Below are 70,036 nucleotides of genomic sequence, written 5' to 3'. Positions count from 1 at the left end.
AAATAAGAGGTTGTTAGGATAATTATTAGACTCATGTAAAATGGTTATGGTGAACTTCGGATTTTTGTTTCCTAGGGGCTGCTTAAATATTGTAGAGCCATTCCAGCTGTCTTGACTTATGAATAAAACTCTCACATTCTGTCTTGAATTGGTTATGTTCTACCCAAAAAGGATGCAATGTTTTTTAAACAGTGCAAACACTCGATTGTTGACATTCTGGTCTGTGTCTTTAACTCTGAGCTTTTGGAACTGCAAGCAACTAACTACGCATCAATCATTTTAGAATTATGTACTGATTTAATCGTACTGTTGCCCAGGAGCTCAAGGATGTTTTGAGGACTGTACCTGAGGTTCGAATGTTAGTTAGCAAAGAAGATGCTGCAAAGCTTATGACTGCCAAAGAGCATGATGGAGGTATTGGAGTAAGGTCATATCTCCAATCAGCTTTTACTAAGCTAATGGCAACAAGCAAAGAAGGAGTTTGTGAAGCGATTTCCAAACTAAAGAGCCGCCTAGATGGGGAGAGTAAGGTAAAAGATTTGCTGAGTTATCGATGTCGAGATTTCATGTTCATTTGAATTACCTATAGTTTGTGTTCAATGTGAGGTTTTGATGCCAATGTTTTTCCTTTCCTAGTGCTCTATTATTTCTGCATTTGCTTTGTCAATGTTTGTGTATCTACCCTGAAGCTCTTCCATTTTCTTTCTGAACAATGATTGAAGTAAAAGTATATATATATAGTAAAAGCATAGTTGAGTGTTGCCAACCTGAGATTCATGTAGGCCAATCCTGCTGTAGATGATACACTAAATTGTTGAGACCGACAAAGAAATGGACAATGTGATTAGTTAATAAATGCCTTCATTGCTTTAATGCATTCCGAGTTCGTGAGGTTCCTATTTCAAAAAAATGTTTTCTCGCCAACTGTATAGTATTATAAATTTAGATAAATATAGCTTATTGACTGAATTTAAAATTTGCAATTGTCCGTAAGGTAGACTGTTTACAATTATACAATGCATGTGCTATGCTAGAAAATAAGGAAAAACGAATTTTATGATCTGCTTCAGAGTAACATCTCATTTCACTGAAGGAATGCGGGAGTATCAATGTTTATTGAAGTAGAAGTGCTTTAACTACATAGTACATAGTAGTGTAGTTCATGGTTCTAAGATCCTACATGTGGAACTCCTATACACCGAAGCACCATTTATTGCTGCAAAAGATTTAGGGAGTATAAAGTTGGGTAGGTACTTTGGAAGGTGATGGATGTTAAGATTCAGTAAAACATGAGTCAATTGATCCAACTGGGTAGTAACTATGGTTGAATTGTAGCCACCAAAGTGATATCACTGCTTGCTAAAACTAATTATTCTGTTGCAGTGTAGTGGGCAGCCAACATCATGTTGGTAATGCAAGTCCCAAGTATTCAGTAGAAATTAGTTTGTGTAAGTTCCCATTGAGGTACTAAATCTTGCGCAGGTTCTTACCCTGTTAAGGAATTTTCTTAATCTGAATAGTATCTATGAAATGTTATATTGCATATGTAGAGCCAGCAGATAATCTGAAAGGTAGTGTAAGCATAAGATCCCTTTGTGTAATTGTTGTCTTTGTTCTTTTGTCCATAGGTCATTGATTTATTTTCTGCCACTATCATTGTGCTGTCTTATGAGTCAGGATCATACCATGTGGAATATACTTATGCATCTATTGCTTGTTTGACGATTAATTCCTATATGTTTTTGCAAATCTGTTTTGTAATCTAACAGTTTGCATTCATGTCTTCTCCCATTCAGACTAGAAGCTTTACAGAGAAGGAGCAACTAATATTATCACTGGAGCAGAAGTACCCAGGAGATGTTGGTGTTTTATCTGCATTTTTCTTTAACTATGTTAAGCTCAGCCCTGGTGAAGCACTTTACATTGGTGCCAACGAACCACATGCATATCTGTCGGGAGAGTGTGTTGAGTGTATGGCCACCTCAGATAATGTCATTCGTGCTGGTCTGACTCCCAAGTACAAAGATGTCCAAACTCTTTGCTCCATGCTGACATACAAGCAGGTTCGTTTTTCTCTCTTCTTTGATTTGTACCATTAGTGTCCTGTTTGGAATCTCAATCTGTTGGCATTCAGTTTCTTTATTTGGCATGGTGTGCTCATTTTGTTAGCATGCAGCTCAGCAACATCTATTAACAACTAGTCAGTACTGCTCTTTCGCTATAGGTTAACTGTACTTGGTGATATTACTAGTGCCAAAATCGTTTGTTCACAACAAGGTTTAACAATAAGAATTGATATTTAAAACATTTGGAGTTTGCTAAAATTGACAAACTTTAGTTAGAATACCCAATGAGCACATGATGATTGTTCTCCGAAACACCTTCTCTATTTCCCAATGTAATAAACATTTAATCTTGTCCATGCAGATGTTCCCAGAAATTTTACGAGGAGTTTCTGTACAGCCTTATGTAACTCGTTACACACCCCCGTTCGATGAGTTTGAAGTCGATCGTTACTTGCTACCTCAAGGCGAGTCGGTTACAATGTCGCCGGTGCCCGGCCCGTCCATCTTCCTTGTCATGACTGGCGAAGGCGAGATCCAGGCCGATGGCATGTCTGGTGAAGGAAAAGCAAAGGAAGGGAATGTTTTCTTCGTGCCGCCGCGCACCGAGGTCAAGCTCCATGCTTCTGGCCCCGGGCGCTTGCAGCTGTACAGAGCTGGAGTGAACAGCAGATTCTTCTGTTGACATGGATAACCCTGCAGGTCAGTAACCTCCAATGGAAAGGCAGGGGTTGTTGCAAGAGGGATCACCCAGTGTTGTTATAGGACAGCAATACCGGCTTTACATACATTATATCAAGAATACTGTACTTGTTGCAAGGAGGTTAGTTAGCCAAAGTTATCATAGTGTATAGGCAAATCCAGAGTAAATCCATTCGTTGATATCTTAATCATGTTTATGTATTCAAAGTCATTTAGTGTTCAATAAGCTGGGGGGAAGCAGATGCAGTCTGTTGTCGAGCTTCAACTGTCTATTTGTGTAAATGGGAATCGGAAAGGATGGAGGTTACTTTGTATCAGAAAGAAAGAAGTCAATGAAAAATGAAAGCCTCGGCTGTCTCGTGCCTAGTTTGGTGCTGAAGAAAGTTGGCAATGCTTATTTTTGTTCCCATCTGCTTCATGTTCAACCTGTACGGAAAGTAGATCCTGCTTCTAGTGTGATAGTAAATCATGATAACTGCATGTTATTCGCACCAGTAAATCAGCCACACCTGCCAACCCGGAGGCACACCTGCGGCTTGCCACCACGCATGGGGAACGAACCAGTAAACGATATCTAGAGCTTCGCAATGCAACCATTGCTGGCGGACAACGAGCGCACGGTTTGATGTAGAAATGGAAAATGGAGATGCTCTGAATGTATCGACGGGGTGATTAGATCCAAAATTCATCTTTAGCATATCCTGCCGCAGGTCAAGCAGTTTGCTGGATTTCATTTTTTTCAAAACAAAAAACCACTGTTTCTTTTTAGAATAACGGAAACCATTGTTAGCTAGGTAACAAACTGGTAAAGAAACCTGGCAGGCTTATCATTTTATTTTATTCTCACGCCAAGGGACTTTCTCCCTCTCGATCAACTAGAAATGCTTAACTTGCACGCATGCAAGAAAATTAAGCAGCATGTCATATGTATGGATCTCACCACAACAAAGGCACCAAAGTATTTGGAAATGCATAGTACAAGCTCACCAAAGGAAATCTAATTGTTGCTAAAGGTAGCATGGTTTTAGTTCTCTATCATGTTCACGCTAAGCTTTCTGCTGCTTGTGTCAATGCGTTGCAGAAAGAAGATGCTTGTGCTTTGTGGCACAAGAGACTTGGGCACATGAGTGAGAAGAGAATGACAGTGCTAGTGAAGAAAGATTTGCTAAAATGTGTGAATGGAGGTCACATCAAGAAATGTTCAGATTGTCTAGCCGGGAAGCAACACAGAGTTGCATTCAAGAGTCAACCTCCTCACAAGAAGCCCAAGGTGTTGGACTTGGTACATTCCGACATTTGTAGAATGTCGGTGAGGTCAATGGGTGGAGCAAAGTACTTTGTCACATTTATGATAATTTTTCTAGAAATGTTTGCATCTATGTATTGAAGGCCAAACATCAAGTACTAAGCGTATTCAAGCAATTCCATGTCAAACTGAGAAGAAGATCAAGTGCATTCACACTGATAATGGGAGAGGGTATATTAGCCCATTTGATGCCTATTGCAAGGAGCAGGGAATTAGGCACCAATTTACTGCTCCAAAGACACCACGTCTAAATGGTCCTGCTCAGAGGATGAACATGACAATTGTGGAGAGAGTTAGATGCTTGTTGTCAAGTGCAAAGTTGCCGAAACATTATTGGGGTCAAGTTTGGTCGACTATAGTTTATCTTATCAATCTCTCACCAAATTATCCATTGCAAGGAGATGTTCCAAACATGGTCTTTTATGACAAGGAAGTCTCAAATGAGCACCTGAAGGTTTTTGGGTGTGAGGCCTTTGTTCATATCCCTCAAGATGAAAGATCAAATCTTGATTCAAAGACACGACAATGCATACTTCTTAGCTATGGAGGTGATCAGTTCGGCTACAAGTTGTTAGATCCAATAGCAATAAAGGTTGTGAGAAGCCGTGATGTTGTGTTTGTTGAAAACCAAACAATTGAGGATATTGTGAAGAGAAAGGAGAAAGTTCCGGAGTCAATTCCGGTGGGTGTTCCTCCTCAAAGACAGCAAGATAGAAATGATTCTGACCCCGGTCCTGCAGATTCAGATCACCAAGAAGCTGAAGAGGATGATGCAAAAGATGTGCAAGAGGATGCACATAGTGGTGTAGGTGTTGAAGATGCTCCCTAGGAGCAAGAGTATGAAAATGCTGAAGAAAATGATCATGATCAGCAGGAAGCACCATCACCAGATAGTCCACCAGTAGATTCACTCAGACGGTCCAGCAGAGGCCGTGTTCCTTCCACTAGGTACGCATCAAATTAGTACGTGGTGTTATTGTCTGATGGTTCAGAACCTGAGTGCTTTTGAGAGGCAATGAAAAATGAGAACAAGAAGGAATGGAGTAAGGCTATGCAAGAAGAGATGGATTAGTTGCATATAAATCATACTTATGAGCTAGTGAAGTTGCCTAAGGGCAAGAAAGTTCTAAAGAACAAGTGGGTCCACAGAATCAAGCGAGAAGATCACACGCCATGTCCAAGGTACAAGGCTAGGCTAGTTGTGAAAGGATTCAGCCTGAGAAAATGTATTGACTTTGATGAATATTTTCTCCGGTGGTGAAGATAACATCTATTAGAATGATCCTTGGCATGGCGGCAAGTCTCAACTTGGATGTTGAGCAAATGGATCTGAAGACAGCCTTCCTACATGGAGAGTTGGAGGAAGAAATCTACATGAAGCAGCCTAGGGGGTTTCTTGTTAAAGGCAAAGAAGACTATGTGTGCAAGCTGAAGAAAAGTCTCTACGGCCCGAAACAAGCACCAAGACAATGGTACATGAAGTTTGAATCTGTCATGGGGGAGCAAGGCTACAAGAGGTGTATCTCAGACCATTGTGTATTTATCCAGAGGTTCTCAGGTGATGATTTTATCATGTTGTTGCTCTATGTTGATGATATCTTGATTGTTGGCAAGAATGTCTCAAGGATTGCTAGACTATAGAACGAGTTAAGCAAAAGTTTTGATATGAAAGATTTGGGTCCAACAAAGTGTATTCTAGGCATGAGAATTGAGAGAGATAGAAAATCCAAAAAGTTGTACTTGTCTCGGGAGAAATACATTGAGAAAGTACTTCGCAAGTTCAAAATGAACAAGACAAGAGAAGTAAATTGTCTACTAGCAGCTCACTTTAAGTTGAGCAAAAAGCAATGTCCCTCCACCGAGAAGATTGAAAACGAAATGCATAATGTTCCTTATGCTTCAGCGGTTGGGAGTTTGATGTATGCTATGGTGTGCACACGGCCAGACATTGCTCAAACGTTTAGTACTGTGAGCAGATTTATGTCCAATCCAGGAAGACACATTGGGAAGGCGTGAAGTGGATCATGAGATATCTTCGTAGCACTACAAATATGCAAATTTATTTTGGTGCTAAAGAGCCAGAGCTGATTGCTTATTCAGATTCAGACTTGGCTGGAGATATTGATGGTACAAAGTCCACTTTGAGCTATTTGGTTACCCATTCAGGGGAGCAGTGACATGGCAAAGCAGGTTGCAAAAGTGTGTGGCATTGAACACAATTGAAGCATCGCAGTAACAGAGGCTAGCAAGGATCTATTGTGCCTGAAACGATTGGCTTGTGAGCTTGGGTTTAAGCAAGACAACTATGTGCTGTTTTGTGACAACTAAAGTGCCATTCACCTATGCAAGAATGCAAGTTTTCATTCAATGTCGAAGCATATTGAGGTACGCTATCATTGGATTCGAAATATGCCGAATTCCAAGAAAATGCAGATTGAGAAGATGCACACATATGACAATGTGGATGATATGTTGACCAAGGTGGTGTCAAGAGGAAAACTCGAGGTATAGTATGCCGTCAGCTCGCCTGCATGACTGCCAGTAGGTAGTGAGACTCTCCATGATGTCGGGAGGGGGAGTTTGTTGGTCCATGTCCCTCCACGTGGAGGTGTGTTGGCATCCCAACATCAGCCCAGAAATTCCAACACATATCAACCATTGATCGATGTTCGCATCCAATGGTTGTGCTGCCTCCTTCTGAGGTAGATAAGGAGAAAACCCTAGCCACTCTTGGTGGGTGTAACTGTGAGAGCAAGAGCAAGTTAGAAGGCTGCTGCTATGAGAGAGTGATTAACACACTAGAACACCACAACCAAGTGAGAAGAGAGGAAGAATGAAAGATGATTTCTGAGATCTGACCGATCCGTCTTCAAGCTGGTGTTTGGAGCCTCAAACTTTCTTGGATCGGCTCCAAACTTAGTGAGCTCGTTCCTATTAGTACTTCGATCTGAATAGTTGGTTTGAGATTTGGGTCAGAGGAGAATCAGATTTGACAACGGTGAAGTCAGTTTGGATTGCTGCAGTTTCAACATAGAGTAGTTTTGGGAAATGAACTGTTTGGGCAGGCAAACGATGTCCGATTAAGCTTTTTTGGGTCAGTATGTTGGAAACTCATATGTCTTCTTGCCTGTCAAGTTTTTTTTTTCTAATTGGATATGCGGTTTAAGAGCAATTTACTGATTACCGAAAAAGATAAAATCTATGATATCTTGTATCTTGTCTCTTGTGGTTAATGCTGTTGTTGCTGGTGGGCAACGAGGAGAAATATGTTGTAATCTCTAGATGTTCTAGAGAAGATTATGTACTCATGTTGCTCATAGTGAAGCTTGCTTAGATCGGTTGGTTCATTTTCGTGTTTTTTCCCTCCTTAAGTTGAGGAGGTTTTGCACGTAATTCCCTGTGTCTTGTGTCATTTGTACGTGTGATTGCGTTTGTTTTCCCCCTATATCTATTGGCTCAAATTATCTAATTTTCACGCCAGCATTGTAAATGGTGGTTGTGCCACCGTGCCCCAACACAGTGATCACCTGCCGCCGCCGCCGATGCCGTCCCCTCGTCTGCCAAATCCGTCGCCGAAGCTCGTGTGCCTCCCACTCCTTCTCGCGTTCGCCGTCGCCGCGACGCTGTGGTACAGTGCCGAACTCCATGAGATACTGGCACGCGTCACGGATCTCCGCCCCGCACCGCACCCAGGCCCAGGCCCAGGCCCAGGCCCAGCTATGGTCGCCGCAATCCGCGACGGGCAGACATCCTTCGCGCTCCGCCTCGCCAAGCACCTCGCGCCGGCAGGCGGCAACGCCACCAAGGGAAATGTCGCCTTGTCCCCGGTGTCCATCCACGCGGCGCTGGCGCTCCTGGCCGCGGGGGCGCGCGGCGCGACTCTCAACCAGCTGCTCGCCTTCCTCGGGGCGCCGTCAGCGGCGGGCCTCGCCGATTGCGGGCGCCTCATCGTCCATCGCGTCCTGGGCGATCGAGCGGATTCCGGAGGGCCGCGCGTCCTCTTCAGCGGCGGTATCTGGATCGACGCCTCGCGCGGCGGGCTCAAGACGGCGTTCCGGGACGTCGCGGTTCAGTCCTACAAGTCCGAGGCCCGCACCGTGAGCTTCGCCAGCGAGGTCTGATGGTAGATCTGTCTGTTTGTTTGTTCATGTTCAAGAATTGAGATTCAACTGTCAATCTCTGACAACAAAATTCATGGTGATTTCTGAAGCCGGAGGAAGTAGCCAAGGCGATCAACAGTTGGGTAAAGAAGGCCACGAACAACCTAATCGACTCCATTATCTCCGCCGACGACTTCGCCGCCGGCACCGACCTCGTGCTCGCCAACGCGGTCTACTTCAAGGCCAAGTGGGACGTTCCGTTCGAACCGCGCCGCACGCGGCCCAGCACGTTCCACCGGCTCGACGGCAGCCGTGTCGAAGTACAGTTCATGTCCCGGACCATGTACAGCGCGCAGTACGCCTCGTGCGTCGACGGGTTCAAGGTGCTCAAGCTCCCCTACGAGCACGGCCGAGACGACGTACACAAGCATGGCCGAGGCGGCGCAGCTGGCGTGGCTTCGCCTGACGCGGACGACACACAGTACTCCATGTACCTCTTCCTCCCGCACGAGCGCCAGGGGATCGCCAAGATGGTGGACGCGATCACCGCCAAGCCAGACTACCTGTACAATGTCCTGACCAAGGCGGCGGCTACGACCGTCAGGGTTATGCTGCCCAAATTTGAGATAAGCTTCGAGCGGGACCTTGTCGGTGACCTCCGTCAGCTGGGGCTCTCGCTGCCATTCTCGTCAGTGTCGGCCGACCTGCAGGGCATTTTCGAGAAGGAAAGCGGCACATTCCTGAGCAAGCTTCTGCACAAAGCAGTCGTCAAGGTGGACGAAGACGGGACTGAGGCGGCTGCGGTCACAATTGGGCTATTTGATACTACTGCAAGGCAGCGAGTGCCACCGGTCCAGTTCGTCGTTGACCATCCGTTCAGTTTCTTCATCATGGAGGAGCGGTCAGGGGTGATCGTCTTCGCCGGCCATGTCCTTGATCCCACCAACTGATCAGCATAGCATCGAGATTACAGAAACTTCCATGTCAAAAAGAGATTATATAAACTTCAGGCATTGGCTATTTGCTTGATTCTGCTATCTCCTTGTGCTCATTATCTTGGAAAGAACACTACTACAAGCACCATGGATGCACGCGTGTCCAGGCCTGGGCGAACATTGTGCAACATTGTCGCACTGAAAGGAGTTCATCATGGTTCGCCACTACTACATTTCAGTTTCGCTAACAACAGGGGTTCAGCATGGTTTCTTTTATTTATTTCTCTGCTCCCACCAGAGCCAAAGGAGGCGTACTGTCATATTGCGTACTGTAGCTCGTCCGGCAACCTGAAAGTTTCAGCAAGTTTTTCAAATGGGAACCTGCATGTGCATAGTTTGATTTCAAGTGCTTTCCAACTGTACTTCTCTGATTAACCTTTTCACTCACTCATTACTTTAGTTGTCCAGTACTAACAAAAGTATTGTTAGGCACTACATCAATCAGTTTTTTTTTAACACCTCTGGACGCATAAAGAAAATAAGTTGCTGCAGCTAATTGCTACAACTGCATATATGCATAGAACAGAACACTAATTTCATCAGCCTAAGGACTACTCAATTCTCCTCAAATTGAATCATGGTGAGCACCGGTGAAGAGTAATGAAGAATACAAGAACAAGAGAGACCCACATTTTGTTGATACAACAGTACGATATGAAGGTGCCTACATACATGTGATCACTTTTTATGGATACATACTACATGCTAGGATCATGAATTTACCATACATATTAAGAACCATGAATTTATTAAGGTAGCATTCGTTTAACCTTTTCGTGAACACAGGAAAGAACATGACCTGGTGAACTGCCGCAGTTCAGGAGCGGTGAGGGCGGCAACATGTGTGTCCTCGGCGCATGGAGGGGAGGCGCAATCTGCCGGTGATTACCGGGTTACGTGGAGGAAAAGCACATGTCAAATGAAGCAAATGGCTTGCACAAATCAGGAGAGATACTATAACAGAAATTCCACATTTGCACCAGAGAATCCTACCAGTTTCGTGCTTACATGTATATGTTAAATCGTTTCTAAAGGAAAGTATGAATGGGCAATTCAGTAGCTTTTCTTTGCCATTCATGAAAAAATACATCAGTTGGTTGCAAATCAGACTTGGTGAGTCAGAAGGCAAGCAAAGTTGGTTTCAGAGATACATGGATTATTTCAATCTAAGAGAATGATTTCTTCTCGATTGACAACAAACAAAACCTACAAAGGTACACACAAAATAATGGAGTCTACAATAAAAAAATGCAAAGAGAAGTAATGGAATCCATACTTCTCACAGAAAGTTAAAAAAAAAGTAATTCACACTTCTCAACTAACACAGCAACTGAAGTTCAGATTAAGTATCTTTTCATGTTAAAAAAAAAGATTCAGTATCTTTTATCCTGTCAGCTATGAGTTATGCAACCAGCGTTCCTCCTTTTTTTTACTAAGATTGCATTCTTTCATGGCACATAGTTGCGGAATATTCAATCTAAAAAGTTACAGGTTACCTATTCTTTTACAGGGATAACATCATAGAAACTTCAGGCGTAGGTTTATTAGCTTGTACTCAACGATCTCAGTGTTGTGGGTATACTTCATGGGTGTACCATCGACAGTGCCTAGATCCGGCAAGCCCGGGTGGCCCACAGACGGTGATGAGGCATGTGGCCCATCGGGCGGCCCAGTTGCTGTTGATCATGAAGGAAGAAGTCCAGCCCAGGATCAGCAGGCCGGATCCGTACCGACCTTAGGAGTAACCCGGATCCATGGAGGCCCATGAGGAACCCGGATCCAGTACGACGTGTATGGAAGGCGGATCCGTGACGTGCACGGCAAGATATTGTACCGTAGCTAGGCTGTCTGTAATCCGGCTAGGACTCTCCATGTAAACCCTAGATCCGTGCGCCTTTATAAGCCGGATCCCGGGAGCCCTAGAGGCAACAACCACAACTCATTGTAACAACGCGAAAGCGCCCAGATAATTCCAGACAAGCAGCAGTAGGCCCTGTCATCGTGCAGGTGTTCTGAAGCTGGGTAACTCGCGTACCACCGTCCCGAGAGCACTCCGCCCTATGGCCCCTACTTCTTCTCCCCCTCGTGAGGATCCCTCCTCCGAGGTACCGTCGATTAGGCAACGACAGTTGGCGCCCACCGTGGGGCCTGTGGCGTCTGGAGGCCGGAACCGGGAGGGTTCCGCCATGGGAAGCTACGACGACACCATCGCTGTGGGACGCGTCCTTTACGCCGGGAATCTGCCGATCGTCCCTCCGGATGAGTGCTGGATTCCGGCTAGGACAAACCCCGTCAAGCTCTCCATCGTCCCAATTGGCGGCATACACATCTTCATCGGGGAAACCGTCGATTCCGACGGAAACCCGCTGGTAAGTAACGCAGACGCGACCGCCGCAGAGCTGGACGCTGTCGCGAAGATCCGATCTAAGACGCAGGAGCTTCCCAAGGAAGATTCCGCCTTGGATCTGGAAATTTCAAAGACGGGTATGACTTCTCCAAGTGCCTCATGGATGGCGGAGCCAGCTTGAACATCATGTACCTGGAGACTCTAGAGCGGATGAACCTCACCAAGGAACAACTCAAACACAGCACCACTGAGTTTCATGGTGTGGTTCCGGGTAAGAAGGCAAACTCCCTCGGCAGCATCACACTTCCCGTGGCTTTTGGCGATGTTCATAATTTCCGCGAAGAGAAGATCACGTTTGAAGTTGTGCCCTTCAAGAGCTCCTACCACGTCATCTTCGGCAGGCCCACCTACCACAAGTTCCACGCAAGAGCGTGCTACATCTACAACAAGCTCAAGATTCCGGGTCCTAAAGGTATGATTACCGTATCCGGAGACTACAAAAAGGCTCATGAGTGCGAGTTAGGCGAAGCCGCCTTCGCAGAGTCTGTGATATCCGGAGAAGAGCTGAAAGGCTACAGAGCCGCGGTGGATCCGACTGAGATGCAGACCACCAAGAAGCAGATCTCCGAGCAGAAAACCTCCTTCAAGCCCGCGATAGAAACCAAGAAGCATGACCTCATTCCAGGTGACTCTTCCAAGCAGGTGTTTCACGGAGCCAACATGGACCCCAAATAGGAAAGCGCGCTCGTCGAGTTCCTCCGCGCTAACATGGATATCTTCGCATGGCAACCTTCTGACATGTCCGGAGTACCTAGGGAACTCGCCGAGCACTACCTCAACATAAATCCGGGGGCCAAACCAGTGAAGCAAGCTATGCGACGCTTTGGAGATAAGAAGCGCCGCGCCATAGGAATGGAACTAGCAAAGTTACTAGAAGCAGGTTTTGTAATGGAAGTTATCCATACCGATTGGATCGCGAATCCCGTCCTTGTACCCAAAAAGAACACTGAAATACTAAGAATGTGCATCGATTACTCTGGCTTGAACAAACATTGCCCGAAGGATCCGTTCCCCTTGCCGCGCATTGACCAAGTCATTGATTCGACGGCGGGGGCGGAACTTCTGTGTTTTCTTGATGCGTATTCCGGGTATCATCAGATCCGGATGAAGGAATCCGACCAAAAGGCGACTTCATTCATTACCCCGTTCGGTACTTACTGCTATGTTACTATGCCCTTTGGTTTGAAAATGCAGGTGCTACCTACCAACGTACGATGCGGCGGTGCCTCGAAGGACCAAATTGGCCGGAACGTGCACGCTTACGTCGACGACATCGCGGTCATGACCCGGAAAGGATCCGACTTGATCAGCGACCTCACAGAAACCTTTGACAACCTCCGTAGGTACAAGATGATGTTGAATCCGCTGAAGTGCGTCTTTGGCGTGCCAGCCGGAAAACTCCTTGGCTTCATAGTCTCTCACAGAGGCATTGAGGTTAACCCGGAAAAGATCAAGGCAATCCTGTGCATCAAAAGGCCAACTTGTCTCAAAGATGTGCAACGACTAACTGGTTGTGTTGCAGCAATCAGTAGGTTTGTTAGCCGTCTTGGCGAGAAGGCGCTACCTCTGTACAAGTTGCTGAAGAAAACAGACAAATTTGTCTGGGACGACGCAGCTGACGCAGCCCTTCGAGGGTTGAAGGAAATTCTCACCTCCCCACCTATCTTGGCAGCTCCAGCAGAGTCAGAGCCAATGCTCCTTTATCTGGCAGCTACCAACAACGTCATCAGCCTCGTCATCGTGGTGGAGCGAAAGGAAGAAGGTCATGAATATGACGTCCAGAGACCTGTCTACTACATTAGCGAGGTGCTGACGGAGTCAAAACAAAGGTACCCTCACTTTCGAAGCTAGCCTATGGAGTGTTCCTGGGTAGCCGGAAGTTGAGGCACTATTTCCAAGAGCATCCAAGAATGCCGTGAGCAACGCTCCGCTGTCTACAATTCTCAACAACGCTGACGCAACAGGACGTACGGCTAAATGGGGCATCGAATTATCCGCCTTCGACATCGCTTACAAGCCCAGGACTGCGGTTAAATCCCAAGTCTTGGCAGATTTCGTCGCAGATTGGACAGAAGCTCCGGATGCAAGTCTGGAGCCGGAACCAGAAACATGGGTCATGCACTTCGACGGATCCAAGCAGCATCAAGGCTCAGGAGCCGGAGTCACCCTGAAGTCCCCTACCGGAGAAGAACTGCAGTATGTTCTGCAGATCCACTTCGAAGCTACTAACAACATGGCGGAATATGAGGCCCTACTACACGGTCTGCGCATCGCTAAGGAAATTGGGATCAAGCACATCATATGTCGTGGAGATTCCGACCTGGTGGCACAACAAGTAGCCGGAACCTGGAACGCCGTAAATTCCGTCATGGCGGCCTACAGAGACGAAGTTGATGAGCTCGCCAAGTGCTTCCTCGGATACGAAGTCAAGTACGTCAGAAGAGACGACAACACAACGGCAGACATGCTATCCAAGCTCGGATCCGGCAGGAAACAAATTCCGCCTGGCATTTTCCTGGAGCATCTCCGGATACCCTCGCTAAGGGCGCTAACCCGGAAAACCAGAGGTGGCAGTGTCTCCGGCTAGGGAAGTGATGGCTATCATTCCGGCTTGGACACAGCCTTTCCTGGATTACCTCATCGATCAAAAGTTGCCAGAGGACGAAGTCCTCGCACGACAGATCGTCAGACGAGCAAGAACCTACACAATAGTTGATGGACAGCTCTACAAACGAAGTGCAGCAGGGGTATTTCTTAAATGCGTCTCCAATCAAGATGGCATTGAAATCCTCGAGAGATCCACGCAGGGATTGCGGGCATCATGCCGCTCCCGTGATCACTCGTTGCAAAAGCTTTTCGATTAGGTTTCTATTGGCTTACAGCTAAAGAAGACGCCGATAAAATAGTCAAGACCTGCCGAGGTTGTCAAGACTACGCTACTCAACCAAATGCTCCACCTCAAGAGCTGAAGACCATACCTATCACCTGGCCGTTTGCGGTCCGGGGCTCGATATGGTTGGTAAGTTAAAAAGATCATCTCCTGGCGGTTTTGAGTACCTCCTGGTCGCTGTTGACAAGTTCAGCAAATGGATCGAGGCTAAGCCAGTGAGAAAAGCCGACGGTGCTACGGCACTAAAATTCGTCTGCAGCCTCGTGATGAGATTCGGCATCCCACACAGCATAATCACAGATAATGGCACAAACTTCGCTCAGGGAGAGTTAAGGGATTATTGTGACACAATGGGGATCCGACTGGACCTTGCATCGGTGGCTCATCCACAATCTAACGGTCAGGTTGAACGGGCTAACGGTCTAATATTATCAGGAATTAAGCCGCGTCTTGAAGAACCGCTGCGACGAGCAGCCGGAGCTTGGGCTGACGAGTTGGAAGCTGTTTTGTGGAGTTTACGAACTACCCCTAACAGATCAACAGGGTTTACCCCATTTTTCCTGGTATACGGATCCGAAGCCGTGCTTCCCTCCGACATCATCCACGACTCACCGCGAGTTTCCGCCTACAATGAAGAAACAGCTGACGAGGCCAGACAGCTATCTGTGGATCTGATCGAGGAAGCTCGGAACTTAGCTGACCAGCGTTCCGCCATCTACCAGCAGAAGCTCCGACGCTATCACAGTCGTCGAGTTCGGAAACGCTCCTTTATGGCAGGAGACCTGGTCCTCCGCCTTCGACAGGTGAAAGACCATAAGCTGCAATCTCCATGGGAAGGACCCTTCGTCGTTAGCAAAGTGCTTCATAACGGGTCGTACTACCTTGTTGATTTCCGCGAGCTAAGGGATAGACCTGCTAACTGGCACCGGAAACGCAAGCGTGAGGATCCGGATGACATCTACGATGAAACAGATCGCCCTTGGAATATCGCACAGCTACGTCCTTTCTACACTTAGCATATTTTTTCCGAGTTATAAACTCTGTAATAGTTATACATGATCAATGAAATAAAGCTTATGGTTCACTCTTTGAGTCTTTTACCTCCTTTACTTGTTCATTTTAGATCGTGTATGTTTTTCCGACTAAAACCGCAGAGCTGGATATTTCCGCCTAGGCGTGTATGAAAGTTGTGATTTTCAAAATCGTCCTTTAAGACGTAAGCTTAAGTTTTCTGATTAAGTTGTTATCTGTTGCGAACTCGTGGATTCCTAGTAGCGATTTCCGGCACCTATGCCTGGGGGCTTGTTTCCGCGGTTATGGACGGACTGCCATTGGGCTTCGCTGCGCCGGCGAGCGTTTCGGCTAAGGTTTTCCGGCTCGTGGAAGGTCAAGCGGGCAAGCCGGAAAATAACGAAGTCAGCACTTGCTTTCCGACACAAAACGAAACATGCACATAATATTTAACGGATAGCAGGATAAGTGTTTCCGCCCCATGCATAATCGTTTCGTTCCTAGCTACTTAAGAATTTAAAGTTTTATTACAAACCCTCGCTGGGGCCAAAATGATGCATTGTTTTTCCCGCAGGAATAAAAGTTTCACTCCCCCTTAGCCGGAGAAGTCTTGCCCTCTGGATCCTGTTCCTTGGCGCCTTCGGGCGGAGAAGACACGTCTTCTTCACTTTCTTTCTCTTCCGAAGCAGCGGTGCTGGTCTTGGGTTCCTCTTGGGGAGCATCCTTGGAGCTGGTCCAGGTAAACTGGGTTCCGGATTCCGCAGGTCGCGCCTTGGCCTCGAGTTCCTCTTGACGTTCCGCTTCTAAGGGCTCGTCTCAGGAGGACGACCTTGTCGTAGAATTCCTCGTGCCGGATCCTGCGCGCGATGCGGGTGTCGTAGCCGCTCACTGCATCAAGCAGCGCGCCGATATCCGCATCCGGAGGAACGCCCGTGGTCACTTCATCAAGTTCAAGACCCGGAGTATGTGCTAGGCACATGGTCAAGGCCATTGCAGCTGCGCCTCGGGCTGAAGATGCTTGCAGATCTGTCACCAGCTCCGGCAGAACATCCATCTTACCAATAAGCTTGCGCACGTCGCAAGTGCGGCTCCTCTTGATGTTCAAGTTATAGCATATCTTGCGGGAGGCGGAGATGAGATCTTTGCGATCATCGCCCGCGAGTTGCGTAAGGTCGTCCCGTGGGAACAAATTCCGGCGCTGTTCCGGGTACCCAAGCGGCTCTGCATAAAAGATAATCAGGATATAAGCACGCAATTTGAGCGCAAAGTAAAGAAAATCGGAGCAAACATCTTGACAAGGTTCCGATATCATACCCAAGATGTTCTCATTGAGCAAGTCCCAGTGTTTCTCCGCCGTCTCCATATATTTCCGGAGTCCATTGAGCTCTTTTTGCTGCCTCCTGATGGTCTCGCTATCAGCATTCTTTTTCAGTTCCAGCTCGCCCTTTTCCCTGATATGCTCGGAGTTTTTCTCCGCCAGCTGCTTTTCGGCCTGCTCCCTTTTAAGATCCGCCTCCTTTAGTTTCGTCTCCAACTCTTGGTACGAGGAGCGCAGGTTCTCAAGTTCAGACGAAGCTGTTGCAAGGGAGGAGGATGCGCCTATAATAACATAAGTTAACAAAGAAATCTAAAGTCGGAATTTGGTTAATGACGAAGAAGGCGGAAACCAACCTTGGGCGTCCGCCGATTGTTTAGCCGCTCTGCATTTTCATCCTTCAGTGGTCCTGGATATTTTCCGCCTGACTCAGAGTAACGCGGCGCTGCAAGGCAATGTTCTTGTGCAGCTCGTAGTGCAGCGCCTGCTGTTCCTGTAAAATTTAAACAGTGCAGGAGTAAAAATTCCGCCTGTAGAAGTGGTTTCTTTTAAAGCATCATTGCCGGAACTTTTCCGCCATAATGCTTGGGGGCTACTAGTCCATTCTAAAAAACTTTCCCGGAAGTAATCTTTCTCTAAGCATCTAAGCGCTAACTACTTTTTGAGTTTCCGCCTACATGCTTGGGGGCTACTGGGGAGTACCTTTTGCTTGCAGATAAGTTGATCGCAGAACTGGCCAACGTTTTTCTTGAAGTCCTGGATTTCCGACGTCCTGGAATCAGGCTTCCCTGTGCGTTGTTCAGCATGGCGTTGAGCAGGTCTTGTTCAAGCTCCCACTTCTCCGCTTCAGTCAGCTTGTTGAAAAACTTAGTGGCATACGCCTTGGGGGTGGAAGTGGTGTCAGCCGGATCTCCAAAGTTCTTCGGAAAAACGACCATGTCGCCAGCGCCCTCTCCAGCTTTCTCGGAAGAAGTTACTTCAACCTCTCCTTGGCCTTGTTTTTCCGCCTCTTCTTGGGCAGGGCCTTTGGCCTTAGGATCTTCTTCGCCCGCATGCCCGCTGCTAACCGGAATTATTTCCGGTGGAGTGTTTGCGGCAGGTGGGGGAGATGGATCAGCCTGAGGGGGCGACGGTTGGGGAGTTGGGTGGGAGACGCTTGGTGGAATCGGAGTAGAGGGACCAACAGCCGGAGATTTCTTCATGTATTTTGTGATGGGCTCCTGGCTGGTGGTCCGCGTGGCAGCGGTTTTCGGATTCCTGCAAACAAGTGAAAGGGTTTAGACAAGAGATAATTTCGCTAAGTTAAAGTTGCATCATGCTCGGAAACTTACGGGGCGCCGGGGATGATGGGGCGTGTGCCCTGGCCAGCTGTCGAGAGCATTCTTAGACGCGCACGCTCCGCTTTCCTTGAATCTAGCGGAGGTGGTTTTGTCGTCTTCGGCTTCTTGGCGGAGGCCTCGCCGCTAGCTCCGGCTTCAGAGCCGGAAGCTTTGGCGCGGGGACGCTTTGTAGGTCGAGGGGCCGCCTTGCGGGGTGCCTGGTCCTCTTCCTCCTCGTCGTCTTCCGGAGCCTCCTCCGCCGTGTCGCCGGTGACGGGGACGCGAATGATGGTACGGAAGTTTTCCTCCGCCAAAGTGTTGAGCTGGAAGGAAAATGAACAAGAGTTAGAGTTAAACATCAAAAAACTTGGGAAGTTTGAAGCAACGAAAAGAACAAAGCTTACCGGAGGACACTGATCGTTCGTGTAAATATCCTTGAACAGTTCCGGGACCTGTTGGCCCCTCGGAATCTTCACCAGCGTCTTGATCCTTCTCTTCAGAGAATCGGCCGGAAGATCGTGGCGGGTAACCCGGAGAAGATCGTCCGCCCCGGTATAAGCGCACATCAGGCGCGCGTTGTAGCGTAGAGGCTGGATTCTCCGGGAAAACCAGCTAAGTGTGAGCTGGGCTCCGGTCAGTCCGTCGTGGACTAGCCAGGAGATTCTCCGCGCGGCCTTCTCCAAGATCGGAGTCAGGGCGAGTGAAGGGACGAAGCTCCAGCTTGCAAGTTCTTCCGGAGGTTCGTTGACAAACTGGGGCAGGCCTCCGTGGACTTCCGGGACTGAAGCATTCTTCTCATAGAACCATCCGGCATTCCAGTACCGGACGGATTCATGCGAGTCGTGGGGAGGATACATGCGGTTAGGGCGGAGCATAAATGTCATGCTTCCGCAGTTCACCATTGCTTTGTCCTTGGTTTCTTTTTTCACCCGGAAAAAGAATTGCCACAACTTGACATCTGGCCGGATCCCAAGATGTCCTTCACAGAGAGTCACGAAGTTGGACAAGAGAAGGTATGAATTTGGGCAAATGTTGTGGGGCTGGAGCCCGTAGGTGTTGAGGATGGAGAGAAAAAATTCCGAACAAGGGAGTGAAAGTCCGCGTTCCACCCAAGCTTTGGTCATGACAATTTCTCCGGGTTCTGGCTTGGGGACGTCGGAGTCACGAGTGAAACTCCAATGGGAGGAGATCATGCCCTCGTTCTGGAGCTCTCTAAGCTCCACGTCGGTAGTTGCGCAAGGCCACCATTGACCCCGTTCTCCTTCGCGGATCCGGGCCTTGGACGCCTTCTTGTTTTCCGCCTCCTGCACCTTTGCTGCCATCCGAGCTTGTCCCTCGAGTTCTTCTTGGAGCTCTTGGAGGGTAGGAATCCGGCCTGGAGCGGTGCTGGAAGATGCGGAAAAAGGTTGAGCTAGTCTGATGTCGGAAACGTATGGTGGCAGGAATGATATGGGATCCGGGCATATGGGTTCTATTTGATTGGGATCCGGGCTACTCGAAGAACTACCAGTACAAAGTGACGATTCGAGTGGCATGCTTCCGGCTGCACCCATACAAAGTGTTTGAGTACCCGGATCACTAAGTCTATCTTCTACACTAGGTTGTCTTCTACAAGGCCGGCGTACTTACCGCTAATGGCGCGGTGGCTCGACGGAACTCCGGCGAAGATGAGGTCGCCGAACTTGAAGGAAATCGTCCCGCGTGACCACAAATCGGCGGCGGAGGGAATTTCTCGTTCAAACGTGGGAATCTTGGCGCGAGGGGAGCCTTGGTTCGGCGGCGCGCGAAGTTCACCGTGGCGAAGCTCGCCGGAATCGAGATCTGGCGGGCGGAGCGGCGCGAGGAGGAAGACGATGTGGTGAGAGGGGGTGAAAAGAATGGATTTTTACCGGGCCGCGGAGTATTTATAGGCCGCGCTCGGAGATTCGGGATCCGGATCCAACGGTGGAAACTGAACGGTCACGCCGTTGGATGGATGACACGTGTTTAGGTCAACTGCGGTAAAACGACGTGGAGGTAACTTAACCCTGCACTCCCGAAAATTCCGGCTGAAGATTTGCATCTGCGAAAATTTAGCGCGGGAAATGAGGAAGTTGTGCGCGGGAAATGTGGAACTTCCGTTGTTAAGTATGATCTGAAGATGAAGGATTTCCGGAACCGTTTGAGTCTTTTAAGATTCCGGGTAATTCCGTGAAGATAAGTTGTCTCTCATTCGAGCAGGGAGTAACCCGGAAATGTTCTTTGGAACGTCGATGGATGAAGTCCCGCGGGATGGGAGCATTTTCCGGCTATAAGTTGGAAAAAGAAGAAAATGCAAAGTTGGAGCTCTTCAAGTTTCTCCGCGTTACCAACGTTTGCCGAAGATCATGATGGACCAGCAAGGCGGAAACTGCAGGCGAAACTCGGAGAACTCTGGGGGCTACTGTTGTGGGTATACTTCATGGGTGTACCATCGACAGTGCCTAGATCCGGCAAGCCCGGGTGGCCCACAGACGGTGATGAGGCATGTGGCCCATCGGGCGGCCCAGTTGCTGTTGATCATGAAGGAAGAAGTCCAGCCCAGGATCAGCAGGCCGGATCCGTACCGACCTTAGGAGTAACCCGGATCCATGGAGGCCCATGAGGAACCCGGATCCAGTACGACGTGTATGGAAGGCGGATCCGTGACGTGCACGGCAAGATATTGTACCGTAGCTAGGCTGTCTGTAATCCGGCTAGGACTCTCCATGTAAACCCTAGATCCGTGCGCCTTTATAAGCCGGATCCCGGGAGCCCTAGAGGCAACAACCACAACTCATTGTAACAACGCGAAAGCGCCCAGGTAATTCCAGACAAGCAGCAGTAGGCCCTGTCATCGTGCAGGTGTTCCGAAGCTGGGTAACTCGCGTACCACCGTCCCGAGAGCACTCCGCCCTATGGCCCCTACTTCTTCTCCCCCTCGTGAGGATCCCTCCTCCGAGGTACCGTCGATTAGGCAATGACACTCAGTGTGCTAGCTGCTTAATTTGCGATAATCTTTGAACAAACAATACCACAGCTCAACCTGTGGTAGGAACCTGGCGCAATGTTGTCGTGTTTTTTAAGACAAGTTTTTGCATGTTTGCGCATTACATATACCCCTTAAAAAGCACATCTGCATTTCAGTTTCATGTGCTGTGTCAATCTGTCAACCAACCATGGGTAAGAAAGATGGATATTTTGAGAAAATATCAGGGGCTAAAATCACTTTCAAACAAAACTAATTATAAGCAAGTGCAAGTAATATCATCAGCGTTCCAACACAGCAGGGAAACACTTTATAGGCACATCACAGACATAAAACCAACAAACATAATCAAGGGTTTTGCTGTCATTAGGATTCATGACTGCACGATAATTAAGCTAGCTAACCACTACTGTGGTAGAAACAATGCAATAACTTAAATAAACATTACAAATACCCACAGACATCAAGTGGAGACAAGGCCAATATAATCCTCAGACGGTGCTGGGGATGGGGGTTGCGGCGAACTCCTCGTCGGGGCGGCTGGGGCAGCGTCGGCGCTGTTGGTTGTCGGCGGTGGTCGGGGCAGCGATCCCGGCCAGGCGGTGGCGGCTTTCCGGTCCCAGTGCGCTTCACAGCGGCGGGTGGTGGAGACAGGTCGTGGGTCTAGGGTCCCGCCTAGACCCGTCGTCTTGGAGGCGGCGCGGGGGACCTGGGGCGGCGCCGGTCGGCGGTGGTTCGCTCCATTCGAGCGGTTACAGGAGGGCGAGGGGTTGCTTCGGCTGAGATCTGGGCTGCTTTGGGCCTAGTTGGGCCTGTCATCCCAAACAGAGTGTGCTGCGGATCTGGTTGTGGCCTTGTTCACAAAGGCGATCTGCAACGACGCTCTGTTCTGGCTTCTCCTCTACTAGCTCGGCTTGAATAAAAGGTGACGGTCCTAGGATTCTTTCTCGCGCCAAGATCAAAATCTACCGGTGCGTGTCCCCTTTGTTCTGACGGAAGTGTCGTGTTCCGGAAGACTCCGCTGGCGCTCCATTGGGCAATTCATGCCTGGAGATTGCTGGATCGGGTGAGATTCGGTCGTGCGCACCCATGTTTTTTTCTCTGGCCGTTTGGTTTCAGAGGGAGCGCTTCGAAGTTCAGCTGGCTGTTAATATCATGGAGCATGTTTTCATTCCGTGGTGCTGGCGGAGAATGTCATGGAAGTCGAGATCTGTGGACTAGCTATGGTGGTTCGAATCTGGGTGGCGATGAGGAGTTGGCTTGGTGATTCGTGACTTGAAGCAGCGGTATGTAAGTGGGGGCGACTACACAAGAGAAGTTCAAAGTCTTACTTCTCAGGGTGAAAATCCAAGGTCTGGCCTTAATTGGTTGTGCCTGGCAGTGTCCTTGTTGAAGACATTGTTTTGAGAGTGAGGATTTTCTTCAGGGTGAAAACCCAAGATCTATGATCGGGCGACGACGGCGCTTGTGCACTGTTTTCTTCTTGGAGGCGTCGCTTTTGGAGAAGTTGAACTTCTGGTGCTGTCTTGGTAGTGTTAGTGCCGTTGTTTCAAGGAATAGATTGCTGTAGCGGGACTTTTCTTTTTTGTAATTCTTCTTTATATTTTGGGTTGTGTGCATCCGTAATGTCGCTAGGGCAATGCGTTGTTGCAGAGGCTGGGTGTAATTGGTATCTCCGCGATATTAATATATACTCTTTATCGAAAAATATAATCCTCACAACTCTCTAGCCTAATTAACAGAGCAATCATTGCTATAGTGATAATGATTAAGCTCAAAAGTAAACTGAATAATGTCTTATACTTCCGGGTCTTTCCTATGCTTCTTGTCACGCAAACATCTTGCTCTATGTGTTCAACCTCAGAGGATTCTTTGTGGGATATATTCTCAACTTTAGAACCGGAAAAAATCGGTTAAAAGCATCTCTAGCAGATCCTGGAAAAAGGCCAAAACTACAAAATAACCACTATTTTTCTTTACCAATTTGCTTCATCTTGTGTTTACTTTGCTCAGCTCAGTTCCTCAATCTGCTATTTACTGTATTTTTCACACAATATATTTTTAAGTTTGCAGTACTGCGTATAAACTCTTATTCAACCTCCTCTAGTTGTCATAGCATGATCTTTCACTTTTTTTTTTTGACTGAAAATGCAGAGCGGAGCTGCTTTTCATTGATAATAGCGGAAAGCAATTACAAGCTAAAGAAAGCATGTAAAAGCGAGAACTAGCTAGGTGTGCAAGACTACAACAAAAAGAAAGCTACTCTAAACAAGGAATACAAATTAATCAGGTTCCCGCGGTCTGTGAAGTAGTTCACACACTCTTTGTCTTCCTGCTCTCAGCCAAAGGTCAGCTTCGCCCAGGATTGTCGCGATGATACTTGCCATCGTGTCCGCTCGAGCCTGGAAAATGCGCTTGTTTCTTTCCTTCCACAGCGACCACCAGACCAGCTGCGTGAGGGAGTTCCAGCCCTTGTGCTTGATTTTGGGAAGCATGTCTCGCGTGGTTGACAACCATTCCAGTAGCGATTGATCCTGGCTTGGAAGGAAACATGCGGGCAGATTAGCCATTGGCAGAATAATGCACCAGACTTGCAACATCATCGGGCAAGCACCGAGCAGATGTTGCGCCGTTTCATATGGCGCCGTGCATAGGGTGCATCCATCATTGTGAGGCCAACCCCTCTTTGCCAGCATGTCGGCTGTGAGACACCGTCCCTGAACAGCCAGCCATGCAAAGATCCGGCAGCGCAAGGGGGCGTCGCTAGCCCAGATGCAAGATGTGTAGCTTGTTTGTGTTGAACCAATGAATTGCACGACGTAAGCTGAAGCAGCCGTGTATGTGCCGTCTGCTGTCCAACGCCAGGAGACAGAGTCCGGTGTTCCAGGCTGAAGGGCAACACCTTGCAGTTTCTCCCAGACCGCAACCATCTCAATCACCGCCAGGTGTGGCAGGTCCCGTTTCAAGTGTCTGGTCCAACGCTGATCAAGCATGGCTTGGGCGATGGTCAGTTTCTTACGTGTGCACATCTTGAACAGATTAGGGGCCATCTCCTTGATGCACATGCCGTCGAGCCAACGATCTGACCAGAAAGAGAGGCGCTCGCCATCCCCTAGGTGAAAAATCACAGAGGCTGCGAAGAGTGACCGCACCTTGTCGTCAATGGGTAGAGGGAGGCCTTGCCACGGCTTGGTCGGAGCCATCCAAGTCTGCCATAACCAGCGCATCCGCAGCGCGATGCTGGCAGCCTGCAGATCGCGGACACCCAGGCCACCAAATGTTGTCGGCCTGCAGACGGTTTGCCACTTGACTAGGCACTTGCCACCAGGAGCCACCTCGTCTTTTGCCCAGAAAAAACCACGGGAGAGCTTGTCCATGGCCTTGGATAACCAAACCGGAGGAGCAATAGAGAGCATCTGGAAGATAGGCATGGCCGCAAGGACGTGCTTCACCAAGATCAATCTAGCATCAATAGAAAATGAGCCTTGGATCCAACCCTTCACCTTGCTGTTTAACTTGTCGAGTGCCGGCTGCAGATCACACTTACGCAGACGCCTGTCAGACAACGGCATTCCAAGGTAGCGACAGGGGAATTGCGCAACAGGGCAGCCTAGAGTTACTGACAGGGCGTCCAGGTCAATGTCGTTGCAATGAATGGGCGTGAACGTGCTCTTTGCGAAATTGGTGTGCAGTCCAGTGGCCTCACTGAAGGCCTGTAGCATGGCCTTGATCATCAGGAATTCAGAGATCTCAGGACGGATAAATATCACTACATCGTCAGCATACAAGGATACTCGGTGCGGTAAGGGGTGGCACCCAATCTGCTGCAATGCTCCAAGGTTGTCTGCAGCAGCGATCATTCTTGCAAGGGAGTCCATGACAATGTCGAAGAGGAGCGGCGACAGTGGGTCGCCCTGCCGAAGGCCGCGACAGTGATGTATGGTCTCGGTTAGGCAGCCATTCACCAAAATTTTGGTGGATGCCGAAGCCAGCAGTGCTGCTATCAGATCTCGACAATGTAAACTGAAACCTCTCGCTTCTAAGACCTCAAGGAGAAATTGCCAGGACACCGTGTCAAAGGCCTTCTCAATATCGAGTTTGAGCATGATTGCGGGGGTTTTGGACTGTCGGAACAACTTTGCTTGACTTTGAACATAGATGAAATTATCATGAATTGACCTTCTTTTAATGAATGCATTCTGGCAAGGGCTGACTAGCTCGTCCATCCTGGGGCTCAGCCTGATGGCAAAAACCTTCGTTACTAGCTTGGCGAAGAAGTTGATGAGGCTGATTGGTCTGAATTCACGGGGGTGAGCTGCAGCTGGACTTTTCGGTAACAAGATGAGGGTGGCGTCATTTAGTAGCTCCATCCGGTCAGTGCGGCATGTCTCAATAGCACGAATCGCACGCATGATATCAGCAACGATCACATCCCAAGATTTCTTGAAGAAGAGTGCGGTGAACCCATCTGGGCCAGGGGCCTTGTCGTTGTGCATCTCCATCAACGCAGCTTTAGCTTCTTCAGATGAGATTGGTAGGTCCAGCTCACTTAGGTTGATTGCGTCCAGTCCAAGGAACTGGAAGTTCAGGGAATGAGGTCGGTCTTTTTTCGTGCCAATAAGCTCATCGAAATACTTCCAGAGGGCATCCTCTTTTTCCTCCTGTTCAGTGAACACTTGTCCCTCGAATTCAATTCTATGCAGATAGCTCTTCCTCCTCCGAGCGTTTGCTTTCGAGTGGAAGAAGCGAGTGCTTGCATCCCCGTCGCGGAGCCAGGCAATCCTCGACCTTTGTCTCCACATGGAGCGTTGCATTGCAGCGATCCCAAGGCCATTCATCTTGAGCATGGACCTGAATCTCAGTTCCTCCTGGGATAGGCTCCTGCAGTCCATCGCTTGATCAAGTCTGAATATCAGCTCACTGGTGATTGCTGCACGCAGTGCAAGGTCATTAGTAAAATTGGCACTCCATCTCTTCAAGCATCGAGCAGTTGATGCAAGCTTGTGATGCAGGTTGACAAAGGCATTCTCTTTTGTAGAGCAAGCAGTCCAAGCATCAGCGATTACTTGAAGAAAATCATCTCTGGCGGCCCAATGATTTTCGAAGCGAAATCTCCTAGAGTGGCAGAAACTAGCATTACATGTAAGCAACATTGGACAATGGTCAGATAGCTCGGATGACAGTGCTTGCATATAGCAATTGGGGAAAGCAGCATCCCAGCTATCATTAAATAACAGTCTGTCCAACTTGACCATAGTGGCCTCAGCCTGTTCATTGCTCCATGTATATCTGCGTCCGTATAGATACAGATCCTTAAGTTGCAATTCGTTTATGAAGGCCCGGAAAACAGCCATTGTGCGCCGGTTGAACCGATTGTTATTTTTGTCCTCAGCCCTAGCAATCAAGTTGAAGTCACCAGCAATAAAAAGAGGGACGGCAGGCTGGAGGGAGCTCTGAACAAAAGCTTTCATATCAAAGACAAACTGCAACCTGTCCGCTTCAGTTTGTGGCCCATAAACTGTCATCAGATTAACCGGAGTTTGAGATTTGATTAGTAAACCCTGCACCGTGAGGAAGGAGGTGTTGATGTGCTGATTGGAAAGAAGGAAATCACTTCCTTTCCAAGCCACCAAAATTCCTCCCCTGGTACCGTCTGCTGGGGTAAAGGCAAATTCAGTGAACTGGGAACCACAACATTCTTGAACTAACTTGAGGTCTACAAACTGCAGCTTGGACTCTTGCAAACACACTAAGACAACATTGTGACGCTGAATCACACCACAAACTACCAACCTACGAGCAGGGTTATTGAGGCCCCTGACATTCCAGATTAAAATATTGCAACTCATTAAGGAAACTAATGTCGACAGATAACTGTACCAGGGCACTCACTTGGCCCGCTGCGCCTTCTTGCCCTTGCCGCGTGCCCCCTTGGCGAGCGCAGAGAGAGCATCAATCTGAACTGGAGACAGTGGGTGATTGAAAGCCGCCGAGTACTTTGCCATGGCCTCATCCTCAGACTCCTCTCCCTTCTCAGCCAGGGCCAATCCCCTCTTGGACATGAGGAGGCGGCGCGCCTGCTTCATCGTCTGGTTGCCACTGCCGGTGTAGGTAAGTTTTCTGTTCTGCACACGGTGGCTACGACGGGTGGCTGTGGCTGGGGAGCGGTTGCCGCGGCGGGTTCGCCTGAGCGAGCGGGATCTGGGAAGGATGGCCGGCTCGATCGGCAGCAGCGCCCTCTGGAGCAGAGCAGCAGGAGTGAGCGGTTCGTTCTCTTCTTGTTGTTGGGCAGTATCCTGTCTTCCGGTCGGCGGGGTGGCATGGGCCGCATCGACGAAACTGGGCATGGGCTCCGATCCAGCAGAGGGCCCAACTAGCGTGTGGAAGTGTTTCCCTGCATTTGCATGCGGCCCAAACAGGGGGGCAGCATGTTGGTAGCTGCCGCCCTGTCCCTGCTCCGCAAGCGAGCAGCGCAACAGGTCGCCCGTCACCGTGGTGATGCGGTCTGGTTGAAGCAGGTCTTGGTTTTGGATCGGTGCGCCCTGAACCACGGACGCCTGCCGCGCGTGCCCTTCGATGTCAGGCTCGTCCATCACGCCCTGCGCCTCCAAGTCCCGAACTGGATGAAGCAGCGTGGTCACCTCTTGTGCAGTAGGGTCACGGTCCAGTCCGACCAGCCCGGATGGGGAAGTGGGCATCGTGGGCGTCTGCTGCCTTGCAGCGTAGTTGACCGTCGCCGTCGACGCAGGCTGGCCGTCCCTTCTGGTCAGCATGTCCTGCGACCCACGGCTCGTGACGGACCCGCTGGCCGGCACGACGTGTCCGTTCACAGCGTCAGCGCCGTACTCCAGGCGCGCCCCCACGGAAGCCGTGGTGCTTCCTCCGTTAGCACCACCGTTAGGGTGCGGCGCGTCGATCGGCACCTTGTGGAAGCCGTCCGGCGTCAGTGCACGACGGCGTCCTCCTATGCTCCGGCGCGTGGGGCGGTGCTGCCCGGCCGCCGAACCTGAAGAGGCGGCCTCCAGCTGCTGATGCCACACATCGTCGGAGATGCCATACGTCCAGTGGTGCACTTCCTCCTCGTGCAGAGTGGTGTCATCGTCACCGTCCTCAAAGCGGTCGTCGTCTCGGCTGCTCCACTGGTTGCGTGCCGCCGGCGCGGGCCTGATCAGGGTGGACGAGTCAAGGTGGACGAGGACGGTCGTGCTCAGCACCTGCGGCGGGTTCTCCCGCAAGTGTCCCTGGTGGCACCGCGTCCTGGTGGTGCCCGCGCCAGACCCCAGCGCGTCCGGCGAGTCGAAGCCTGCCGGGAGTGGCTCGTGGATGTCGATAGTAGTCTCCGTGGGCACATCCTCCAGGTTGTCGACCCATGCCTCCACGACGAAGTAGGAGAGGTCCTGCTTGTCGACGGTCTCGCCAGCGACGGTGTGGATGAGGCAGGCCGGCAGGGCTCGCTGCACCGTTTCCAGCGACCAAGCCTGTGGAGCGAGCCGCTCGATGCAGAGCCTGACGTTGTAGCGGTATGTGTGGAACGTGGTGAAGGAGAGGCGCGTCCAGCGACGAATGAGCACAGGTGTTCCGCGGCACCGGAGCATCGGCCGCGCCGCGACAGCGTCGAACCAGCGTTGTTCGGTGAAGCGCACGAAGAACGCACCAGGGTGCATCAGTGAGATCTGGTAGGAGGTGGGCGGCAGCTGGGGGAATTCCACGAGCATCCCGTCACGGATGTGGCTGGTGCAGAGACGCGGGCAGGTGCCGGCCACCGTGAACACCAACGCAGACTCGCGCAGGCGCATCTCCTCTTCCACCATCTCCCGGGTGTGGTCCACCACCACCCTGGTTCGTAGCGCCCTCCTGATGAAGCTTCCTTGTCCGGCCATCGGAGGGTAGCCGGCAGTGGCGATGCCGGCAGCCGCGGGGTTGGAGGTAACGGTGGAGGGTTGGGCTTGCGCTGCCCGTGGAGCGGTGGGTTGAGCTGGCTGTAGGCGCGTGTGGGCTGGCTGGCGGAGCGAGACAGGGTGGTTCGGTGGGAAAACTAGGCGCGAATGGACTGGAGGTTTGGGATGCTGCCGGCGAACGTCGGGGAGCGGTGGCAGAGGGACTCTCGGGAGGTGGCGCGTGGGGCAACCCCGGGAAAAGTGGCCTGCGTCGAGGCAGTGGAGGCACCTAGCTTGGTTCTTGCAGTGAACAACCTGATGGTCGGGGGCAAAGCACCGATAGCAGCGGCCGCGAAGGTCCTGTTTAAAGGCCTCGGCAGCCATGGAGCGAAGCGGCGGTGGTTGGCTTGTAATCACGCCGCTGGCCAAAGATGGCATAGCGGAGGGGCGCCTTCCGCGCCGGCCCACCACCTCCACCCATTCCTGTGAAACCTGCGCTGCGGCATGGAGCGGGGCGTCAGGCACTACAATGATGCTCCTGACCGTTGGACCGGCGCTGGCCAAGGCAGGGGCATGAGTCTCGTAGGCCGGCGCAGCCTCCGCAGCTGGCATTGATGGTGGCGTAGGCTGGCCAGCTGCCGAGACAGCAGGGGAAGGGGATGCATTGGCGCCGGAGGAAGCATCCGACGAACTGGAGAAACACAGCCTCTCCGCAGAACTCGGAGAAGCCATGCTAGGATGTCCGGCGGGCCCCCGCGGCGGAGTGCGACGGACAACGGTCATGGAGCGCGCTGTGCGACGGTCCCGGAGTGGGAGGCGACGCGGCTGTGCCGTGGCCGAGGTGGCCACCGGCGGCTCTCTCTCCCTCTCTCTCACGCAAGCTGTGGTGTCGCTGATCATCTTTGCTTGTACAACTTTGTAGTTGCTTGTACAACATAAGGCATACACATACTTACTTTTAAATTTTTAACTAAATATATATCCAAAACATCACTTTTGTGAGCTAGTGGGAGTACCATCTTAAAATGACATTGTTACACTTCACCAATATAATGAGTTACAAAGTCACTGAAATAACCACACTAGCCCTCGTGATGATAAAGTACTAGCGATCAGATGTAAATAATTGTGCCGTCAAAGAGTAAATGCATACATGAGGCCTTGAGGAGACAATAATGCATTTAGTTATACATGGTTACAGCAGGAAAATGCTATGAAATTTGAACCTTGAAAACCTAAAACATCATTTGATCTTGTCCAAGAAAATAGGTAAAAGTAAGAACACTTTCAATTAATTTAAGAAATAATAGAGAAATCATAATATCTAGAATAGTAAGAAATTATCTACCACATAGGATAGATATTGTCATATCATTAATGCTAGATGGCCCAGGGACAACTGAAGTCACTTCCTCTGTTACTCGTATGTGGAAATATGCTGGATAGTCGGGTTCAGGCAAGGCAATGCTCTCACTGCTTAACATAGACACGACGTCTGACATGGTGGGCCGATCATCAGCGTTCTCTTGCACACATATAAGTCCAATGTTAACACATCTCATTGCCTCTGTTGTAGAAATCTCCGAAACTAATGATGGATCTACGAGCTCAATCCACCTTTGTTCTTTCCATAGCTTCCATGCCTTCGAGAATTTAATTATAGATTACATAAATGTCGATCACTTCATAAGAAAAAAATAATGCTATATATTAGATACAGAGAAGACTCACATGTCTAAGAAGGTTGAAGAACTTCCCGTGTTGTTGGAAACCTGAGTTTCTTGTACCACTGATTATCTCAAGAATTAGCACGCCAAAGCTGAATACATCAGATTTGATTGAGAAGATTCCCGCAGAAGCATATTCAGGAGCCATATACCCACTGAAATAATGTATGAGAAAAATAAAACATTTATACTTATGTGTCAATTTTTTTGTTTTTGGTTCAGTGACATGGTAATCAGGATAGACTAACGTGTAGGAAAACCTTACTATGTCCCAGCAATCTTTTCTGTATTCCCTTCAACATCATTAGAGTTGAATATCTTAGCAAGCCCAAAATCTGAAATTTTAGGATTCATTTCATTGTCCAACAAAATGTTGCTTGCTTTCAGATCTCTATGTATAACACGCAATCGAGAGAGCTTATGCAAATATAGAAGTCCTTGCGATATGCCTTCAATTATTGCTAGGCGTTTATTCCAGTTTAGTACAACTCGTTTTGCTTCATCTGCAAAGCAATTATGCATACCACAGCTTCAGCACTCAAACACAGGTCACACCAAATCAGAAGAAAAAAAAGAGTCAATACTAGAATACTGAGAGAAGTAATACCAAAGATAAAGAAGTCTAAGCTTTTGTTTGGCAAATATTCGTAGATCACCATTTTCTCTCCTCGTTGTGAGCAACATCCCAAGAGCCTAACCAGGTTTGTATGCTGAAGCTTGGCTATGAGTTGAACTTCATTCTTGAACTCCATGAAACCCTGCCCTGAATGTGAAGCAAGTCTCTTAACAGCTATTTCCCGACCATCAGGAAACTGGCCCTAAACAAGTTTAACAAAGTTTTATCAGTTATATCTTATTGCAGCGCAACTGTTTTTGAGCACAAATTATCTGCTGAACAAGACCTATGGGTCAGCCGAATTAAAATTTACTCGAAAATATGAAAAGTATTTAGGGCCGGAGGGGGTACTATGATAATAGAATACGCTATGGATGAACCATGCTTTGATATTTTTTCTCTCTTTTGCTATGATAATGCATGATTTTCGTTTTACCTTGTAAACGGGGCCAAAGCCACCTTGCCCCAATTTGTTTGCATCCAAGAAGTTATTCGTAGCATCCGATATTTGTGACAAGTCAAAAAAGGTGAAGTCGGAGTTACTTCCTTCTAGCCCCCAAACTTGTTCATCTTTGAGCACATTCACGTTAGTCTTCTCAGGAAAGTTTGCTTTACCTAAACACAAAAAGGAGAAATAATGTGCATAATCCTTTCAAGTTATTTCCATGTTGTGATAAATCATGACTAAATGTTGACTACCTACCTTTCTTGTGTGCTCTCATGAATGCAAAGCAAACTGTGAAGCAAAACAATGTTGCCAGTAGAGGAACAATGATGGCATTGACCAATATCTTCATCTCACGCTCTATACTACCAGAAAAAGATTTCACATTAATGCATGTGGTTATATATCGATGATCCTTAATATGGTGACATAGTTTTCCTTACTCTTTTTTTTTTTAACGAGGCAAAAGCTTTGCCTTCCATTGATATAGGAGAAAAAAGTTTTTTTTGAAACGAGGCAAAAGCTTTGCCTTTGCAAAGTTTTCCTTACTCTTGTATATCTTGGTGGGCACGAAGACCGGTGCTGGTGGCGAAGCCGTCGTGTTCGTCGTCCTTGTTGTTGTTTGTACCACGCCAGACGAGTCGGTGGTTCTTACATACATGGGCTGGCCCTGGTAGAACAGATGCGTCCCGTACCTGAAATTACAGCACGCAGCCACAACCCATGCGCCTTGCCGGCCGATGGACTTGTTCTTGATACCGTGGAGGCAGCTCCGGCAGTCATCCGGCGGCATGCCCGGGTTGCACTGCGCCGAAGAGTAGATCACTGCCGGTATGGCACCAGTGCTGTTGACTTCCACGCGGCCGGTGACGTACCTCGCCGTGGTGTACGCTGCCATCCTGGCCGTCTCGTCCAGCAGAGACTCGACGATGCCGCTGACGTTCTCGCTGTTACGGGTATCAGGAGCAGGCCCTGACATGGGCTTGATGTCGTCGTGCCCGATGAGCACCAGTAAACTTTCGGGGGCATTACTGCCGGAAGAGATGAAGTCATGGCTGGAGTAACTGAGGATGCAAGTCTCGCGCAGGACACGAGCTGTCTTCATCAGCACGCACAGCTCCTGCGCGTCGCGGAACGCGGAGCCCACGCAGTCGGCGCAGGCCGAGACGTTGGTGGCGGCATCGCCGTGGCAGAGCGCGACGCCGTAGACGGTGTCAGGGGCGAGGCCCACGGAGCCCTTGGTGAAGAGGGTGATCGGTGTCGACGAGGCGTTCTTGCGGAGCGCCGCGGATAGGAGTTCAAGGTTGGCTCCGTAGGTGCTTACCGCCGTGTAGCGGCCGCCGGTGACGCCGCAGAGGTGCCCCAGTGGATCAGCAGCGGCGAACGGCGTGAAGCAGAGAGTGAGCAGAATGACGGCGATCATGGCTGTAGCTGGATAAGCATCTACGGGAAAGTGAGAAGGGAGGAGCTTGTGTCAAGTAGTAGGCGATATATGGGCATCGATCTCGATCTCGAATTCTCGATCAGCAGGGAAACCTGGCCTTCCCGGCAGTCTGATCGATCGAGTGGATGTATCGCTTCCCTTGCCCGTACGATTTGTTCACGTGTAGGTGTAGCTCCTGCTTTTCCCTGGATCGATGATATATATCCAGACCTTAGCATCCCTAATCAAATTAGTATTTGCTACTGTTAACAGTGGAGCAAACACGAGTACAAGACGCGAATGTCATGATGAGACCGAGGCTGCCTGCATGCATGCATCTGTCACCACAAACGCATTTAACAGCACAGCAATCGGTTGTAAATATAATTCGAGGAAGCACAAATTTGACAAAATAGAGTTTCTTCGTGAGCATCATATTTCACTATAGTATAGTCTGATTAGGCGTTGGGTGCGTGCTCGTGAATTGAAAAAAAAAAAAAAAAAAGGACCGGGCAAATGAGATGGAAAGTTAAGTTGATAGAGAAAGCTGAAAAGATATATCACAAGATAGATAAATATCGAAGGTGGCGATGGAATTAGTTCGTTTCACCGCATAGGGGTTACTTGTCAGATATAGATCAAGCTGAAAACAATAGTATTGGCGATTTCTTTTGTACTAGTAGAGGCCTTAGATACCTCAAAAAATAAAGTAGAGGCCTTAGACATGAGATCATTTTCCCCCCTCTCCTTTTCAATGCAGTAGTAGATATTATAACTAGGATGCTTGTTAAGGCAGCTAATAATAATCATATTAAAGCATTGGTTGTGACCTGAGACCTAGAGGGGTCATTTGTTTACAATATGCAGATGATACCATCTTGTTTTCTGATTGCAACACTGAATTTGCAACCATCCTCAAAATGGTCCTTACTTGCTTTGAGCAAGTCTCTGGAATGCGGATTAATTGTAATAAAAGTGAACTCATTCCTCTTTGTTTAGAGGAATTAGATATCTCTGTTTTAGCTGATATTTTTGGGTGTACTATTGGTAGTTTACCCATTAAATACATTGGAATTACTTTGCATTTTGACAAGCTTAGGAGGGTGGAATTCCTCAAAAAAAAAAAACTTAGGAGGGTGGATATCCAGCCTTTCATCGACAAAATCCTCAAAAGGATCTCTGTTTGGAGAGGGGAGCTTCCTTCCTCTTATGCAGCCAGGGTCATTCTTATCAAAGCTTGTCTAGCCAACATTCCCATTTATCTGCTTTCCTTTTTCAAATTTCCTAAATGTGCTCTTGATTTGATCAACTCCCAAATGACAAACTGTATTTGGAATGACTTTGAAGGCCAGAGGAAGTTACACCTAGCCAACTAGAAACTCATCTGTAAATAGAAGGAGTTTGGTGGGCTAGGTATTCTTGATCTTGCCAATGTAAACCTCTGCCTCCTTGCCTCCTAGATTAAAAGATACAGTTTGGATGATGGGAAGCTTTGGAAAAGTATGGTAGATGCTAAGTACAATACCTAGAATCCAAATATTTTTTTGTAGTAAAACAACTGAAGTCTCCCAGTTCTGGGAAGGGGTCATGTGGGTTGTTCAAAGCATTAAGCTTGGATATAGATGGTAGGTTGGGGATGGTTCTAAGGTTAGATTCTGGGAAGACACCTAGTTTGGCACCTCGCCCTTAGCTGCCCAATTCTTTGACATCTACATTTTGTGCAATGAACATAATATGACTATCCAGAACATATGGGGTGGCTCTCAACTAAAACTAACCTTTAGAAGAAATTTTAATTATGCGCTCATGCATCTTTGGTATGAGCTAGAAGCTATAGCTAATAATATTTCTTTTTATGGTTCTCTTGATGCTTTGATTTGGAAGTATGAAAATACGGGGGTTTATTCCACCTCCTCCCTATATTATCAATTTCGGTGGTGTTCCACCTGTTTACATTCCTGCAGTTTAGAATTTGCATATACAACCTAGAGTTCACATTTTCCTTTGGCTCTTGTCCCATAACAAGCTTATGACCAGGGACAATTTAAAAAAAAAAACTTAACAAACCAGTAGATTGCATCTTTTGTGTTGTAGAGGAAACTGTGCATCATATCTCTTCTTTCAGTGCATTGCTTGCAGCTACACAGATTTGGCAAACCATTTCTCAAATTTTGATGTTGAAGTGGGAGATGATTACTTCTTTGTTGCTAAGTTTTGGATAGCTAATAAAAGGCATGCAACTCTCAATTCTGTTTGCGCTCCTTCTATTTGGTGCCTCTAGAAAATGAGGAATGATACGATCTTTAACGGTCTATCTTGTTTTGACATACGGCATGTGTGGATGATGATCTTTCACTCAGTGAATAGGTGGAAACTCATCTTCGAAGACCACATGAAGGCTGGAGTGGAGACCTTCTGCTCAGAGGTGTGTCTCGAATTATGTCATCTCTCCTAGCCCTGAGAAGCAGTCCAGATCGTTGCTCATCTCCTGATGCTAAAATGGCAGTGATTCATGGCACATGGGCACTCCTACTTGCGTCCTTGAGCCGTCGGCGCTCAACTCACCCTCTACCCTTTTATCACATGGGCAGTGTGATACGTCTCAAACGTATCTATAATTTCATATGTTCCATGCTAGTTTTATGACATTACCTACATGTTTTGTTCACACTTTATATCGTTTTTATGCGTTTTCCGGAACTAACCTATTGACGAGATGCCGAAGTGCCAGTTCCTGTTTTCTGCTGTTTTTGGTTTCAGAAATCCTAGTAAGGAAATATTCTCGGAATTGGACGAAATCAATGCCCAGCATCCTATTTTTCCACGAAGCTTCCAGAACACCCGAGAGCCAGCAGAGGGGGGCCACAGGGCCACCACACGCCAGGGTGGCGCGGCCAGGGCCTGGGCCGCGCCCCCCTATTGTGTCACCGCCTCGTCAGCCTTCCGACTCCGCCTCTTCGCCTATTTAAAGGTCCCTGACCTAAATCTTCGAGACGGAAAAGCCACGGTACGAGAAACCTTCCAGAGCCGCCGCCATCGCAAAGCCAAGATCTGGGGGATAGGAGTCTCTGTTCCGGCACGCCGCCGGGACGGGGAAGTGCCCCGGGAAGGCTCCTCCATCGACACCACCGCCATCTTCATCAACGCTGCTGTCTCCCATGAGGAGGGAGTAGTTCTCCCTCGAGGCTAAGGGCTGTACCGGTAGCTATGTGGTTAATCTCTCTCCTATGTACTTCAATACAATGATCTCATGAGCTGCCTTACATGATTGAGATTCATATGAGCTTTGTATCACTATTCATTTATGTGTTACTCTTGTGATGTTATTAAAGTAGTCTATTCCTCCTTCACGGTGTAATGGTGACAGTGTGTGCATCGTGTAGTACTTGGCGTAGGTTATGATCATAATCTCTTGTAGGTTATGGAGTTAATTATTACTATGATAGTATTGATGTGATTCATTCCCCCTTCATAGTGTAAAGGTGACAGTGTGTATGCTATGTTAGTACTCGGTTTAAATTGCAAAGATCTATTATGCTCTAAAGGTTACTTAAACATGAATACCGAATGTTGTGGAGCTTGTTAACTCCGGCATTGAGGTGCTCTTGTAGCCCTACACAACGAATGGTGTTCATTATCAAACAAGAGTATATGTAGCACAAAGGAAGAGAACTTATTTATTTATGTGATCAATGTTGAGAATGTCCACTAGTGAAAGTATGATCCCTAGGCCTTGTTTCCAAATACTGCAATCATCGCTTGTTTACTGTTTTACTGCATCTTTACTTCCTGCAATATTACTACCATCAACTGCACGCCAGCAAGCACTTTTCTGGCGCCGTTACTACTGCTCATATTCATTCATACCACTTGTATTTCACTATCTCTTCGCCGAACTAGTGCACCTATACATCTGACAAGTGTATTAGGTGTGTTGGGGACACAAGAGACTTCTTATATCGTGATTGCAGGGTTGCTTGAGAGGGATATCTTTGACCTCTTCCTCCCTGAGTTCGATAAACCTTGGGTGATCCACTTAAGGGAAACTTGCTGCTGTTCTACAAACCTCTGCTCTTGGAGGCCCAACACTGTCTACAGGAATAGAAGCACACGTAGACATCAAGCTATTTTCTGGCGCCGTTGCCGGGGAGGAAAGGTAAAAGGCACTCATACTCCGGTCCCAGGTAACTAAGTACTTTTCTGTTGCTGTTGTGTGTGTGCTCGAAGCTATTTCCTTTAGATCCTGCAATTGCATCTTTTTGTCTCTTGTTTTACACTAGTAAGGCTTAATGGAAGACAACAACAAAATGAGAGATCTTTATGAACTTTATCTTGAATTAGGACATGATGTGTTTGAAGAGAAAATTAAAAAACCCATGGAACTTATGCATGCTAATGGGAATGTTATTAGTATGAATGCTTTGAACACCATTGTTGCTAATGCTATGGAAGAATTTAAGCTTGGGGAGGTCGGTTTTGATGAAAATGATCTCTTTAGCCCTTCGGGTATTGAGGAGAAAGTTTATGTTGATTATGATATGCCTCCCATATATGATGATTATAATGATAGTGGTCTTTTGGTGCCGCCTACTATGGAGGATAAGTTTAATTATGATTACAATATGCCTCCTATATTTGATGATGAGAATAATAATGATAGCTACTTTGTTGAATTTGCTCCCACTACAACTAATAAAATTGATTATGCTTATGTGGAGAGTAATGATACTTTTATGCATGTGAATAAGAATGCTTTATGTGATACTTATATTGTTGAGTTTGTACATGATGCCTCTGAAAGTTATTATGAGAGAGGAAAATATGGTTGTAGAAATTTTCATGTTACTAAAACACCTCTCTATATGCTGAAATTTTTGAAGTTACACTGGTTTTATCTTCCTATGCTTGTTACTTTGCTCTTCATGAACTTGTTTATTTACAAGATTCCTATGCATAGGAAGCATGTTAGACTTAAATGTGTTTTGAATTTGCTTCTTGATGCTCTCTTTTGCTTCAACTCTTATTCCTTACGAGTGCATCATTAAAATTGCTGAGCCCATCTTAATGGCTACAAAGAAAGAACTTCTTGGGAGATAACCCATGTGTTTATTTTACTACAGTACTTTTGTTTTATATTTGAGTCTTGGAAGTTGTTACTACTGTAGCAACCGCTCCTTATCTTATTTTATTGCATTGTTGTGCCAAGTAAAGTCTTTGATAGCAAGGTTGATACTAGATTTGGATTTCTGCACAGAAACAGATTTCTGTCTGTCACGAATTTGGGCAGGGTTCTCTGTAGGTAACTCAGAAAAATCTGCCAATTTATGTGCGTGATCCTCAGATATGTACGCAACTTTCATTTAATTTGAGCATTTTCATCTGAGCAAGTTAAGTGCCTCTGTAAAATTCGTCTTTACGGACTGTTCTGTTTTGACAGATTCTGCCTTTTATTTCGCATTGCCTCTTTTGCTGTGTTGGATGGATTTCTTTGTTCCATTAACTTTCAGAAGCTTTGTGCAATATCCAGAAGTGTTAAGAATGATTGTGTCACCTCTGAACATGTGAATTTTTGATTATGCACTAACCCTCTAATGAGTTTGTTTTAAGTTTGGTGTGGAGGATGTTTTCAAGGGTCAAGAGAGGAGGATGACATACTATGATCAAGAAGAGTGAAGAGTCTAAGCTTGGGGATGCCCCCGTGGTTCATCCCTGCATATTTCAAGAAGACTCAAGCGTCTAAGCTTGGGGATGCCCAAGGCATCCCCTTCTTCATCGACAACTTATCAGGTTTCTTCTCTTGAAACTATATTTTTATTCGGTCACATCTTATGTACTTTACTTGGAGCGTCTGTTTGTTTTTGTTTTGTTTGAATAAGTTCATCCTTGTGTGGGAGAGAGACACGCTCCGCTGTTGCGTATGAACACATGTGTTCTTAGCTTTACTCTTAATGTTCATGGCGAAGGTTGAAAACTGCTTCGTTCATCGTTATATGGTTGGAAACAGAAAATGCTGCATGTGGTAATTGGTATAATGTCTTGAATAATTTGATACGTGGCAATTGTTGTGCTCTTATAGATCATGTTTAAGCTCTTGCATCATGTACCTTGCACCTATTAATGAAGAACTACATAGAGCTTGTTAAAATTTGGTTTGCATGATTGGTCTCTCTAAGTCTAGATATTTTCTGGTTGAGGTGTTTGAACAACAAGGAGACGATGTAAAGTCTTATAATGCTTACAATATGTTCATATGTGAGTCTTGCTGCACCGTTTTATACTTGATGTTTGCTTCAAACAACCTTGCTAGCCTAGCCTTGTACTGAGAGGGATTCTTCTCGTGCATCCAAATCCTTGAGCCAAAAACTATGCCATTTGTGTCCACCATACCTACCTACTACATGGTATTTCTCTGCCATTCCAAGCAAATACTTCATGTGCTACCTTTAAAAAATTCAAAAGCTATTATCTCTTATTTGTGTCAATGTTTTATAGCTCATGAGGAAGTATGTGGTGTTTATCTTTCGATCTTGTCATTTACTTTTGACAGACTTTCACAATGGACTAGTGGCTTCATCCGCTTATCCAATAATTTTGCAAAAAGAGCTGGCAATGGGGTTCCCAGCCCCAATTAATTACAACTTGCATTAATAATTCTCTTCACATGTTTTGCCCTGATCTATCAGTAAGCAACTTAATTTTGCAAATAGACACTCCTTCATGGTATGTGATTGTTGGAAGGCACCCGAGGATTCGGTTAGCCATGGCTTGTGTAAGCAAAAGGTTGGGAGGAGTGTCATCCATAAATAAATAAAAAACTAAACTAAAGTACATGTGTAAACAAAAGAGAAGAGGGATGATCTACCTTGCTGGTAGAGATAACGTCCTTCATGGGAGCCGCTCTTGAAAGTCTGGTTGATAAGGTAGTTAGAGTACCCATTACCATTCGTTGACAACAACAAACACCTCTCAAAACTTTAGTTTTATGCTCTATATATGATTTTAAAACTTAAAAAGCTCTAGCACATGATTTAAACCCTGCTTCCCTCTGCGAAGGGCCTTTCTTTTACTTTATGTTGAGTCAGTTTACCTATTCCTTCTATCTTAGAAGCAAACACTTGTGTCAACTGTGCATTGATTCTTACATGTTTACCTATTGCACTTGTTATATTGCTTTATGTTGACAATTATCCATGAGATATATATGTTGAAGTTGAAAGCAACTGCTGAAACTTAATCATCCTTTGTGTTGCTTCAATGCCTTTTACTAAGAATCTATTGCTTATGAGTTAACTCTTATGCAAGACTTATTGATGCTTGTCTTGAAAGTACTATTCATGAAAAGTCTTTGCTATATGATTCAGTTGTTTACTCATTGTCTTCATCATTGCTTTGAATCGCTGCATTCATCTCATATGCTGTACAATAATGTTGATCAAGATTATGTTGGTAGCATGTCACTTAAGAAATTATCATTGTTATCGTTTACCTACTCGAGGGCGAGTAGGAACTAAGCTTGGGGATGCTTGATACGTCTCAAACGTATCTATAATTTCTTATATTCCATGCTAGTTTTATGACATTACCTACATGTTTTATTCACACTTTATATCGTTTTTATGCGTTTTCCGGAACTAACCTATTGACGAGATGCCGAAGTGCCAGTTCCTGTTTTCTGCTGTTTTTGGTTTCAGAAATCCTAGTAAGAAAATATTCTCGGAATTGGACGAAATCAATGCCCAGCATCCTATTTTTCCAAGAAGCTTCCAGAACACCCGAGAGCCAGCAGAGGGGGGCCACAGGGCCACCACACGCCAGGGTGGCGCGGCCAGGGCCTGGGCCGCGCCCCCCTATTGTGTCACCGCCTCGTCAGCCTTCCGACTCCGCCTCTTCGCCTATTTAACGGTCCTTGACCTAAATCTTCGAGACGGAAAAGCCACGGTACGAGAAACCTTCAAGAGCCGCCGCCATCGCGAAGCCAAGATCTGGGGGATAGGAGTCTCTTTTCCGGCACGCCGTCGGGATGGGGAAGTGCCCCCAGAAGGCTCCTCCATCGACACCACCGCCATCTTCATCAACGCTGCTGTCTCCCATGAGGAGGGAGTAGTTCTCCCTCGAGGCTAAGGGCTGTACCGGTAGCTATGTGGTTAATCTCTCTCCTGTGTACTTCAATACAATGATCTCATGAGCTGCCTTACATGATTGAGATTCATATGAGCTTTGTATCACTATTCATCTATGTGTTACTCTTGTGATGTTATTAAAGTAGTCTATTCCTCCTTCACGGTGTAATGGTGACAGTGTGTGCATTGTGTAGTACTTGGCGTAGGTTATGATCATAATCTCTTGTAGGTTATGGAGTTAATTATTACTATGATAGTATTGATGTGATTCATTCCCCCTTCATAGTGTAAAGGTGACAGTGTGTATGCTATGTTAGTACTCGGTTTAAATTGCAAAGATCTATTATGCTCTAAAGGTTACTTAAACATGAATACCGAATGTTGTGGAGCTTGTTAACTCCGGCATTGAGGTGCTCTTGTAGCCCTACACAACGAATGGTGTTCATTATCAAACAAGAGTATATGTAGCACAAAGGAAGAGAACTTATTTATTTATGTGATCAATGTTGAGAGTGTCCACTAGTGAAAGTATGATCCCTAGGCCTTGTTTCCAAATACTGCAATCATCGCTTGTTTACTGTTTTACTGCATCTTTACTTCCTGCAATATTACTACCATCAACTGCACGCCAGCAAGCACTTTTCTGGCGCCGTTACTACTGCTCATATTCATTCATACCACTTGTATTTCACTATCTCTTTGCCGAACTAGTGCACCTATACATCTGACAAGTGTATTAGGTGTGTTGGGGACACAAGAGACTTCTTGTATCGTGATTGCAGGGTTGCTTGAGAGGGATATCTTTGACCTCTTCCTCCCTGAGTTCGATAAACCTTGGGTGATCCACTTAAGGGAAACTTGCTGTTGTTCTACAAACCTCTGCTCTTGGAGGCCCAACACTGTCTACAGGAATAGAAACACACGTAGACATCACAGTGCCGTTAGTTTTTGTTGTTTCTCTTCATGTTGTACCTTTCTCGTCTTTGTTCTTTCTGGTAGTTTATATGGAGACTTGTTTTTGTTATTATGTATGAACCTGTGGTATTGTCTGGTTTCGTTGATTTATCAATGAAACCAAGGATTAGATCCATGTTGATCTAAAAACAGATCAGACCGGGTAGAATAAATAATAGAACAATAACATCACATGATTTTTCATGAGAACACCGGGTGATTGGAAATAAAGAGAGAAAATATAGATGAAAGGCTCTAGAGAGGTGGCAAGCGAGCATGGTGACCGACGCCAATTAAATGGGAACGGAGGCAGAACTTCCTAAGCGCCCACGGAAGTATCCCCAATCATGTTGCAGTACATTTTTTACATAGAGGTATAATCTTGTATTACCCCACATTGCAAATGGTGTGTTACAAGATAATATCGATCTACCTTACCAAGCTATGTGTGCTTGTGTTGTAGTGCATCCTGTATATATTAGAATGTTATGTCATGATTAAGTGTAGACTAATTTTTTCAAGAGTAAGGGCGTGTTCGGTAACTCTCTAGCTCCTAGCTTCCCAAAATTCTTTGTAGAGTTGCGCCAAACATCTTAACTCCGTGGAGCCAAATCTGAGAAGCCAGCCCAATTTGGTGTACAAAACGCGCGGAGCACCACTTTCTCGAATTCGCGGAGCACCAAACCGCGGAGCAGCACCAAATTACCAAGGTATGCCACCGCCTAGTGAAGGACTTCGCTGTGTTCTATTTCCCCTCGTTCGCCCGTCCTCCTCGCTCGGTCAACCGCTCCTTCCGCAGGCGTTGCTCCCCAACCTGGACGCCAAGAGGTAAGCCCTGACCCCAATCCAATGCCTCCTCCATCCCTTCGTGGCCGAGACCCCGAGCTCGCCGGTGGAGGCACTGCGAGCTCGTCGGCCAAATCTGCGCGCGCGCCAAGAGCTCGCTGGTGGAGGCACCTCGAGCTGGCCTAATCCGCGCACGCGCCTCGAGCTCGTCGGTGGTTCACCTCGAACTCGTCGGCCTCATCCACGCGCGCCTCGAGTTTGCCGGTGGAGGCGCCTCAAGCTTGACGGCGGAGGTGCGGCAGATCTTCCCGCCTCTCTCTCTCTCCCTTCTCCTTGAATCCATCGTACTCACCGGCGGAGGGGCGGCAGCTGATGGGGATTTGGGGAGTGGCCTGTGGCGAAGCGATTAGGGAAAGACGACCAGTTAGAAAAAAATACCGCTTAGGCCCACCAAGTCCTGCAAACAGCCGACCAGGCTTGAAATCACCCGCCATCCTAGCAGGCCAGCCCGGCTAAAATGGGCCACAGCCCGGCCGAATGGGGAAGGAGCTGGCCGAACGTTTTGCGCTTCGATCGGGAAGCTGGCGAGGCTTAGAGAAGCGGGATCGGAGGATTTTCGGGAAGCCAGGACGTTGCCGAACACGCCCTAAGTGTAGACTAATTAAGGTTGATATGGTAAGTACAAGTTTCATGGAAAGTGTGTGGCGTGCAGTGGTTGTTGGAAACTAAAATAAATTCATCGTATATATATATCACACTTTGGAGGTAGAAGATTCTCGTGTAAAGAAAGAGACCAATACAAAATGTCATACAAAATGCGCGATGCTTGAAGCTTGATCATGTGAATGGGTTGCAATTTCAGCTAGCTGAAAGTTAAAAAATGTGTATTTTCTCCCTTCGTGAGGTTGTCTTTTTTTAGAACATAGTACAACGCAGACACTCACAAACATGCACATACATTTACCCCTATGAACTCACACACGCACACCCTACCCCTATGAGCATCTTCGAGGAATCGAGTTGGCATATCTTGAGATTGATGAAGTCACCACTTGCTCCTCGCTATTGACGGGCACGTCACCTACCACTGAAAGCATAGCGTCGGTAAATCCTGAAATTAATCCAAGTAAATGCAAACACCCATGCCAAATCTAGAACTTGAATATGGGTAGGCTGGTTCCACCACAAGGAACCTAACCACCAAAGCAAAGCTTAGTTTGACTTCGTGAGGTTGTCGTGTTGTTTTTTATGTTTCATTATTAGTAGCAAACAATATCAACATGTCGTCGTTTATTAGGAAACATACCAGTGTGTTGTAGCGGGAAAGAAAAATTCAAAAACACAAGAAAACGCAAAATCATCTTTCTTCAATTTCCTGGCACTATAATTTAGGCATATCTCATCTATGGTCCAGTCCACATGATTATTGTAAACTTTCCTATCATCTGAAAGTTAAAAAAATTGTAACAACAGAAGCATCATTTGGAGGATAATAGATTGAGCAAAAGGCTTAGACTCCGCTTGAGGATCCATCCTACGGCTCAGCCACGCAAGACACCATGAGCTACCTCTCTCTCCTGTTGTTGATGGTCAGACACAGCGTAGTAGCATAGCATAGAGTAGCATGCAAATGGATGTTGAAGATATGTCCGAGAGGCAATAAAAAAGAGTTAATGAGTTATTATATCTTTATGTTTATGATAAATATTTATATCTCATGTTATAATTGTATTAACCGGAAGCATTGATACATCTGTGTTTTGTAACAAAACGGAGTCCCTAGTAAGGCTCTCGTTTAGCTAACTTGTTGATTAATCGATCATCAAAGTTTCATGTTCATGAACATTGGATGTTGTTAATAACAAGATTATGTCATTAGGAGAATGATATGATGGACACACACCGATCGTAAGCATAGAAATAAGATCAAGTCATTGAGTTTGTTTTGATGTAGCTCTTAAATGCATGAGATTGTGTTAATCACTAACACTAGAAGAATGCTTTGATAACATGAAACGCCACACCGTAACAGGGTGATTATAAAGGTGGCGTTGGGTATTATGAAACTGATAGTTCAGGATCATAAATCAAGAGTGGGATTTGTCACCAGTGGGCCCACCATCCGGGAGAGGCCACATGGGCCGGGGGTGCATCTTGGCCTCTTGGGCCAGACGCACCAAGCCCTGAAGGGTAAGATCAAATCCTAGAGATAAGATCAATCCCATGAAAATAGGGGGCAATCTTGGTGTTGGGGGAGCCCCCCCTCTCCATGCGCTGACCCTAGAGGTGGGGCCAAGGGAGGCCAGCCCTGGCCGCTCCATCCCTCTATAAATAGAGGTGAGGGGGAGGCCAGCCACACTTTGACACCCAAACCCTAGTCGCCACCCTCTCTCTCTCCTATCTCATGCACCGGCTTGGCGAAGCCCTGCATGATTTCTACTCCACACCACCACACCGTCGTGCTGCTGGGATTCCATGGAGGATCTATTACATCTGATGCCCGCTGGAGCGGGGAGAGGACGTCATCATCGACACCGTACGTGTGGCCAAGTACGGAGGTGCTGCCCGCTTGCAGCGCCGAAAGGAGTTTATCTCGAACTTGAGTTCAGAAAAGAGTACGACTACTTCATCCATGAGATCTGATCTCATTACCACAAGAGTAGGGGTGGACACGCAGCTCAAGGCTCTAGGCTCAAGGCTTGGATCGGGCATGACTTGGCTCGAAGGTGCGACAAAACAAGCCTAAACCTTCCGACCAAGGCTCAACAATCCCGCTCGATGAAGCTCACAAGCCGGATTGAAGACTCGATGTAATAAAAAATACACATTGATCTTTGCTATAAATGTAGCATTTCACAATAATAAACACCAATTCAACATCAATACAGGGATGGAGCCAACAAGGTGGATGGGTGGGGCATGCCCCACCCTAAGATTTTGGTATGTTAGCTTGTGTACCAGGTATATATCTTAGAGAGAGAAAAATAAAGGCCTGGCCCAGGTAGCGAACCAAAAAGGATGGCCCCTAAATTTTCTAGTTATCGTTCCAGTCCTAAGTTCTGATCGTCCCTAGACGCTAGAGGACGGTAGGCCGCTAGGCAGGGTCGATCGCTCCAGCGGAAATAGTGACGACCACGGCAGTAGTGATAACGAGCAGCACTGAGGCGAAAAGGGAGGGAGCCTATGGCAGCACCCAACAAGCTGAGGCGTAAAATTTGAATAGCCTTAAATTTTAATTATACAATCGGTGTATAGGTTGATTCTTAATCAGTACATACATAAGTTTTCAGTGTAATTAATCACATAATATGGTGGTTTATTTTTTGAGGGAAACAGAGAATTAGATGAGTTGACTTGTAACTATGCTGCAGCGTAGTACTGTTGAAATATTAAAATTAATGAAACTTTGCATCATATGTATTTTAAAGTACAACCAAGATAATTCCTATATGCAAACATCAGACCCAATCTACCTTTTGTGCTTTAGAAAATTTTATACCATGTGACAAAAAATATGTTTACTTGCTCCACCCTAGCGTAAAATCCTGGATTCGCCACTACATCAATATATCTATAATATTGTCTAACAAGTTTCACAAAGTACCAATAAGAAAAACAGTAGCATATATCAGAAGTTCGGCGCATAAATGCATGCACTTAGTAGTGTTATACATCACCGACACATGCACTTAGTTCGAGAAATACCAATAGACCATCAACAAATACATCTTCCTAGGACATGGTATCATTCTTTCATGAGAATTGTATTTCTCATTAGAGCCATTTGCCGGCTGCACACAGAGTAAACCCATCGATACAATCACACTAAATAAACATAAGGCAATGAGCAATGCTACACCTACGGGATTTTTGCTACGGGAATCACTTACGGGCTGAGGTGGAGAGCTGACAACAAACCCACGATCCTAAAATCAAGGAGAGCAAACTGATTTGAACCAACCAGGTGCATGCACCTCACCCCGTAGGTTTTTATCCCGTAAGATCTGCACGTAAGTGTAGGATTATTGTAAGGCAATACATGTAGTGGTGTTGTTGCATCAATTACCGTTCGTGGTGGACAATCTGCTGCTGATAGCTGTCATGGTCATGGTGAATCTGTTGCTCCTATTGCAACGATGTCGGTCTAGTTAAAGGGATGTCGAGCAGGAGGAGCATGTGGTGAAGAATCAGAAAGGCGCAACCGGTGGCGGAGATGAGAAAAAGGAGCAGCCGGTGGCGGGAACTTGTGAAGGTCTGGTTGGAGGAAACGAGCAGTCTACTAACACCTTCGATTCGGATTACCGGATTGCACTACTAAAAAAATTCCTTCAGATCCTAGTTTTATCGAATCCACTGAAAGATCAATTTTGGTGTAACATCACTCAGGCGAAACTTCTAGTATTTGTTTAATTCATGTCTTAGCGGACAAACGTTTTGTTGTGAATGGTTGTGTATCGATGATTGGAGATAGGCCTAGGCTGTAGGTTTCCTCATGCAGTTGTGCGTTAGTAGATGGGATTTAAAAGATAAAATAAAACACACATGTGCAACATCATAATCAAGGTAAAAGATACAACATTGATGTGAGCAGTGTGTCCTAATATGCACCATGATGCCGCATCCCGCGGTTTTCACGGATCAATTGTCCATCCCAATTTTTTCCGCATGCATTTCGTCTAAGTTGCAACTCATTCGTAACTTCCCAGATAGCACTAATTCAAATATGATATTTAGTTAAATTCAAGGGCTTACATATTATTTTCGCAGTTGCATGCTAGGTAATCTGAAAAAATCTCGGTTGCAATCAACTAGGTTAGTATGAATCACGAAGCAACCTGCTGTAGGAGTCAACTGAGATTTTTCTGAGATTTAGCAAAATAAAATACTACATCTATCTATAAAAGGATGTCACAAATTTGGCTAAATTTAGATTATCTAGATACTTTTTACTTTATAAATTCTTTTGAATTTAGACAAATCTTCGATATTCTTTTATAAAAGGGGAGTAGAAAACATTGTCCATTGAATTCACTATGATATGTGCTTTGCAATTCGTGCTAGAAAATTTTATTATGTTTCATCAAGTATCAGGATTCTGAAACATATTGATATACTAGATCATCAAAATTAATTGATTACATGCACGGGAGGTCCCATGCATGGGACAAAGTCATTTCCCCTCGAGTAGAATTTTTTGCATGCTCCTAAATTTCTCTACGGAAATCTCCCTTTCTTTAGGCCTCTTCTCTCCTTTACCCATCACTATACCCAAAACTTCCAAGATCCGCTTATTCCTCCCTTATCGTTGTGTATTGTGAACAAACACACTAGCCACATTGGATACGTACCCGTTGTCCTCTTCTCCCGCGCACCTCTTCCTCAACCAAAATCAATCAGATGCAACAACAGTGTCTCAATTCATCACGTCGTGTTGATCGATCCATTTCGGTCTGATCATACCATAATCAATCAAGGTACATGCATGCATGTAATTGACAAATTGATCATTAATTGTTGGGTGTTAATTTCTTGTTCCATGTTGATTGGTTTGTTCTTGATGTGTTGTAGGTTTTGATCGATCGTTGATCAATACCATGGCGATCAAGGGCAACTCGGGGGAGTACAGGGCTCGGAGCCCGCTGGCCATGGTGGTCGCCGTCCTGCTGTGCTGCTTCTTCTACGTGCTCGGCGCCTGGCAGCGCAGCGGCTACGGCAAGGGCGACCGCATCGCGGTGGCGGTGACTCGTCAGACGGCCTGCGCCGACGCCTCCGCGGCCGGGCTCAGCTTCGAGACGCACCACGCCGGCGCGAACCTGTCGACGTCCGGCCTTGGCGAGCCACCGCCAACGTTCGCGCCGTGCGCGGCGGCGCTGGCTGACCACACCCCGTGCCACGACCAGGACCGGGCCATGAAGTTCCCGCGGAAGAACATGGTGTACCGGGAGCGGCACTGCCCGTCGGACGGCGAGCGGCTGCGGTGCCTCGTCCCGGCGCCGCCGGGGTACGTCACACCGTTCCCGTGGCCCAAGAGCCGAGACTACGTGCCCTACGCCAACGCGCCGTACAAGAGCCTCACCGTCGAGAAGGCCGTCCAGAACTGGGTCCAGTACGAGGGCGCCGTTTTCCGCTTCCCCGGGGGCGGCACCCAGTTCCCGCACGGCGCCGACAAGTACATCGACCAGCTCGCAAACGTCGTCCCTTTCGCCGACGGCACCGTCCGCACCGTGCTCGACACCGGCTGCGGCGTAAGCACATTCGTTCCATTCTCGCGCTGCCTTTACACTTTGGTTACATCGATCTTGTTGACGTATGTCCATGTCAGGTGGCGAGCCTGGGCGCGTATCTGGACTCCCGTGGCGTGATCGCCATGTCCTTCGCGCCGCGGGACTCGCACGAGGCGCAGGTGCAGTTCGCGCTAGAGCGCGGCGTGCCGGCCTTCATCGGCGTCCTCGGTTCCGTCAAGCTCCCCTTCCCTTCGAGCTCATTCGACATGGCGCACTGTTCCCGCTGCCTCATCCCCTGGTCCGGCAACGGTGAGACAGCACTCGACGGCTCGGTCTCCAGTCCAGAGTCCGGCCGGTGCGTCCATACACGCATGCCATTGACATGACTCATGAGACTGATCGATGAAGTTTCGATGCAGGCGGGATGTACATGATGGAGGTGGACCGTGTTCTCCGGCCAGGCGGGTACTGGGTGCTCTCCGGCCCGCCTATCAACTGGAAGGCCAACTACCGGAAGTGGGAGCGCACCAAGGAGGATCTCTCCGGCGAGCAGAAGAGGATCGAAGAGTACGCAGAGATGCTCTGCTGGGAGAAGCTCACCGAGATGAGCGAGGTCGGCGTGTGGCGGAAGCGGACGGACACGGCCGCGTGTCCAGCCAGGCCGGCGGCGGTCCGGACCTGCGACCCGGCCAATCCCGACGACGTCTGGTAATAGAAATGCCACTAGTAGTACTCTTGCTCTGGTAAATGTCAACAGTCAAGATCGTCTTCTTGGCCGTTGATTCGTGAGGCACGGTTTGTACCATGCCACGTCGTTTTTAGCGGCACACGGCAAGGATTGCACTGAAAAACTGTTGGGTACAGGTACAAGAACATGGAGACGTGCATCACACAGTCCACCGCCGCCGCCGGAGGACAGCTGCAGCCATTCCCGGCGCGGCTGAAGGCCGTTCCGCCACGGATAAGTTCAGGCGCCATTCCTGGGTTTACCGTGGAGTCGTACGAGGAGGAGAACCGGCAGTGGGAGAAGCATGTCAAGGCTTACAGGAAGGTCAACTACAAGCTTGACACGGAGCGGTACAGGAACATCCTGGACATGAATGCCGGCGTGGGTGGCTTCGCCGCGGCCCTCTTCTCCCCAAAGTCTTGGGTCATGAACGTCGTGCCCACCGCCGCCGAGCTCTCTACCCTCGGTGTCATCTACGAGAGGGGCCTCATCGGCATCTACCATGACTGGTAAGTAAGCTCCCCTTGCCTGCCTTCCTCTGAAACATCATGTGAAGTAATGTTTCTTGGTTTCTGCTCCTTGTTGTTCTTCAGGTGTGAGGCCTTCTCAACTTACCCAAGGACCTACGACCTCATCCATGCCAATGGAGTATTCAGCCTCTACAGGGACAGGTGAGTCACTCACAGAATGAGTGTGCCCTTTGAAGTGCTGTGTCAACTTTCTAACAATCTGATGGCTGGATCAGGTGCAAGATGGAGGACATCATGCTAGAGATGGACCGGATTCTGCGCCCCGAGGGCACGGTGATCCTCCGGGACGACATCGACGTCCTGCTGCAGGTGCAGAAGCTGGCCACCGGAATGCGTTGGAAGACGATGATGGCAAACCACGAGGACAGCCCACACATCCCAGAGAAGGTGCTCTACGCCGTCAAGCGTTACTGGACCGCCGACGGTGATAACAGTTCTGAAGAGAACGGAAGTTCATCAGAGGGCAAGGGCTCAGATGTATGAAATGATGAGTGAGCACTGCAGCTCTGGAAGCAACCTGATTTGGGATAGGCATGTGATTATGTTGAATTCATGCTGAGTTTTTCTAGAGTGTAGAAGTGAGATCAGCAGGTCTATTCCATTTATTATAACTAGGATGGAACTTTTCTTCTTTTTTGGAGAAGGTAGGATGAACAATTCTAATGCTTCATACAAGGTGCCTGAGTTTGACAGATTTCACAAACGTGCTGTTACACTAAGAAATTGCATTTTCATGTGCCGTTTTCACCGGATTGAACTATTATTTTCATAATAAGGTATGATATTTTGCATAGATAAGTTATTAATCAAACACACAGGGAACACACAAGAGTGCGGTTATGGACAGATAACCTTAAAATTGCATTATTTTCCTCTTCAAACTAAACAATTATATCTGCAATGTTTTGTACTCTGGTGATCCACCTTGCTGTTGAGAACCTCGGCAAAAATATATCACAGACTATCAAGTTCTCCAGGTTACAAATTTGACTAGCCTGCACCAAAATTATATGCAAACATAATTGTACATTATTCGAATAAAAGCTTCAAATATAGCGAAACTAGTTGGGTTTTTTTTTGACGTTGAAACTAAACTAGTAGGTTTGAACTAGTAAGGTGAGTGGCTTCTTGGTATTTACAGGGGAGCTGTTCCCCAAGTACTGATCTTTAACACTGTCAGTTGGCTAACCCTTTTTTTCACTATTTTCTATTTCTCGGTGAACCACTGGTTCTGCTTTCTTCTTGTGATGCTCTTGGAAGGCTGAGGCGTAGCTGTCCAGGCAAGGAAACAGCATGTCCCAAGGAAGTAGCTGGGTTGCTTCTATGTCGGGAAGATTCTCGATCCGGTGATGCTGATGTCCCTGGGAAGAGCTGGAGCTCCCGAGGGTGTGATGCTACCTGACCAGAACCAACAGACTGATGTCGCTGATTCTGCAGTGGAGATGGTGCGTTCATTGGGTGTGCCAAGGGCAGGGTGCTTAAATTAGAATCATTGCCCCATATATGATTTCGCGTCGGTTGAGTTGCTAAATGAGCGCTGCTGCTCCCAATTGGATGTGACATCCCAAGGCTGCTTGGATTGAGGCTGTTGTTTCTCATCCTTGCACAAAGCTCATTCTGTAGTTCTATTATCTGGGCTTTCAGTGTAGCATTCTCGTCTTGCAGCTCGTTCTTCTCTGAACCGACCTGTTGATAAGTGTAAGTTAGGCTTAAAAGTGAAGGTAATGCAAGTAACCTGAAACAACTACAAACATTTGATAAATCAAGCAAGCAGCAATATTGTAGCAGCACCAACCTCTTGTTTAAAAGGAAACACGTTAATGGCAATTATTTTATATGTCAGTAGATTGCAATGAAGGCATTGGCTACAAGTACAATAAATACAAGTTTTTTAGAAGCAACACACATGCTAGATATTCATCCTTGTGGTGAAGAAGGAAGCAGTTATCATGTAGGGCATATTTTGGGTTTCAAACGTCATCATTGACCCTTTGGAGTTGGTCTATAATTTGTTTCCATTGGTCAAGTAACACAAGAATCCATGTAGTATACAATATGTTCAAAATTTGGAGCAGAAGTATACAAGCACTTTTATTTTCAAAACTCACATATTGGCGCTCAGTTAGAAGAGCAGACTGTTCCTTTCTAAGAGATTCAACTTGAGTAAACAAATCTCGCAGTACCCGTGCAGCATCACCCAAAACTGTAGCTTTTCCACTATTTTGTCGATCATGATCTGTAATAGCAGAACTATGTCTATTAGAAACAATATGTAGAATATATTTGTACAACAACAACAATAAGCATGCAGGAGGTAAAGGTACAGGTTAAAACTGAGTAATGGTTAGTGATAGCATGAATAACGCTGGTGGATAATTGCATACAAATTATTATCCATTGTTGCATACTTATTTTCGGAATGTCTAATAAAAACCTTCTATATGGTCTAAATAACAAGTTAATGTCAACTTTCCCCTTCAGAATTTTGTTCTCAGAGCAACATGTGGTGGACCACTCAAAAGTGAGCTTCGAAACAAACAGAAAAGCCAGCCCTTTCACAAGGGAATATTTAGCAATTTCAACAAAATGGGACCCATGTAGACTTTTAGAATCCTGGAAAGCTAGGATGAGAAAAACAGGAAGATGGTGCACACTGTGTGTGCAACCTGTGCATGCCTATGACACAACAGCATATAATTAAAGAGGGAATCAACATATGCTCTTTCAGTTGCCGCATCAATACTATGAACACATACTACGCATCAGATATGTATGATCACTAGAATAAACACATAACCTAATTTTAAGGTTTAACTTTGTCCTCTCTGGGATCTATATATAGTGTATTGTTTGCCAGTTGCCATCAAGTAATTAAAAAGGGGCACATGAGTCCAAGTGGAGGGAACAGAATCAAGTAATCTATGTGCAATAATTGGTATTTTTCTCAAAAGGGCAAATTAGATATGTACCAGATGGTCATTCATCTGGTACATTAGATAATTGGTATTTTTCTCAAAAGGGCAAATTAGATATGTACCAGATGGTCATTCATTAATGATGCATTGTACTAACCTAGCATACTGCTGAGCTCAACAAAAAGGTCATTCAACTGGTCACGCTTAAGTTTCTCTCGTTCAGCTTTATGATTTTTCTTTGGAGTTTTTTCCTGGGATCTTTGGTTAGGAGACCTGCACCAAAAAAAAATCTTCAGAATAAGAAAAAAATGTATACGAGGGAGGAGGGTAGCATTTATAGGAAATTAAGATGTGAAATTAATGACCACGCCTAGGTTCAGAATAATACGAAGGTGCAAATTTACGAATTTGGCAAACTTCAGGACATTGACAAAGACTAAGTCTAAGCAACTCTGTGGTGATATATATTCCCAGCCCTTCTCCATCAGTTCATACTTTTGGGTGATCTGGCTGATACATGAATTTAATATGGTATTAGAGCCAAGAGGTCTCAAGTTCAAGACCCAGCCAGACATCCAATTCAATACTCTGTACTCTGAAAAATATTCTAATATCAAAGTAGCATGAAACACATCTCTGGATTTCTCAACAAAATTGTTGTTTTAAACTTCAAAAACTAATCGCTTTAATAGAAACTCATGGTACACTTTACCTGATATCTATGCAACATAGCCTACAGTTCATACAACAATGCCTAACTGCAAGTCTTTATGGCAAGTACTGCCCCCAGATTCATATTGCCGAACACAAGATAAATGAGCAGGATGGAACTACGGCACCATGTGCTTAATTTCGTGTTTGAATTCCTAAATCACCTTCAGTTTTAGAAGTTTCTTCTATTTTATGTTTGTATTTATAGGAAAATTTAATCTCATGGATTTCTCTGTTTGTGCTCTGTACATATGGCATTTTCTTTTAAGGCTTGTGCCAGCTCAGAGAACATAATCCTTATAATTGGAAACACACAAAGGAAAACATAAATTTTAGTGGGCCCATACACCCAAAATCATCAAAATTCTAGCCCTGACATGATGCAGATGCAATATAATCAGGTGAAATGTAGAGTCTATTGGAGCAGATGAGCCTCCTCCTCTACAAGAATAGCTGAATAAGTAACACATCACTTATGGCCTTTTAACAGGTTAGCGAACAGCTCCACTTGGAAACATAAGTACTGATCAGCATGCAGCTTTATGGTTATAAAACAGATTTAGAATATGAAGAGCAGAACTGTGTTGAATTAGGAGGATGGTCACAAAGAACTGAACAGGGTAAGTTTGAGCGCATCTTATCAGTAACTAAGTCAGTGTCACAACTTAAACTTTTGATATATACCTATTGGTAGTGATGTTCGCTATGATTATCGTTATTGATGTTGGCTGGGTCAAATGAGGAGATTGTGATCTTCAGGTGGAAGTTTAGTAATTTAGACCAAGATAAGAAGATGTGACTAATAAAAAAATCTAGCTGTAAATGCATCCTGGTTCATTCGCATGGTAGCTTATGATCATTCCCTATGCTGGTAAGTCATAATCTCATCAATTTGCAAACAGAAAAAATTTAGCATGACAAATAATTGACTGTGTGCATCCTAGGCTAATTGGCCAAAGTAAGAAGGTGAAATGAATTACAGCTATCTAAGTAAATGAAAAGTGGAAAGAGGAAGAGAGGTAATTAAAGACCAACCCATCGACACGCTTTTCGGCAGCAGAATTTGAGCTGCCAGGCAGTGAACCTGAGCTGTCCGTATCAGCCACCATCCCAAGGTTTTGGTTCCTGCATAACACGAAAAGAGATAAAGCTGAAATCCAAGTAACAAGAAGGGCAAGCTAATGTAAATATCTGACTACAAGGAATGTCAAGTTTAGTTCATTTACAGACTCCATGGTATCACGTGAAGTGGTGGCATGGAGAATCCAAAGTTGTTAATACAATCAAGAACTAGTACAGAACCATGGACATTTTTATAGGAGATAATAAATGCTGCAAATAATACCATCAAGATACTACCAACTTTTCATTTGGAGGAAGTTCATGTCAACAACAGACAGCCTATATGGATCCATATAATTCCATACCAATATATAACGCCTGAGACGATACTAGTATCAATCATAACCCACCTACCAAAAAAAAAAACATCAACAACTCCTTTTCTACCTCATAACAACCTTTTCAAAACCATCAACCGCCGTAACAGTGAATCATAAAACCAATTGATTCATATTACCTATGATCTACAAAGAATCCGGTAGACCGTATCCGCATATCAACATGACTATTCCAACTAGAAAAGCTACACGGCGAACACCATGATACAATCTACAAGAAGAAGACGAAAAATCATATGGAGCTGTTCATGTTGCGCTAGGCCCAGAAGTCCCCACTGATGAATCTCAACCCACACCCCCAAGACCAAGAGAGCAGCTCTCCTCGCCGTACTTCTGACCAGCTTTGACCCTCAGCGCGCATAACTAGCCCTAGCAAGCCATAGCTAGAACAGAAATAAAGCCATGTATGTATACGATCTGCCCCCACCAAATCAGCTGAAGGAATTCACATATATGAAGAAGCAGTATTTGGTTGCCCTACCTCAGTTTCGGTGGATCTTGATCCGGTGCGGCCGGCCGTCCTGAGGAGGGTGGAGGCGAGCGGGAGGGGGGGCCGCCTAACTGGGGGAGGAGACGAGAGGGGAGGGAGGCGAGCACGCGACGAGCGTGTGGCGGCCACCCACGCCCTCACACTTGTGTGATGCATGCGCCAGCGAGGTGACACATGGCGGTGCGCGTCGCCGTCGGACCCACGGGGATTCCGGTGTCTGATTGACGCCCCGGGGAGTGGGGATCGATCATCCGATGATCATCACCTCCCGGTGGACCGGGATTGGGGATAATGCTCACATGCTCTGCTGGCACTAGTAGACCTTTTGCCTGGGCTGGGTGGGCTTGGATAGGGGGCCCATCCTTTCCAAGTCTTAGAGCAAGATCCGCGTATCCAGGGCACCCAAACGCGAATTTGGGGTTCGAAAAGCACACACAGTTCAAATATGGCATATGAAACTGTAAATTAAAAAACGCGCGTAAAAGAAGAACGGTTCGATGCTTGCAGTTCATCCTAAATTCAGCTGCATTGCAGTACTACATTACAGCAAAAGTAAAACAATCCGTCGGGGCAGTACATTGCAGCAAAATTGGCTCACCCCCCCCCCGGAGTCCTGTGCCGTGGCGGATCCACGTCGGCTCACTCCTCGTCGCTGACGAGGTCAACGAACACGCGGTCCTGCTCGACGGCGATGTGTCGCCATTCCTTGGCCTTGTCCGCGTCCTGCTGGCTGGAGCGCGCGATGAGGCCAACGACGGTGTCGAGCTCCCGCTCCGCGACGAAATCGCCCAGCGCGAGGCCCGCGTTGACGTCGAGCTGCGGTAGGAGCTTCTTGAACTCCTCGTCGTCGAGGTAGTCGCCCTAGGCGAAGTGGGAGAGGCACGGCGGCTCCGGCTCCGGCTCCGTCTCCATCTTCACCACCAGCGCCGTCGGCAGACACTGGCGGGAGCTCGACACCGAGGACGATGACGCCTCGGAAGAGGACGCGGTGACGCCACTCCGACTCGCGCTTGGCAAAGGTGGGCGACGCGGCGACGCCGTAGTTGTGGTAGCGGTAGCTACCGCGGATGCACGCCGCGTCGGACTTCACCTTCTCCGCCTCCGTCTTCTCGCCGGCGGGAGGAACAGTGGAGCTCCCACTGCGCTCGGTGGAGCGTCTGCCGCGGCCCACCTGGCCGACCCCACGCCCTGCCACCATCGTCGCTGGCGGGGGTGGGGACTGTCGATCTGCGTTCTACCGCGTCGATTGCTCGCCGGAGGAGTGGCGATTGCTCGTCGGCGGGAGGCGAAGAGGCGGAGGAGCGGATGGGGTTTGACCCCCATCCGCCTCGCTGACCGCTATATATGCCGGCGTTTTGGCGATTTGGGCTGCGGCCTGGATCCGTTATTCGGGCCAGACCACCGATGCGGGTCTGGTCTGGCCCAAAATAGTGCCGAAAACCGCATATCGGCCCACCGCCACGTTTGCAGGCCGATATGCCGTATCTGCTAGAGATGCTCTTAGAGCATCTCCAGTCGCGTCCCCCAAAGCAAATTGGGGCGCGTCGGACCAAAAAACGGTTCCAGCCGCATCCCCCAAAGCCCAATTTTGTACGGCGCGCCCCGATACGGTGTCCGGCGCCCCGAGCCCGTCCCCGCCTGATACGCGTAAAGCACACGTCCATTGGGAACCCCAAGTGGAAGGTATGATGCGTATAGAAGCAAGTTTCCCTCAGTAAGAAACCAAGGTTTATCGAACCAGTAGGAGCCAAGAAGCACGTTGAAGGTTGATGGCGGCGAAGTGTAGTGCGGCGCAACACCAGGGATTCCGGCGCCAACGTGGAACCTGCACAGCACAATCAAAATACTTTGCCCCAACGTAACAGTGAGGTTGTCAATCTCACCGGCTTGCTGTAACAAAGGATTAGATGTATGATGTGGAAGATGATGTTTGCGAAGAACAGTAAAGAACAATTGCAGTAGATTGTATTTCAGATGTAAAGAATGGACCGGGGTCCACAGTTCACTAGTGGTGTCTCTCCCATAAGATAAATAGCATGTTGGGTGAACAAATTACAGTTGGGCAATTGACAAATAAAGAAGGCATAACAATGCACATACATATATCATGATGAGTACTATGAGATTTAATCAGGGCATTACGACAAAGTACATAGACCGCTATCCAGCATGCATCTATGCCTATAAAGTCCACTTTCAGGTTATCATCCGAACCCCTTCCGGTATTAAGTTGCAAGCAACAGACAATTGCATTAAGTATGGTGCGTAATATAATCAACACAAATATCCTTAGACAAAGCATCGATGTTTTATCCCTAGTGGCAACAGCACATCCACAACCTTAGAACTTTATGTCAACATCGTCCCGATTCAATGGAGGCATGAACCCACTATCGAGCATAAATACTCCCTCTTGGAGTTACAAGTATCAACTTGGCCAGAGCCTCTACTAGCAACGGAGAGCATGCAAGAACATAAATAACATATATGATAGATTGATAATAACCTTGACATCGTATTCAATATTCATCGGATCCCAACAAACACAACATGTAGCATTACAAATAGATGATCTTGATCATGATAGGCAGCTCACAAGATCTAACATGATAGCACAATGAGGAGAAGATGACCATCTAGCTACTGCTATGGACCCATAGTCCAGGGGTGAACTACTCACACATCGATCCGGAGGCGATCATGGCGATGAAGAGTCCTCCGGGAGATGATTCCCCTCTCCGGCAGGGTGCCGGAGGCGATCTCCTGAATCCCCCAAGATGGGATTGGCGGCGGCTGCGTCTCTGGAAGGTTTTCCGTATCGTGGCTCTCGGTACAGAGGGTTTCGCGACGAAGGCTTTAAGTAGGCGGAAGGGCAAGTCAGGGGCGTCACGAGGGACCCACACGCTAGGGCCACGCGGGCCCAAGCCTGGCCGCGCCGCCCTAGTGTGGCGTCGCCTCGTGGCCCCACTTCGTATCTCCCTCGGTCTTCTGGAAGCTTCGTGGAAAAATAAGCCCCTCGGCGTTGATTTCGTCCAATTCCGAGAATATTTTCTTACTAGGATTTCTGAAACCAAAAACAGCAGAAAACAACAACTGGCTCTTCGGCATCTCGTCAATAGGTTAGTGCCGGAAAATGCATAATAATGACATATAATGTGTATAAAACATGTGAGTATCATCATAAAAGTAGCATGGAACATAAGAAATTATGGATACGTTTGAGACGTATCAAGCATCCCCAAGCTTAGTTCCTACTCGCCCTCGAGTAGGTAAACGATAACAAAGATAATTTCTGAAGTGACATGCTATCATAATCTTGATCAATACTATTGTAAAGCACATGAGATGAATGCAGCGATTCGAAGCAATGATGAAGATAATGAGTAAACAACTGAATCATATAGCAAAGACTTTTCATGAATAATACTTTCAAGACAAGCATCAATAAGACTTGCATAACAGTTAACTCATAAGCAATAAGTTCTTAGTAGAAAGCTTTGAAACAACACAAAGGAAGATATAAGTTTCAGCGGTTGCTTTCAACTTCAACATGTATATCTCATGGATAATTGTCAACACAAAGTAATATAACAAATGCAATAGGTAAACATGTAAGAATCAATGCACACAGTTTACACAAGTGTTTGCTTCTAAGATAGAAAGAATAGGTAAACTGACTCAACAATAAAGTAGAAGAATGGCCCTTCGCTGAGGGAAGCATGGATTACTATTTTTGTGCTAGAGCTTTTCATTTTGAAAACATAGAAACAATTTTGTCAATGGTGGTAATAAATCATATGTGTTATGTATAAGATATCTTATAAGTTGCAAGCCTCATGCATAGAATACTAATAGTGCTCGCACCTTGTTCTAATTAGCTTGGATTAACACGGATTATCATTGCATAACATATGTTTCAACCAAGTGTCATAAAGGGGTACCTCTATGCCGCCTGTACAAGGGTCTAAGGAGAAAGTTCGCATTGGATTTCTCGCTTTTGATCATTCTCAACTTAGACACCCATACCGGGACAACATAGACAACAGATAATGGACTCCTCTTTAATGCATAAGCATTCAACAACAGTTAATATTCTCATAAGAGATTGAGGATTTATTGTCCAAACTAAAACTTCCACCATGATTCATGGCTTTAGTTAGCGGCCCAATGTTCTTCTCTAACAATATGCATACTCAAACCATTTGATCATGAAAATCGCTCTTACTTCAGACAAGACAAACATGCATAGCAACTCACATGATATTCAACAAAGGTAAAAGTTGATGGCGTCCCCAGAAACATGGTTACCGCTCAACAAGCAACTTATTAAGAAATAAGATACATAAGTACATATTCTTCACCACAATAGTTTTTAAGGCTATTTTCCCATGAGCTATATATTGTAAAGGCAAAGAATAGAAGTTTAAAGGTAGCACTCAAGTAATGTACTTTGGAATGGCAGAGAAATACCATGTGGTAGGTAGGTATGGTGGACACAAATGGCATAGTTTTTGGCTCAAGAATTTGGATGCACGAGAAGAATCCCTCTCAATACAAGGCTAGGCTAGCAAGGTTGTTTGAAGCAAACTCAAGTATAAAATGGTGCAGCAAGACTCACATATGAACATATTGTAAGTATATAAGACTTTACATCGTCTCCTTGTTGTTCAAACACCCCAACCAGAAAATATCTAGACTTAGAGAGACCAATCATGCAAACCAAATTTTAACAAGCTCTATGTAGTTCTTCATTAATAGGTGCAAAGTACATGATGCAAGAGCTTAAACATGATTTATATGAGCACAACAATTGCCAAGTATCAAATTATTCAAGACATTATACCATTTACCACATGCGGCATTTTCCGTTTCCAACCATATATCAATGAACGAAGTAGTTCAACCTTCGCAATGAACATTAAGAATAAAGCTAAGAACACATGTGTTCATATGCAACAGCGGAGCATGTCTCTCTCCCACATAAAGAATGCTAGGATCCGATTTTATTCAAACAAAACAAAAATAAAAACAAACAGACGCTCCAAGCAAAGCACATAAGATGTGACTGAATAAAAATATAGTTTCACTAGAGGTGGCCTGATAAGTTGTCGATGAAGAAGGGGATGCCCAAGGCATCCCCAAACTTAGATGCTTGAGTCTTCTTAAAATATGCAGGGATGAACCACGGGGGCATCCCCAAGCTTAGACTTTTCACTCTTCTTGATCATATTGTATCATCCTCCTCTCTTGACCCTTGAAAACTTCCTCCACACCAAACTCGAAACAAACTCATTAGAGGGTTAGTGCATAATTGAAAACTCATACATTCAGAGGTGACATAATCATTCTTAACACTTCTGGACATTGCACAAAGCTACTGAAAGTTAATGGAACAAAGAAATGTTGGAGATATGCCCAAGAGGCAATAATAAAATGGTTATTATAATATCTTTGAGTTTATGATAATGTTTACATACCATGCTATAATTGTATTAACCGAAACATTGATACATGTGTGTTATGTGAACAACAAGGAGTCCCTAGTAAGCCTCTTGTATAACTAGCTTGTTGATTAATAGATGATCATCATTTCATGATCATGAACATTGGATGTTATTAATAACAAGGTTATGTCATTATGTGAATGATATAATGGACACACCCAATTAAGCGTAGCATAAGATCACGTCATTAAGTTATTTGCTATAAGCTTTCGATACATAGTTACCTAGTCCTTATGACCATGAGATCATGTAAATCACTTATACCGGAAAGGTACTTTGATTACATCAAACGCCACTGCGTAAATGGGTGGTTATAAAGTTGGGATTAAGTATCCGGAAAGTATGAGTTGAGGCATATGGATCAACAGTGGGATTTGTCCATCCCGATGACGGATAGATATACTCTGGGCCCTCTCGGTGGAATGTCGTCTAATAGCTTGCAAGCATATGAATGGTTCATAAGAGACCACATACCACGGTACGAGTAAAGAGTACTTGTCATGAGATGAGGTTGAACGAGGTATAGAGATACCGATGATCAAACCTCGGACAAGTAAAATATCGCGTGACAAAGGGAATTGGTATCGTATGTGAATGGTTCATTCGATCACTAAAGTCATCGTTGAATATGTGGGAGCCATTATGGATCTCCAGATCCCGCTATTGGTTATTGGTCGGAGAGAAGTTTCAACCATGTCTACATAGTTCGCGAACCGTAGGGTGACACACTTAAGGTTTGATGTCGTTTAAGTAGATATGGAATATGGAATGGAGTTCGAAGTTTTGTTCGGAGTCTCGGATGGGATCCAGGACATCACGAGGAGTTCCGGAATGGTCCGGAGAATAAGATTCATATATAGGAAGTCACTTTCCAAGTTTGGAAATGATCCGGTGAATTTATGGAAGGTGGTTTCTAGAATTATCCGGAAATAAATCACTATGGAAGGAGGAGTCCCGGAGGGACTCCACAAACCCTAACCAGCCAACCAAGTGGGAGGGTGGAGTCCATGGTGGACTCCACCTCCTTGGCTGGCCAAAAAAAAAGGGAAAGGGGAGAGTCCCTGTCCCTCTAGGTTTCGTCCATAAGGCAGTTTTTCTGTTGGGGTCTTATTCGAAGACTTTGGGCAAACCCTTGGGGTTCCACCTATATAATGAGGAGGAGAGGGAGGGGACAGCCCATGGCTTGGCCGCACCACCCCTGCCCCCTTGAGGCCGGCGCCCATGGCACCCCCTCTCCCCAAACCCTAGCCTCCCCTCCTCCACATACAAACTCCCGCAGCGCATAGGCGAAGCCCTGCCGGAGTTCTCCACCACCACCGCCACCACGCCGTCGTGCTGCCGGGATTCCGAGGAGGATCTACTACTTCCGCTGCCCGCTGGAACAGGGAGAAGGACGTCGTCATCAACACCGAACGTGTGACCGAGTACGGAGGTGCTGCCCGATCGTGGCACCGTGATCAAGATCTTCTACGCGCTTTTGCAAGCGGCAAGTGATCGTCTACCGCAGCAATAAGAGCCTACTCTTATAGGCTTTGGAAATCTTCAAGGGTGAGTCTTGATCATCCCCTCGTTGCTCCCGTCTTCTAGATTGCATCTTGGCTTGGATTGCGTTCTCGCGGTAGGAAATTTTTTGTTTTCTATGCAACGAATCCCTACAGTGGTATCAGAGCCGTGTCTATGCATAGATGGTTGCACGAGTAGAACACAATTGTTTGTGGGCGTTGATGCTTTGTTGTCTTTAGTTCGAGTACTTTGCATCTTTGTGGCATGGTGGGATGAAGCGGCTCGGGCTAACTTTACATGACCGCGTTCATGAGACTTGCTCCACGTTCGACATGCAACTTGTATTGCATAAGTGGCTTTGCGGGTGTCTGTCTCTCCCACCATAGTGAAGATTCAATTTACTCTTTCTATTGACAACACTAGTATCACCGTTGTGGTTCATGTTCGTAGGTAGATTAGATCTTACTCGAAAACCCTACACCACGTAAAATATGCAAACCAAATTAGAGACGTCTAACTTGTTTTTGCAGGTTTTGGTGATGTGATATGGCCATGATGTGATGATGAATATGTATGAGATGATCATTATTGTATTGTGGCAACCGGCAGGAGCCTTATGGTTGTCTTTAAATTTCATGTTGAGTAGTATTTCAAAGTAGTTGTAATAGTTGCTACATGAGGTGAACAACCATGAAGACGGCGCCATGGACCTTGACGCTACGCCGACGATGATGGAGATCATGCCCGTTGATGATGGAGATCATGGCCGTGCTTTGGAGATGAAGATCGAAGGCGCAAAGACAAAAGGGCCATATCATATCACATATGAATTGCATGTGATGTTAATCCTTTATGCATCTTATTTTGCTTAGAACGCGGCGGTAGCATTATAAGATGATCCCTCACATTAATATCAAGATAATAAAGTGTTCTCCCCTCGTATGCACTGTTGCCAAAGTTCGTCGTTTCAAAGCATCTCGTGATGATCGGATGTGATAGATTCAACGTTCATATACAACGGGTGTAAGCCATGTTGCACACGCGGAATACTTGGGTTTGCTTGACGAGCCTAGCATGTACAGACATGGCCTCGGGACAACGGAAACCGAAAGGTTGAACACGAGTCATATGGATGATATGATCAACATGTTGATGTTCACCATTGAAGCTACATCATCTCACGTGATGATCGGTTTTGGTATAGTGGATTTGGATCGTGTACCACTTAACAACTATGAGGGATGTTGTATTAAGTGGGAGTTCATTAGTAATTAGATTAAAACATGAACTAATTATCATAAATATAGTCTGAGTAGTATTTTGAATTAATTTTGTAGTATTGGCATCCGTTTTCTACCAAGCGCTAGTCTTGTAATTGAGATAGAAATACTGTTAAAATCTGACAAGAAACTTTACGGACTGGTACCGTATTGTTAAAGAATCAAGAAATGATTAAGTCCTATTGCAAACTTTTAGTAAACCTCCCATTGTTGATTCAAAGAACTATGGTTTCAATTAGTACCTAAAGTTATCTTGTCTCCGTGAAACTTGAAGTTCAAATCTGTTTGAAAAGTAAGGAGCTGAAAATTTTGTTTTCAGAAATAATCAAGGTATGAGATATATGTGATATCTAAGACCTTATTGCAAGATGAAAGAATATAATTTGGTGAGACTACATAAACTCATAAGTTTTATGGGAATGTAGGAAGGTTGAAGACGCAAGGCGTCCCAATCCTCCAACTATTGGAGCACTAACGATATTCGCATATCCATGAAGTGATCGTCCTTAGTATGCATCGTTGCTAAGACTCGTTGTTGTGGGTATACTTTATGGGTATATCAACGGCATGGCCTAGATCCGGCAAGCCCGGGTGGCCCATAGTTGGTGGTGAGGCATGTGGCCCATCGGGCGGCCCAGTTGCTGTAGATCATGAAGGATGAAGTCCAGCCCAGGAACAGGAAGCCGGATCTCAACCGACCTACGAAGGAGGCCGGATCCGTGACAGCCCATGAAGTATCCGGATCCAGCACGTATTTGGAGGAAGGCGGATCCTTGACGTACACGGCAAGACATTGTACCGTAGTTAGGCAACTTGTATTCCGGCTAGGACTCTCCATGTAAACCCTAGATCCGTGCGCCTATATAAGCCGGATCCCGGGAGCCCTAGAGGCACAACCACAACTCATTGTAACAACGCGAAAGCGCCCAGATAATTCCAGACAAGCAGCAGTAGGCCCTGTCATCGTGCAGGTGTTCCGAAGCTGGGTAAATCGCGTACCACCGTCCCGAGAGCACTCCGCCCTATGGCCCCTACTTCTTCTCCCCCTCGTGAGGATCCCTCCTCCGGGGTACCGTCGATTAGGCAACGACAGTTGCCGCCCACCGTGGGGCCTGTGGCGTCTGGAGGCCGGAACCGGGAGGGTTCCGCCATGGGAAGCTACGACGACACCATTGCTGTGGGGCGCGTCCTCTACGCCGGAAATCTGCCGATCGTCCCTCCGGATGAGTGTTGGATTCCGGCTAGGACAAACCCCGTCAAGCTCTCCATCGTCCCAGTTGGCGGCATACACATCTTCATTGGGGAAACCGTCGATTCCGACGGAAACCCACTGGTAAGTAACACAGACGCGACCGCCGCTGAGCTGGACGCTGTCGCAAAGATCCGATCTGAGATGCAGGAGCTTCCCAAGGAAGATTCCGCCTCGGATCTGGAATTTTCAAAGCCCACCCAATCCGCCCCTGAGCAGGAAACAACGGTGGAAGACCAATGCAGATCCGCCTGGGTCTCCCAGGTGTTAGAAAAGCAGAGGTGCCACTTCGTACACTTCTTGGCCCATACCGCCGGAACCGCCCCTCAAGAAGACGGAGCTGGTCCTGAGCAGGTAGAGGCACCGGAAAACGACGCAGATCCGGATCAGGCTGAGCCTGTCGGAGAAAGCGAAACTCCGGTTGAAGAGTCGATTTTGGGCAATCTGAGCCCAATTTCCGGAGATACCCCCTCCATGGATACTGACGAGTTTAACCGCAAGCTAGGGGAGTACGGTTTCGGTGATCAGCCTGAAGTCGACTCCGCCCAGCCTAAGCAGGTCCTCGCAACCGTAGCAGCGCTGGGGCAACCTGGATCAGAAGAGGCAACCAACCAATGTGACCCTCAGCCATCCCGCCAAGGATCTCCAATGTCACGGGAGCGACCCCGCAGGGATTCTTCCTCGGAGGAACTCCTGTCACCAGAAGAGATGGTTGCACGAGCAGTTCTTAACAAACCTATAACCTCGGGCGACGCCGCAGATCCGGAGGCTCTAGAGGCCACTAGAAAGGAAATGCTGGCCACAGCCAAGAAGCTCGCCGATACCGCAGCCGCATTAAGGGATGAAAGGGCAGAAGCTGAAGGTTTGATGGACCAATTCGACAGACAGGATCGCGAAATTGCGGCCACACTCAAGCATGTCAAGAGCATGGCGCAAGAGTGGGAAGTAAAGATGACTTACGCGCAGGCGGAGGCTGATCGAATCGTTAGAGAAGCAATTCCGCCTCGCAGAATCAACTTCGCCACGCCCGCAGAGCAGCAGCCGCTGGAAACCCCAAAGGACAACATGCTAAAAGCTGCGGAGCTGTTGAAGAAGAAGGACGAAGAGGTTGACATCAACTACCTCCGCAAACTTGTCGCTTCAGCAATGCAGCAGCAAAGCAAGGCGGATACTTCGCGCAGGTTAGAATCCAATCCGGATAACTGTGTATCTACCGCGCAGAAGGACGCTCGCGCCGATCGGCATCCCGATGATGAATCACACACCGGAGCCTCGGAGCGCAGAAGAAAAACCAGGGAACACCCAAATCCGATCCCCGTTCCGTCAAAGACGCCTTCGTCAGATCCAAGAAAGGGAAAGGATGCAATGTACTCTGGACGAGACAAATATCGCAACCCCTCTCCTCCACCTAATGGTTACCCGCGACCCCCTCGCCGCCGTAGTCCAGCCGGAAACACCAGGCCCCCAGGGCATGGTGGGGTTGTTATCCACGACAACGTGCTGCCAAGAAACCGAAACAGGGAGCGCTCGCCGGAACCTCGCAGGAACCAGAACAACGATCGTGAGCCCGAACCCAGGAGGAGTCGGAATGAGGAGCGCGACCCAGAGCCTCGCCGGAGCCGCGACCCGGAGCCTCGCCGGAGCCGGAACGACCAGGGCAGCCAGCGCCATGGCGAAGGCAGCCACAGAAGCCGGAGCCAGCACCGGGAAGGCCGAGGAGAATCGGACGGCGGAAGCAAGAAATCGGACCGACCACCTCGCAGGTCTCCCTCACCACCACCTAGCGGTGGCGGCGGAGGTGGAGGCGGAGGCGACGGCCGGAGATCTCGCTCTCGCTCACAATCTCCTCGACACGGCCCGCGCGACGCGCGGGAACGCCTTAACGAATACAGAATCGACTACATTGGCCCGAAGTGCTTTGGCAGGATGATTCGAGAGGAACCAAAGCCAAGGATGAACCTCAAGCTACCCGGAAATCTGAAGCATTATGATGGCACCGAAAGGCCGGATACCTGGATTGAGGATTACTATAATGCAGTAACCTTTGCCGGAGGAACCCCTAACATCGCCTGCCGCATGCTCCAGTTGTACCTTGTAGGTCCAGCCCGGATCTGGCTCAGTGACCTCGAGAAGAACTCCATCTTTTGCTGGTTCGACCTGAAGACCGCTTTCGAGAAACACTTCAGAGGCACCTACAAAAGACCTGCCACGGCAAGCGACCTGCAAGCCTGCATCCAGAAGAAGGGAGAAACCTCAAGAAACTACCTCACACGATGGTTGGCATGCAGGAACGAGTGCGAAAACGTCGACCACACCACCGCCATGTACGCCTTTCATTGGTGGACTGCAGAGGGGAGGATTGCTGAGGCATACGCTCACTCGTTTGGCTAACTCAAACAAGCTGACTTTGGATGAGATGATCTCCATTGCCAGTGATCATACTGCCGCCGATGATGACGCAGGCGGTGATCTCGCAGCTACAGCAATCCCCATACATCAACAAAAGAAGAACCGTGATAACGGCAACAGCAGCAGCCATAAGCGCAAGAACCCTGATGACCAGAAGAGTGGCGGATCCGAGATGGTCGCCATGGCGTTTCAACGCGGAGGTTCAGGAGGCGGAAGAGGACGCGGCCGTGGAGGCGGAGCCGGCAGGGGTCAGCAGCATGCCACTGAGGTCACAGTTGGCGGATCCCGCGCCCCGCAAACCTACGAGGAGTACAGAGACATGCCCTGCCTGGCCCACCTGGATCCGGTTACAGGGAAGTCAACTCACACCAACCGCAACTGCAAGTGGGTCAATGATCTAAAGAACGACCCGGAGGCAGGATACAAGCGAGCCCGAAAGCACCGCCCACGCGGCAAGGGAGGCAAGGGCAAGAACAAGGACAAAGAGGAATATAGTTCTGAGGCGATGGATGAGGATGATAACTCACCGGATCCCAAGGTAGGATCCGCAGGTAAATCCAACCCATTCGAGAAAAAGAGCGTGGGGGCTTACCACACTTTTCTCGGAACCCCAACAGTCCGCGCTGCCAAGTCAGCTACTCGGATCCTGAACGCCACAGTTCCGGCTGTGCCGCAGTATGTCAGGTGGTCGGAAATCCCGTGCATATTTGATAGGGAGGATCACCCTGCCATTGTGCCAAAAGAATGCTACGCCTTAGTTGTAAGTCCCCGCATATACGGGTATGACTTCTCCAAGTGCCTCATGGATGGTGGAGCCAGCTTGAACATCATGTACCTGGAGACTCTAGAGCGGATGAACCTTACCAAGGAACAGCTCAAACACAGCAACACTGAGTTTCATGGCGTGGTTCCGGGTAAGAAGGCGAATTCCCTCGGCAGCATCACACTTCCCGTGGCTTTTGGCGATATTCACAATTTCCGCGAAGAGAAGATCACGTTTGAAGTTGTGCCCTTCAAGAGCTCCTACCACGTCATCTTCGGCAGGCCCACCTACCACAAGTTCCACGCAAGAGCATGCTACATCTACAACAAGCTCAAGATTCCGGGTCCTAAGGGTATGATTACCGTATCCGGAGACTACAAAAAGGCTCATGAGTGCGAGTTAGGCGAAGCCGCCTTCGCAGAGTCTGTGATATCTGGAGAGGAGCTGCAAGGCTACAGAGCCGCGGTGGATCCGACTGAGATGCAGACCACCAAGAAGCAGATCTCCGAACAGAAGACCTCCTTCAAGGCCGCGATAGAAACCAAGAAGCACGACCTCATCAAAGGCGACCCTTCCAAGCAGGTTTCAGTCGGAGCCAACATGGACCCCAAATAGGAAGACGCGCTCGTCGAGTTCCTCCGCGCTAACATGGATATCTTCGCATGGCAACCTTCTGACATGTCCGGAGTACCTAGGGAACTCGCCGAGCACTTCTCCGTGGGAAGGACCCTTCGTCGTTAGTAAAGTGCTTCATAACGGGTCGTACTACCTTGTTGATTTCCGTGAGTGATGGCGTGTAACTCACACGTTCGTTGGGAACCCCAAGAGGAAGGTATGATGCGCACAGCAGCAAGTTTTCCCTCAGAAAGAAACCAAGGTTTATCGAACCAGGAGGAGCCAAGAAGCACGTTGAAGGTTGATGGCGGCGGGATGTAGTGCGGCGCAACACCAGGGATTCCGGTGCCAACGTGGAACCTGCACAACACAACCAAAGTACTTTGCCCCAATAAAACAGTGAGGTTGTCAATCTCACCGGCTTGCTGTAACAAAGGATTAACCGTATTGTGTGGAAGATGATTGTTTGCAGAAAACAGTAGAACAAGTATTGCAGTAGATTGTATTTTAGTAAAGAGAATTGGACCGGGGTCCACAGTTCACTAGAGGTGTCTCTCCCATAAGACGAACAGCATGTTGGGTGAACAAATTACAGTTGGGCAATTGACAAATAA

At 47.2% G+C, this 70,036-nt stretch overlaps 5 protein-coding genes across 6 annotated transcripts in view; 3 read left to right on the top strand and 2 right to left on the bottom strand.

Annotated features, from left to right (window-relative positions):
• LOC127295258 (mannose-6-phosphate isomerase 1) overlaps positions 1–3,148 on the top strand; it is a 4,647-nt gene extending 1,499 nt beyond the window's left edge. The window contains exons 2-4 of the mRNA XM_051325171.2: positions 318–530; positions 1,797–2,063; positions 2,428–3,148. Coding sequence (XP_051181131.1) covers positions 318–530; positions 1,797–2,063; positions 2,428–2,748 — 801 coding nt within the window. The 3' untranslated portion in view covers positions 2,749–3,148. The remainder of the gene's footprint in view (positions 1–317; positions 531–1,796; positions 2,064–2,427) is intronic.
• Positions 3,149–7,537: 4,389 nt separating this feature from the next.
• On the top strand, positions 7,538–9,512 carry LOC127295260 (serpin-ZXA). The gene is made up of 2 exons (XM_051325173.2): positions 7,538–8,186; positions 8,282–9,512. Exons 1-2 carry the CDS (start codon positions 7,614–7,616, stop codon positions 9,119–9,121), a joined length of 1,413 nt encoding a protein of 470 aa, XP_051181133.1. The 5' UTR covers positions 7,538–7,613; the 3' UTR covers positions 9,122–9,512.
• A 20,729-nt stretch (positions 9,513–30,241) lies between these two features.
• LOC127295261 (cysteine-rich receptor-like protein kinase 10) lies at positions 30,242–35,939 on the bottom strand. The gene is made up of 8 exons (XM_051325174.2): positions 33,296–35,939; positions 32,309–33,202; positions 32,018–32,119; positions 31,751–31,929; positions 31,306–31,516; positions 30,964–31,201; positions 30,703–30,853; positions 30,242–30,614 (listed from the first exon to the last, which is right to left on the bottom strand). The coding sequence occupies exons 2-8, from the start codon at positions 33,180–33,182 to the stop codon at positions 30,312–30,314; spliced, it is 2,058 nt and encodes a 685-aa protein (XP_051181134.1). The 5' UTR covers positions 33,183–33,202; positions 33,296–35,939; the 3' UTR covers positions 30,242–30,311.
• Positions 35,940–48,299: 12,360 nt separating this feature from the next.
• On the top strand, positions 48,300–51,268 carry LOC127295262 (probable methyltransferase PMT2). Its single transcript, XM_051325175.2, has 7 exons — positions 48,300–48,516; positions 48,611–49,287; positions 49,365–49,575; positions 49,686–49,974; positions 50,131–50,502; positions 50,587–50,664; positions 50,739–51,268. The coding sequence occupies exons 2-7, from the start codon at positions 48,637–48,639 to the stop codon at positions 51,004–51,006; spliced, it is 1,869 nt and encodes a 622-aa protein (XP_051181135.1). The 5' UTR covers positions 48,300–48,516; positions 48,611–48,636; the 3' UTR covers positions 51,007–51,268.
• A 233-nt stretch (positions 51,269–51,501) lies between these two features.
• LOC127295263 (transcription factor BHLH062) lies at positions 51,502–56,332 on the bottom strand. 2 transcript variants are annotated; one of them, XM_051325177.2, is made up of 5 exons: positions 56,091–56,332; positions 55,185–55,274; positions 53,596–53,711; positions 52,632–52,759; positions 51,502–52,209 (listed from the first exon to the last, which is right to left on the bottom strand). In XM_051325177.2, the coding sequence occupies exons 2-5, from the start codon at positions 55,256–55,258 to the stop codon at positions 51,724–51,726; spliced, it is 804 nt and encodes a 267-aa protein (XP_051181137.1). In that variant the 5' UTR covers positions 55,259–55,274; positions 56,091–56,332; the 3' UTR covers positions 51,502–51,723. The 2 variants fall into 2 exon arrangements, with proteins under 2 accessions (XP_051181137.1, XP_051181136.1); XM_051325176.2 differs by lacking the exon at positions 56,091–56,332 and adding an exon at positions 55,729–55,852.
• Positions 56,333–70,036: the final 13,704 nt, after the last annotated feature.

This window comes from Lolium perenne, chromosome 4 (genome assembly GCF_019359855.2).
Source record: "Lolium perenne isolate Kyuss_39 chromosome 4, Kyuss_2.0, whole genome shotgun sequence".
Lineage (NCBI taxonomy): Eukaryota > Viridiplantae > Streptophyta > Magnoliopsida > Poales > Poaceae > Lolium > Lolium perenne.
The sequence above is the reverse complement of the archived record's forward strand: the minus strand, read 5'-3'. Positions and strand labels throughout refer to the sequence as shown.

Bases quoted from the DNA above. Each gene is read 5' to 3' on its own strand.
- LOC127295261 (XM_051325174.2), bottom strand. From the start codon at position 33,182: ATGATCGCCGTCATTCTGCTCACTCTCTGCTTCACGCCGTTCGCCGCT. The intron at 31,930-32,017 runs GTAGGTAGTCAA...TTTTGTGTTTAG, and splicing joins CATGAGAGCACACAAGAAAG to GTAAAGCAAACTTTCCTGAG. The intron at 31,202-31,305 runs GTATTACTTCTC...ATTGCTTTGCAG, and splicing joins CTTAGACTTCTTTATCTTTG to ATGAAGCAAAACGAGTTGTA.
- LOC127295263 (XM_051325176.2), bottom strand. From the start codon at position 55,766: ATGCGGATACGGTCTACCGGATTCTTTGTAGATCATAG. The intron at 55,275-55,728 runs GTAATATGAATC...CGTGTTATGCAG, and splicing joins GGATTCTTTGTAGATCATAG to GAACCAAAACCTTGGGATGG. The intron at 52,760-53,595 runs GTTAGTACAATG...CTGCTATTACAG, and splicing joins TGAGCTCAGCAGTATGCTAG to ATCATGATCGACAAAATAGT.
- LOC127295262 (XM_051325175.2), top strand. From the start codon at position 48,637: ATGGCGATCAAGGGCAACTCGGGGGAGTACAGGGCTCGGAGCCCGCTG. The intron at 49,576-49,685 runs GTGAGACAGCAC...GTTTCGATGCAG, and splicing joins CATCCCCTGGTCCGGCAACG to GCGGGATGTACATGATGGAG. The intron at 50,503-50,586 runs GTAAGTAAGCTC...GTTGTTCTTCAG, and splicing joins ATCGGCATCTACCATGACTG to GTGTGAGGCCTTCTCAACTT.
- LOC127295260 (XM_051325173.2), top strand. From the start codon at position 7,614: ATGCCGTCCCCTCGTCTGCCAAATCCGTCGCCGAAGCTCGTGTGCCTC. The intron at 8,187-8,281 runs GTCTGATGGTAG...TGATTTCTGAAG, and splicing joins CCGTGAGCTTCGCCAGCGAG to CCGGAGGAAGTAGCCAAGGC.